A 60948-nucleotide genomic window follows, 5' to 3' on the forward strand; every position below is an offset into this window, starting at 1 on the left:
GGTTATACCTCAATAATAACCTGTAGTCAGAATACCGGTAACGGTCCCTGCCCTCAAATTTGGTTAATTTTACAAAATCGTTTTTTTATTATTTTTAATATAGTTTTTTATTATGTATTAGTTGTTTTACTTCCTAGAACACTAAATAACAGCTAAACTGTTACATTGGCGCCCAACAATAGGTTTCGAGCCGTATTCACTTGTGCTTGCTGTAGTATTATCTAGTAATCTTTGGTGTTGGTTGCTTCTTTAGTTATAAGTCTTCTTTCCCAGTGATCATCAAAATCGTGCTGGTAAAATCGTTAATGATATTTATACCTGCTACTTTTGAGATTTTCTTCGTCTACCCACATTTTGCTGATCACTGTTAACTACCTAATTTTTAAGTTGATTTCAATTTCTTTCTGCTTCTTTCTGCTTCTTTCTATTTCTGTATTCTTCTGGGTAATAATTTTCTGCTTTTTTTCTTCGTTAAATTGCAACACGCACCTACGGGCTAAACATGTCTTACCAAATTAAATATCTTTCATTGCAAAAGGCTGAACTAGAGTACGAAGTCGGTGTCAGGGGAGGTAATATATGAGAATCTGTTCAGGAGCTTAGGAAACAGATTGTCAAGTTAGGTCCATTGCTACCCCCCGAAGACATATTAGAGTCTCACTTAGAGCCAAAAACAGATTTAGCACAGGTTAAAGATACCTTGGTTAAAACGAAGGACAACATAACGTCTTTAAAATCAAATATGACAAAAATGGTTATTCACGGACAGAGACTATGCTTCATCATGTCTACTACCGACTCATTAGGGTAGATAGAGCAGAAGCGGATAACTCAATTTACTCGGAGCTATCTAGAAGTTTTAAACAGCAGTTCAGCGAACTTAAGTCTTTGAAAACCGAACCATCTTCGGTTCCATCCGGCTCTGACCCACTGTCAGACCTCATTTCGGTGACCTGTGAGAAAAGGCTTATTTCAGATGTGGTTAATAAGCTGAAGTTCTCTGGTAAAACGTGTGTGCGGTCTTTCATACAAAAAGCTGAGGAACTAGCGATTTCCAGAGGTATGTCCAAGGACAAGCTGCTGTCTTTTGGCTACGAAATTTTTACTGACTCTGCTCTGCATTGGTACCGCTGTGCCAGAAATAGGGTTCAGTCATGGGATGACCTAGTTAAGCTCTTAATACAGGATTTCAGTCAAGCTAACTACGACTATCTTTGGATGTCTGAAATAAAGAAGCGGACACAAGGCGAGGAAGAGAACATTACAATTTATGTTTCTATTATGCAGGGTATGTTCTCTAGGCTTACCAAACAACCGTCCGAAGAGGAAAAACTGGAGATACTGATGCATAATATACGGCCTATATATGCTAGTACTTTGGCAGCGTCTCCCAATATCACTAGTATTCAGGGTCTTCTGGATTTATGCCGCAGCTACGAAAATATACAGTCTCGCATGGCTCATTTTCAGGAGCCACCTAAGGTTAATTCCGATACACTGGCGCGGGAATTTGCGTACGACAGGCAGAATCCTAGCACTTCCAGTAACCGGTTTGGTGCTTCGCAAGGGTTTAGTAATTCCAACTACAGGCAGGATAACAATGATAAACCTAGATTTTTCAAATCCTACCCAAATAGTGGCAATCTATATACAAAAAAATATACGGACCAGACGAATAAAATAAACGTTAATGCAATAGAGACGAAGACTAATTCTAATTCTAAAAACCTATATTGTCCTAGATGTCGCGTGAACTCGCACTCTTTAAAGACTTGTAGTCAACCCCATTTCCTGATTTGTTTTAAATGCGGCAAAAAGGGCGTGCGTTACCCGGACTGCCCGGATTGCAAGACAGCTGTACAAAAAAACTAGATGCTGTGGGTTGCAGAAATGGAGAACGCATGATGAATACAACTAACGTTAATAAACAGGACAGTGCTGACTGGGCTAATTGGCTTAGTTTCATTTCAAGCTTCTTTTCATGCTATTCTGTTTCTTCAATCCACAATGTACATTCTGATCATTCTCGTCCTCACGTTATGGTCGAACTTCAAGATAAGCCATTAATAGGATTGCTAGATACCGGCAGCCCGGTAACGATTCTAGGAAATAATACGCATATATTTTTTTTGGAAAAGGGATTCACCTTACAACAGGGGCCGTCAACGGATCTCATATCGGTCGGTCGCCATAAACTACCTTGCTTGGGTATTATGTACATATCTGTAAGGTTTCTAGATCAAAATCACTTCTTAGCTGTCCACGCCGTGCCCAGTGTACAGAACTCGCTCATTCTTGGCATGGATTTCTGGAGAAAGTTTGGGTTATTTCCTAAACATTTGTCTCGCGTTTTGATGCGACCCGAGTCCGAGGTTGCGCTGGCTAGTATTGAATTAGATAATACTAAACAGCTGTGTAGTTACGATCATTTATCTAACGACCAAAAAACTACTGCTGATCACATCATTTCACAATTCTATGACATATCTTATGAAAAGTGTGGTCTAGGTAGGACTACCCTAACTACTCATATTATTGACACTGGGGATGCTGCCCCCATTCGTCAACGTTATTATAGGATGCCACTAGAAAAACAGCGTGTATTAATTGAACAGATCGATGAAATGCTTAAGGACGACGTAATTGAACCCTGCGAGAGCGCTTGGTCGTCACCGGTTCTGCTCACACCTAAAAAAGACGGTAAAATAAGATTTTGTCTAGACAGTCGGAAGCTCAATGCTGTAACAAAGAAAGACGCATATAGCCTACCTTATATAGCCGAAATTTTAGATAATTTACGCGATGCAAAATACCTTACTAGCTTGGATCTCTCTAAAAGTTTTTGACAAATACCGATTAGACAGGAGGATAGATGCAAGACAGCTTTTTATATTCCGTCCCGGGGTACCTTCCAATTTAAATCAATGCCTTTCGGTTTGACCAATGCATCAGCTACACAACAACGCCTCGTAGATAGACTGTTCTATGGTCCAGAGTTTGAGTATAAGGTCTTTGTGTTTATTGACGACATCATAATAGTATCTCCTACTTTTGAACAACACATTTCTCTCTTGGTTCGGGTTAAAGAAAAACTGAAGACCGCGAACCTAACTATAAACTACGGGAAGAGCCAGTTCTTTAGGAAGCAATTAAAGTATTTAGGCTATGTGGTGGATTCCAATGGTTTACACGCTGATCCTGACAAAGTCGATGCTGTTGTTAGTTATCCTACTCCTAAAAACCGCAAAGAAGTTAGGAAGTTTTTAGGCGCAGCTTCTTGGTATCGGAGGTTCATACCTAATTTCAGCTCTCTAGCTGCTCCCTTGAATAAGTTAACGTCTCAAGCAAAAACTGCACCTCCGTTCGCGTGGACGACCGAAGCGGATGCGGCCTTCAGAGCCTTGAAGGACTGTCTAGTTTCTACCCCAATATTGTCATGTCCTGACTATTCTAAGCCATTCCAGGTACACTGTGACGCTAGTGATGTAGGCATTGGCGCGGTATTAACCCAAATTCAAGACAATACCGAGAGAGTGATTGCGTACATGAGTAAAGCTCTAACTAAACAGGAACAAAACTATAGCGCTACAGAGCGCGAGGCGCTTGCTCTTCTAACAGCGGTCGAACATTGGCGTTGCTACCTTGAAAACGGTCAAAAATTTATTGTCTATACGGACCACTCAGCGCTTAAGTGGTTTCTGAACTTAAATAACCCTACGGGCCGTTTAGCTAGATGGGGCGTCAGACTTTCGGCATTTGATTGCGAAATAAGACATCGTCGAGGCGTTGATAACGTAGTTCCCGATAGCCTATCTCGTATACCAGTTTCAGCTATTGATACGTCAGCACCAAGTACGAGCCACAGTCTAGCGGCTATAAAAGATCCTTGGTACCTAAACATTTTTAATGGGTGTCAAAATACACCCGCATCGTTTTTGGACTATCAGGTCATAAATAATAAACTATATCGCTACAAAAGAACTCTAAATCCTCTTGTAAAAGAGTTTGAGTGGAAAGAGGTAATTCCATTGGAAAACAGACGGCAGGTTCTTGAACAAAATCACTCTTGTCCTTCAGCTGGTCATTTTGGTGTTCTAAAAACATACAAACGTCTGTCTCTTAAATATTTCTGGCCGGACATGCATAAGGATGTGACTGAATTTGTAGGGGATTGTGATGTTTGCAAATCGTATAAACATGCCAATCACACCACTCTGGGTACTATGGGCCGGCCAAAAGATTATAGTAGACCATTTCAAATGATCAGTACAGACCTAGTCGGACCTCTGCCGCCATCTAGAAAACAAAACACATTTCTATTAGTCATAACATGCTGCTTCACTAAATACTGTCTGCTATTTCCCATACGACGAGAGACTGCTGAAATCATTTCGCGTATACTAGAGGAACAAGTATTTCTGGTACATGGCATTCCAAAAACGATTTTAATGGACAATGGAAAACAGTACGTCAGTAATACTCTCAAATCATTATTTACTAAATATAAAATTCCTGACATTCGATACACCCCTAAATATAGTCCTCAAGTAAATTCGGTAGAAAGGTATAATAAAACTATCGTTACGGCCATCTCATGCTTTATAGAGAATAATGATCACAGGTCATGGGATTCCAACATCCCAAAAATCCAGTTTGCTATCAACTCATCGGTAAATGAAGTGACTAGTCATACACCATCCTTTCTAGTTTACGGTAGAGAATTGGTGACTTGTGGATCCCAATATTTAGATAATGAGAAGGGTACAGGGTGGAAGCCTCTACCAGGTCCATTACTATAAACTCTTGGTTTAAAAAGAAATACAGTATCTACCTACTGATTTTCTTCTACCATTAAATACACATTTTATTTATCTAAGAATTAAAACTCCAGTTAGGAAGCAAGAATAAAGAGAGGTGAGACCACTAAATATTTTTAACATCCACTATTGGCTACCAGCGAGTAAAAGTAAAATAGTACAATTACTCTGCATGGAAGAGGCTGGAAGCATACTATGATATGCAACGGCGTTATAAAAGACGAAGAATGACAGATTGGTATGAAAGAGTGAAGAATGTGGCAAATTAGTGCTTAGGGCGGGTAGCTAATGAGTCAGTATAGCGATAGAGGATTTTCCCTAGGTAAAACCCTTCCCAATCAAGGGGGGTATGTAACGTTAGCGTTTCAACGCTCCCTGAGTGATCAATTTTGTCATAAAGGATACTAAGAATAATCTTAAAAGCTAAATAAATTATAAAAGGTAAAACCAAAATATAAGTGCCTAACTAAACAAATAATTCTACTGTAATATTATTGCTCATGTAGCAATGTAGGCGCTTATCCATCGCGAAACACGTATGTGACGTATGTATCGTCATCGCGGGGCGCGAGGGGAGTTCATGCATATGGCTCGTTCATTTGGACTTCCGCGGCGGCGCGATGTGTTCGCTCCATCTTAAATTGTAACGGTCTCAAGCAAGACTCCAAAAATGTGCCGTCGGAAAATTAATAATTTGCAATAGAAACTATCGTTTTCTAAATTTATTTTGTGCGTGAGTGTTTTCCCCCGCTCGGGTGAGTGTTGCAAAATTATATTTTATAGCTACTATGTGCTAATTGTATCATTAGATAGTTATTTCTTCCTAATAAGGTGTGTGTTTAGCTTAATTGTAGTTAAGATCCTTTTATTACGCTTCGCCGCAGTAATTCTGTACAATTGGTTTCCTTTGTTCCTTGTAACATAACGAATTTCTACCCTCTTGCCTAAAAAGTGGAATCATGATTTGCAATTTCCAAGTAAATGTGTAGGTTAAATACAACTAGAGTAAAACTTAATTGCCAATGCTTAACATAATTGTTTTTCAATATAAATTCCACATCTACATGTTTTGAATTTAATAATTTTTACTGCATAAGTACTTACTCCATAGTACTGAGCCGATTTTGTATACTTCTACCACATCACTGATCTGATCACTATTTAATGCTTTGAGCTTGCCTTCCTTCTTTCTGCACTTTCATCTTGCGCTTTCTCTTCACGCGGCAAAATGTTGCAGGCAGTAACGCAAAATCGGACATTTTACTAAATGTCCAATAATGATAAATTCCAGGGGTCCTACCACCTACGCCTCCAACACTGGCTCCGGAGTCCACCTGCTGCCCTGCTGACCCGTGAAGACCTCAAGGCTGTGACGTCACCACCACTTACATGCGCAACCACCATAGCACCAAGCGCACAGCAGGGGAGTGGCACTCGTTCATGAGTTTGTGCAAGTGAATACGGGCTCGCTTTAAATTGTCTAAGGAACCACCTCTGAGATCTATAAATTTAATCTACCCTCAAATTTGGTTAATTTTACAAAATCGTTTTTTTATTATTTTTAATATAGTTTTTTATTATGTATTAGTTGTTTTACTTCCTAGAACACTAAATAACAGCTAAACTGTTACACACCTTTGTATGAAAACCCAACTCACCCCAAATACGAGGGACTACGGGGTGAGGTGGGATTTCCTGTTTATCGTCAAAGTTATGAAATGGAACTACCCAAAATAAAATAAAAACTAAAATACAAACGTCCGGAACACTTATTATAGGTATACACCATTCAGTTTGCATATGTAAAAATAAAATATTATCGAGGTTTGAATGTCAGTTTTGCACCTACTCACCCCATTTTACGGTACTCGCTTCATAAATAAATAATTAGCCACTTTGAGTACATTTTACAGTACACACAGAAATTTAAAATATTTACCTAAGCAATAAATGGGGAGAACACGTGTCTGTTGGTCAGTTCTTTAACATCAAAGTATACTCAATATTATCGTACGCGGTGCGCGGTAGCCGCTCTGTAGGGTTGCCAATCGTTACGGTTACTTATACTTACATTTAATTAGAAACAAAATTAGGACAAAGAGAGCCCTGTCTTGTAACTTTTTGTAACCATTTTTTTGAAGCGCCATCTGCAATTCGGAAACAGACCTATCGAACTATCGACGCCTAATATAGGGCCTGTTATCAATTTGGTTAGTAATAGTATTTTTCAAACTGAAAGGGTACACTGATAGGTGTCTACTTCATACAATTTATAATATAACCTAAAAAATCCAAATGTCGCAAAATTGTATTGAATTGATAGATGTCAACAAGATGTCAACGTAGGTACCTACCACCCCAGTTTGAAAAATACTATAGTCCTGTTTACACTTGCGCTTAGAAACGAATGCACGAACTCTCACTAAACTATCAAAGACAAATCATAACAAGTACAATATTATACAAAACTTCTGTCAGAAGATATTACTAAAGATAAAATTTAGGCAACATGGGTGCAGATGCAAACGGTAGACGACGCCACTTTTTTTTCTTATAAAGGTCGGTATATTGAGTTAGACCAAGACAAGTCTGCAACGATTTTGATAGAAAACGCAGACAACATTTACTTATAGTAAAAAAATCAATAACGCTACCCAGAAAAAAAGATAAGCGCAACCCTACCTTACGTTTGCAGGTGCATTCCTACAGAGCCGCCCGGTCGGCCGAATTCGGCTTTACCGCCCCCTCTTACAGTGCATTGTCCAAGTTTGGACAAATAGAGAACCCTGTATGGCATGTCGTACGAAATAGCCACGATAAACTGCTTCAAATCCGAAAAAACTTAATTACCGAGACCAAGCGAGCGACTTTGAGTCTTCGGTGGTTTTGTGTAGGTTGATTTTAGTTTTTGTGGTGTAAAGTTTGGAAGCGGGGCGCGCGGGACGCGAGCATGCGGTCGGACGGGTTGCTCGAGCGACGACCGGAGGCGGCGCGCGCGGCGCGGTACCGGCGCGTGCGCAAGTGGTTGCACGGACCACGTGGCTTAATGTGCGAACATTTCAAGGTTCGTTGGGTTCAAATCACAAGCAAAAAGTCTGCATTTGTTCTAATTTGAATCTACATATGTATGTATTATGAATGAAACGTACAAAAAACCATTCCAAGATCTATGTCAGTTCAGTTCCTAAAGTTAACAACGTTTAGGATAAAATTCGTTAAATACACATTATGTCTCTGCGAATGTGTAACAAGAAGATGCTCAAAAAAAGTAGCTTTCCATTCGATTAGGGTCCTTATGCTTCATCTGCAATAATAAGGACCTTTGTCTATTGGAAATCCTCCAGAATTTCTATTGGAATTTCAGATGGAACATTGGAAAGCCACAAATACCTATACAAGATGAGTATAAACGAATGAATTTCTAAATCCTCTATGTAAACATTGAGTCTGAGAAGATGTAGGTACATCCAGCTGCATGCAGCAGCTGCAGTGAATGGCCCCTTTATGAATGCATTCCATTTATAATGTGTCCATGCAGTTTTACAGCTCACTGTAGTTATCAAATTTTAACTTAATAATAGAGAAATATTTTATTTTCGCACGCAGCAACGCGCCTTTTACAAGCACAATGGAATTGTGTTTAGCTGAGTGTGAACTTGACTTTACTACACATATATTATGAATATTATGATGATTACAGTTTATTAATCAATAGCAGTTATCTGTAAGGTGGGGTAGGACTAACATACATAGTTTATTTTCTTGGAGCAAGACAAACAGTATGAGGATTCCATACAAGTCATAGTCTTACCCCGCGTTACCTTAACTGGGTACTACTTAGGGAATGCAATAACCGGCCGAACTTCATAACCGGTTTCGGTTACGGTTATGCCCGAAAAATAACCGAATATCGGTTATAATCGGTTACGGTTATTTCCAACAAAAAATGATAAATTTACAATGAAGTCATTAAAAAAATACGAAATTAAAAGTACAGTATTAGGGAATGTGCGTATAAGTCTTCGTTTTTTAATAAACCATACAAAATACAGTAAAAGTAAAGTATGACCTTATACGTGATACAATATTCAATAAAAATATTTCATAAATAAGGGAAGTAAATTTGGTATATTTTCATTATTAAAGTACTTACACGAATGACAAAAAATATAGTCACAGGCGTCACAGCCAAAAAAGGAAGGATTTTGTAGTCATTAGATGATAAAAACATAGAATTTAAGTCATAAATAAATAACCGAAAATAACCGTAACCGGTTATTCGAGTTTCCAATATTCGGTTATGAAATTTTGACAAATATTCGGTTATAACCGATTATTTCGGTTACGGTTATAACCGATTTGCATTCCCTAGTACTGCTTAGGTACACTAGCTTGTCTTTATTGTGAGAAAGATTTCAGAAAGAGTCGTTTTGGGCTATATGTCATAATAGTTAAAAAACCAGCAGAGCATAGCTAGATTAGATTACACTTAGGTACTCTGAATAACTTATTACCTACCACAATACAAAGTTTTACATATGTATATATAATATATAACCTCCAACTTTCAATAGGTACTTGTTTTGAATAGTTTTGACGGGTCCATATTGGTTCGCATAATAATTGATTGTCCTAATATAATGTTACGCATAAAACTCATTTCGCATAGTTGTTATTGTGCTGGAAATATTAACATTTCTGAAAAAATATAACACAAACCTAACCTAACCTACCCTATTCTACACAACCTATGCAAAATATTTTCGAAAATACTTTCTGTCCAGCTGGAGAAAAAATATGCGAAAAGAGATTTATGCGTAACATTACATTATGACTTATGACAATCAATTATTATGCGATGAGATAGGATCCCAGTTTTGACAGTTCGAAAAACTGATAAGAATAGTCAGTCAAATACTCGTATGTAATTGTCATATTTTGAACCTATTCAAAGCTGCTCATACATGTTTCATTCGAAGCTTTTAGGGTAAAAGCTCCAAGGGCTTTTTGGTGTGTACGCAAGTGTACAGGGCTGCGCACGAGTCTTGTAAAGAATGTATTCGAGAGCCGGTCGCGGGCTCCGGCAGTGGGACTCCCGCGCGCGCCGAGCCCGCCGCGCCAGGACCGAAAAAGTAAAAGTTTGTGAGTGCAAGTGTTTAATGCAAGTACTGTGGTACCACTGGAATGGATGGCAAGGTTTGACATTTGCTGTTTTTGGGGACTTGGCTTGCGTTCTACATTTTAGAGCGTTCTAATGTTTAGCAAGGACAACGAAAAGTTAAAGCCTCCTTAATAAATAATAATGTAGTAGGAAATTATATTGATCGTACCGATTATGTTTTGTAAACGGTAGTTTTTCAGTTTAATTGGACATGATATACCCGATTACATTCCTACTTACTAAGTTATATTTTATTCTATTATGGTCCGACCTAGAGCTTTGGCGCCGACCAAGTTAATAAGTGCATAATTTAGTGCATTTTTGAGCATCTTGGCCGTTCCAATATATCTAATATGTACAGTCATCAGCAATAGTATCTTACACAACTAGGGCCGCAAAAATATGTGACACGTTCTTATTTGGAGCGCAATAAGAGCGCGTCATATATTTTTGCGGCCCTAGTTGTGTAAGATACTATTGCTGATGACTGTACTTCTAGCGTCAGTTTAGTACCTACCTTACCTAGGTATATTTCATATTTTCATATTTATATATGACAGCAGAATGGTATTTCGCTCAATTTTGGTTCAGTCCAATTACAATGTACACCTACAGTCACCCGTAATAATATGTTACTCTTCGAAGCCCGCAAAAATATGTGACACGCTCTTATGGCTCTACACATACGATCGTGTCAGATATTTTTGCGGCCTTCGTTGTACACAACGAAAGTTCGACGATGTTGTACCATCTTCCACACTGTTAACTGGCAATTAAGTATTAAACCTTATTGTAGAGACATAAGGTCCAGAATGACATTAAGAGTGTTGCGTGTACATATTACTTCCGACTTGGAAATGATCATTGCTTAAGAGCCCCGTAAAGCCAGGAAATTAGAAGGAAACAAATGCGACGCCAAAGTTGCGATATGACCTTCGCGCGACGTTTTACGTTTTACCTCGATAACTCTGAAAATATAATTCTGTTTAAAATTTTGCTCGTCAGATCCCCTCGGCTACAGTACTAGCTATTTTATACTAAAATTACTTATACTGCTATGTTATGCAGGGTAACGACACAATTGAAAATAATTGGAAGAGATACAAGAGATGTTTTCGTCATTTTTTTCTATCAGCTAACTTTAGTCTTGTAAGGTTTTGGTTGGAGTCTAGTTTCCATGTGAATTTTTTCATGGCATTTGCCTTTGGTTTTAAACGTGTAAAAATTCAATATAAGTTGTACAACATTACAATTTTGCGTTAGCCTCCTCTTAGTCTGTCTGTTGTTTTAGTAGAGTGGCTAACTCTAACTAACGGCTCGATTCGGAAAATAAATTAGATTTCTACTAGACTTCAACAAGTTACGATACGGATAATTTAAAGATATTTGTAAGATAGATATGTCAAATTTGACGTTTCCGCGATTCTGGAGGTCCTCTTGAACGATTTCGACAAGTTATGACTTAGATATATCCAAGTCACATCTAGTCGATATCTAATGTAGATCTAGTTGATCTCTAAATCGTCTCAAGATCTTGTGATTATCTCGAAATCCGAATAGGCCTGTTACTCCCGAGGATACATATGTAGTGACGGCAGCGGACTTGTATTTAATTGTCCCTCCGGCTGTCAGCCGTTGTATCGATCGTCGTAGTATGAAAATAATAATAAAATATGCTATGCTACGTCTTCCTGCTTCTTCGAAATAATAAATAAAATAAAGCGAAACCGGTGCGATGGCGCGTCGGCCAATGACATCAACCGATATTATTAACAGCAGTCATCATGTCATCAACTCCCCGATATCTGAAAACCGTAAAAATATTACCGCAATTTTATTGATAAATAAACGGGTTAGTATTAGCACGGGGTCTAATTCAATTCATCTAATGGAGCTCGTCTAATTCGCAGATGGTATACCAGAGTTACCAGAGAGACCAGGTACAAGAGTTAAGAGACGAGTTGCTATTCACAAAAGAAGTAGACCAGGTGTTTTTTAGACGAAATGCGATATAGAACATTTGCGAATTAGACGGGCAACTCCATTCCATAGACGAATTGCTAATTAGGTAGACCCCGTGCTACTCACCAAGTTAATTTTTACTAAAGTTAACAATTTGGCAAATTTGTATTTTTCATAAACCGGGGTTGAGTGGCCTATAATAGTTAAATGCCAAACATCCTTCGTCAACAAATATTTATTTGTTTACCTACCTGTAGCTGTAGGCGCGGAGCGAGCAAAGTACCAGTAGGTAGAATGGAACAAATGCTTGCCCCACTTACCGCGAACAAGACAACTATTTAGCCAGGGTCGACGTCGAAGTTTAATGCTATACACTCTTGACGACAGCTAAATATTGTCACTTAAAGCTCTTTTTTTATATACCATACATTAAAATGACAGTTCCATTGACCAATTTACTAGTCCATGCTTTGTACGAATTTTGCACCAAAAAGACAGGTTTATGGGACAAATTGGGCAATCAAATCAAGAATCAAGAATCTTTAATTCATAGTTAGTTTTAATGTTTTTTTTTTTTTATTACTTAAGACTTCATTTATGCAGTATTATTTTATGGTAGAGTTTTTAACATTTATATAAGAAAATAAGTTAGAATCAAGAATCAAGTATTTTATTTGTGATAAACTTAAAACTAAAATTACATACAAAAGTATAACTAAAAACTACAAGTAAGTATGCATAAAATACTTAGGTAAGAGTTAAAGTTTACCACGAAATGGTCTCGCCTCAGCATAATACTGACCCGAAAGTCAGCGCTGATCTGGCGAGACCATTAAAATTTGTGTGTATCTGTGATATAATAATAAGTTTTTGGCAATAATTTCATTTTTGGTACAAGCTTTTATCGCTGCTGACTGTACTTTTCTTACGACAGACTAACTAATACTCATCGAGACAATTCTAAAAACCCCTAACACAATTAGGTTGCGTTGTTTCATCACAGAGTTCCTATAGCCACCTTCTGTCTCCATCATCAGATCAGTTCGAAAGTACCATATTATTGTATTGTCATCAGAACTACATACAGCTGCCAATTTTCATGACACTACGATCCTTGGAAGATGGTTAAATTAGTTACCTTAGATTCCATTACATTGTTAGTTACATACAGGTCGAGAGTTCCTATGGCCACCTCCTGTCTCCATCATCAGATCAGTTGGACAGTACCATATTATTGTATTGTCATCAGAACTACATACATCTGCCAATTTTCATGACGCTACGATCCTTGGAACATGGTTAAATTAGTTACCTTAGATTCCATTACATTGTTAGTTACATACAGGTCGAGAGTTCCTATGGCCACCTCCTGTCTCCATCATCAGATCAGTTCGACAGTACCATATTATTGTATTGTCATCAGAACTACATACAGCTGCCAATTTTCATGACGCTACGATCCTTGGAAGATGGTTAAATTAGTTACCTTAGATTCCATTACATTGTTAGTTACATACAGGTCGAGAGTTCCTATGGCCACCTCCTGTCTCCATCATCAGATCAGTTGGACAGTACCATATTATTGTATTGTCATCAGAACTACATACATCTGCCAATTTTCATGACGCTACGATCCTTGGAACATGGTTAAATTAGTTACCTTAGATTCCATTACATTGTTAGTTACATACAGGTCGAGAGTTCCTATGGCCACCTCCTGTCTCCATCATCAGATCAGTTGGACAGTACCATATTATTGTATTGTCATCAGAACTACATACATCTGCCAATTTTCATGACGCTACGATCCTTGGAACATGGTTAAATTAGTTACCTTAGATTCCATTACATAGTTAGTTACATACAGGTCGACCTAATAAAAGCTTGTTAAAAACGAGGGTTACCCAAGTTGCAAAAATCGAAAAATTATATTATGATATTATGTTAGTGATTGCGTGCACTCAGCTTTGTAAATAGCACCCTGAATTTCTACTTAAGTTTGAATTTATGGACGTACCTAAATATCGTGTACCACATACGTCACGTCACACCATTTAGGTCTGCCTCAGGCGTACCTAAACTCAATTGCATTTACGAGTCACTTCGTTTGAAAAGTCTGCCTTCACCGTGCATGTGACTATGTCGGTTCCCTACGGTCTTCTGGTGGCCTACTTTTGTATGATGAATACTAATTTTATTCTAAGCAACTTATTTTCATTTTTTAATTCTCTTCGGTGGTCAACGTGATGTGAAAAAGACAAACAAAGGGGCATTAGCTATGGTTAATACCTACATGTTCTAATAAATGTTAAAAATATATTCCATAATGTCAATGTCCATCCAGGGTGGTAAATGAGGACTTCGTTTGTATGAAGAAGTATTCGTCCACTATCCTCGGAAAGGAAGGACTTCACTCAATTTTGCAAAACCTAGACAAGCCATATGATAATGCACCATAAACAAATTTTTCGATTTTTTATGGATTGATACTTTATTGCATATCGCTCATATCAGCATCATTAATGCGTTGTTATTTATCAAAAGATCAGTTGAAATCCAACCTTTTTTTCAACAAAACCGGTAGCGTTAACCGCTGGCAAATTATCGTCAGTCCATTCCTTAGGGGTCCATAAGTTAAATGGACACCACTGTAATTTATGGAACTCGTACGTGCAGGCAGCGACTGGGTTCCGAGATTATAAATAATAAGAACAGGTAGTCTAGGTACTCAAAATGTTGTAGTCTCCATCTCTGCTCCATCAAGGGGTTATTATGTCTCGTCTCGCCTGTATCATTTCGCCTGACACGTTCAGTCTGACTAGAACCCTTCCGCCGGGGAAGTAGTAATATACCTAATCAATAATCATATCCCCCATCTATTTTTTTTGTGTTAAGTAGTTGCAGCTTTAGCTTTGATTTCATTGCACCTTAATTTCATTTTACACATTTACCAAAATTCCTACATCTCATAACATAATAGTGTAAACATGTTGATATTGAATAGAAATGGAATTGAAAAGCATAAAACAAATGATGATTTTGTCGCATACAGTGTTTTTTCCAAAATCTGATAAATATAGACATCCGATACAAATACACAATGTACCTTTATATGCTTAAGAAAAGTATTTGACAAGCGTACAAATAACATCATCAACATTACAGCCTATTGAACCTATACTCATCTTGTTTAGAAAGTGAAATCAGTAAAAACGACTAAGTAAGTACTACGTACGTACACCATGAAAACAATTTTCCCAAAGGTATTATTCTCGATTGAGAATACGATGTAAGGCCTTTGACTGTGTCCCTCGTGAGATGATCTGGTGGGCGCTGCGGTCCAAGGCTGTACCTGAGGCCTATATTGACACTATCCGGGACATGTACCACGATTCTGATTCAATAGTCAGGACCGCTGTTGGTGACACCAACCCCTTCTCTGTCACTGTTGGAGTACATCAGGGCTCTGTGCTCAGCCCGTTTCTGTTTAGCGTGATATTAGACGCCCTGTCAGCCAGCATCCGAGACTACCATGAGCAGCCTCCGTGGCTATTACACACATGGCCATACGTGGCCATACATGTATGCTGATGATATCGCGCTGACAGACTCTGATAAGGGCCGACTTGTCCAGCGTGTGAACAGATGGAGGGGGTCGCTGGAGAACGGCGGTCTTAAACTAAATGTGGCGAAGACAGAGTACATGGCCTGCAATAGTACAGATCCTCTACCCGTCTGCATAGGCGTGGACATGGTCAAGCGCACGGATCAAGTTAAGTACCTAGGATCTGTACTTAGCACTACCGGGGACATCGACAGCGACGTCAAAGCCCGAATTTCCGCTGCTTGGGTCAAATAGCGGGAGATGACTGGGGTTATTTGTGACCCCAAAATGCCGATTAAGTTGAAGGGACAGGTCTATAAGACCATCATTAGACCTGCCCTTCTGTACGGCAGCGAGACTTGGCCTTTACTAGAGCGGCACAAGCATCAGGAACTGCGTGTCACGGAAATGAAGATGCTACGGTGGATGTGCGGAGTTTCACGCAAGGATCGCGTCCGAAACGCCCACATTCGGGGTAGTCTTGGCGTCCGTGACATTGCAGACAAACTGCAAGAGTGTCGCCTTCGTTGGTATGGCCACGTCTCGCGCAGACCGGCAAGTTACGTGGGTAACAAATGCCTGGCCATGCCGCCTCCTCCCGGTACGGGAAGAAGAGGCCGGCCCAAGAAGCGATGGCTTGATGTCGTCAAGGAGGACATGCGTGCCAACGGACTCACTACCAGGGATGCCGAAGATCGGGCAAAGTGATCACGAAGGAGTCGGAAGGCGGACCCCGGGTCCTCGCGCCCCGCGCGGGGGCACAGCCGGGATTGACGCCAGGATGATGATGATGAGTTGTTTTCACCTCAGCAGCTCGAACAAGGGTTCTTTGCTGCTTAAAAACAGTGAGTAAAATGTTATATTAGTAAAATATTAAAAAAATATAATTAGTTCAATTTACGAGCCAGGGTCACGGCCTGATACCACCGGTTTTTTTCATCAGTGACCAACCAATATAAATAAAATCAAAAGGAGTTTAAATATGTTATGTAACGCCATTAGGTACAGTCACCTGCAATAATATGTTACACAACGAAGGCCGCAAAAATATCTGACACGATCTTATTTGTAGAGCCATAAGAGCGAGCGTGTCACATATTTTTGCAGCCTTCGAAGAGTATTTATTATTGCAGGTGCAGACGAGACAGTGGCGGTAATGTAGCTGAAAAACATATCGTGTATTTTTTCTGTACAGTTCCTCACCGAATCGAAAGATATTACCTACTGACACAGCATAAGTAATAGTATTATATTAAAAAGGTAATTAAAATAGGTATTATTTACTATGGCGTCTGGAGGCTTCGATCACTTTTTTTTTCGATTACTTATGCCATTTATTTCATTTTATAGGTATTAACTGTACAAAAGAGTTCCTTTTGTAGACATAGTTAATATCAGTTTCATGCATATAATAATCTGATTCGATTAAGGCCAGCTAATTATAAATCAAATCATGATTTGAATATTGTATAGGTATGAACTAGAATTTAACACAATAATCATTGCTTACATATCAACCGGTACAAGTATATATGTAGTTGCATACCTATATTAAAACTTTTTTTTGTAGATTTGTTTATGAAAATATGTTTTCTAGGTCGTTTCATGAGCACAGAAATAAAGTAGATAAGTACTACTACTTTATTACTACATATTAGGTAGTTTCTAATAAATTAAGTCATGTTCACCTGCGCTCAAAAAATCGGCGTTTATTTTTATCTATTTACCTTTTTCCGGATAGAATATTTGAAGGACACACATCTGTAAATATCTCATTAGAATGAAATAAAAAATCGCCCTATTTTTTTTTTATTGCGCAACCGTTTCTTTACTGGGCTCACTGGACTTGGCCCTCTGTTTCATAGTATACAAACTGTACCTACTTTAATTATTTAGCAGTGATATGTTTGATCAACGTAAATGTTTTAGAAAAATCTTTATCTTCATTTTCACTAATTAACCTCTTGATTGGTTATAACTTCCAACAATTAGTTAACGAACCCACGAGGATTACAGATACAAGCTCGACATGTATAGACTTACTTTTTACCAATTTTCATAACAAAGACAATGTAGTTTCAGTCTACGAATATGGTTTCTCCGATCATAAAGGCATAACATATACTATACCTACCAATATAAATATGCAAGAACGTAAAGTCTGGTATACTAATAAAAGAACATTTACGGAGAAAAATATCAGTGCTTTCAAGTTGTGCCTATCTGAAATAAATTGGAGTACTATTATCGACAGCAGTAATAACATCAATGAAAACTTTAACTCCTTTACAGCGATTATAAAAAAATATCTAGATATATGTGTCCCTAAAATACAAATAAAAAAAAAATGAATTTAATAATAAACCCTGGTTAACTAAAGGTATAAAAACGTCCTGTAAACATAAACGTCTTCTTAAAATATTGATCTCTAAAACAAACAATCCTATTTTACATGAACACTATAAACATTATGAAAAATTGCTGAAAAAGACTATAAAAACATCCAAAAAGCTGGAGTATATTAATAAAATTAAGAACTCTAATAACATCGCCAAAACCATGTGGCATATAATAAAGGAACGGACAAATAAACTTCCAAAAAAGAACAGATTAAATATAAAATTAGACATTAACAATAGTGTAACAGATGACCCAAGGGTCGTAGCTGATTACTTTAACAACTTCTTCTTGTCGGTGGGAGCAGGAGATGATGGACCTGGCGTGCTCAAGGCAGCTGGACGCCCTGTGCTCAACCCCACTCCCAATTCATTCTACCTACAACCAGTCACTGAAATAGAAATTCATAGTATTATACGAAACTTGAAAAATAAGAGTAGCTTTGGACATTATGAACTCCCACCCGTCCTTATCAAAAAGTGTGTAGACGAACTGTCCGAACCCTTAGCCTTTCTGATAAATCAATCCTTTTCCGAAGGCATAGTCCCAGATTCACTCAAATTATCAATCATCAAACCCATTCACAAAAAAGGTAAACACACTGACTGTAATAACTATCGTCCCATAGCTCTTTTGCCAACCTTTTCCAAAATAATAGAAACCGCTATGTCAAAAAGACTCTACACATTTTGTGAAAAATACTCCATATTCAACGAAAATCAAAACGGATTTAGAAAAAAACATTCCACGACATTGGCAGTATATAATTATATAGATCAAATATTAAACATAATAAATAACAAACAATATGCAGTAGGACTATTATTGGACATGAGCAAGGCCTACGATAGGGTATCATATGAAGTGCTATTAAAGAAATTGAACGGTATTGGGGTAAGAGGAACTGTACATAAATGGTTTGTCTCTTACCTCAAAAATCGAGAGCAATTCGTAGAAATAAAGCATTATAACAACCACACAGGATTGATTTCGCGCATACACTCAAATACAGTAGATGTTACTCAGTCTATTCCCCAAGGTAGTGTGCTAGGTTGCTTACTGTTCCTTATATACATTAATGATTTACCCTACTCTATTAATACACGTAGTATCTTATTTGCAGATGACATTTCAGTAGTATTTCAGTGCATAGATAACAATAATCTGAAATCTAGCCTTACCCATACCCTGACTGAACTAGATTCCTGGCTAACCGATCATAACTTAAAATTGAATTTTACCAAAACAAAACTGATACAGTTCAGACCATACCAAAAACAACCGTTATGTATAGATTTCTCTTACAACAATATCAAATTGGACCAAACAGATACATTTACCTTGTTAGGATTAACAATTGATACAAACGTTCATTGGAAAGACCACATTCAGAAAGTTTGCAATAAACTATCCAGATTTTCATATGCCTTATTTGAATTAAAAAAAAACAACCGATTTAAAAACTGCCATTTCCGCCTATTATGCTTACGCCCACTCTATACTCCGCTATGGTATACTCCTTTGGGGTAATAGCACAAATGCCAATGACCTATTTATTTTACAAAAAAAGTGCATCCGAACTTTAGTTAACATAAAGCAATGGGAAAGTTGTCGACCACATTTTAAAGACCTAAGAATATTAACACTTACCTCCTTATACATTTTAGAAGTTTGCACTTTCGTCAAGCTACACAGCTCTTTTTTTCTACAAGCAAAAGACCGCCACACAAAATCATTAAATCTTCGCCACAATAACTACCTTTCCTTGCCTACTTCTAGCTTAAAAATATTTCATTCCGGACCACACATGATGTGTATAAAAATCTTTAATAAAATACCCCAATCAATAAAACAAATCGAAAATCCCAAATCTATTCAAAAGATCGCTTAATAAATACCTAACAGAGAAATCGTTTTACACGCTGCAGGAATTTTTTGATGAGGTATCATATTATTATTAAAAATAAGTATAGCTATCTGCACTTAAACCATTTTGTTTCATTTTATATTAAATAAATGTTATTAATATTGGTTAACGTAAGCAAATTAGCTCTTACGAGTACGATACACTAATGTGATCTCATATATATAATGTTATGTAATTCAGATGAAACTATTGTATTGTTATTTATTTATAAGATTGCTGCGCCCTTGCAGGGTCCATATTATGTATAGGTACCTACCTACCTAATATAATGTAATATGTGTGCAATAAATACTTTTGACTTTTGACTTTGATGCCATTGTTTTCACGCGTCACCACGCAGCGCAGGCGCGGCTTCCTGACACACCTAAAAAGAAAATTGTTACCTAACTTCCTCAGTAATTTCACAGGGGACTGCACTTTATTTAAGCTTCAATGATACACTTAAAATCGATCTAAGATTGTAGGTATTTTGAAAACTGTCTATAGGTACATAATTAGGGATTTAGAGTTAGACCAATATAAGTCTGCAACGATTTTGATAGCACCCGCAGTGCAAAATTAGTGTTATTTATACGTATACGTAATGTATAGAAGTCTAACGTTTAAAATAACACTTTCACTGCGTTTGCTATCAAAATAGTTGCAGTCTTTTCTTGGTTCGACTCTATGAGCTTGGGCTAAAAGCTGTCCCATCGAAAACATAAAATGTGAAATTAGAGCCAAATTCAATATGTAGGTATTAAGAACTATGCGTCGTTGTTGTCTTCGCCGGCAAAATAATTGAGATATATAAGGTGCCAAGTTCTAGTTCACTTGGAATAAATAATAATTAAAGTTCAGAATTTGACTTGGCTGGCATTTATAGTTGTTTTAAAGATTTAAGTTACGTAATTATTTGACGAATGTAATAAATGCATTTCGGAAAAAGGAGACCATATATAAAAAACAAAAAATATCCAGTTACATCTTTGCTTTCATAATGAAGTATCGCATTTATCGCATAAAACAACCGCGCGCTTAATTACTGCTTAATGTTTGAGAACATGAAAAAAGAATGAGAACGCGTTTTGTTATATCGACTCAAACTCATAATTTCTTTAAAAAAAAAACCCTTAAAAGTTTGGACGATTTTCGCGATAAGAAAAATATTATAACTCCGGGACACTTCTAGAAAACGAAACCGGATACTTGTCCATGGTTCCATGTCTCCTAAGTATTCTTCGATTTCATTAATTAGTATCCCTTTTTGATACTAAGAATTTGTGGCATTTTCTATGGCAATGGCTTTAAAAGTCAATCGTAGATTACCCATTCAGTAAAACCTGGTAAAACGGTACTAATGGTCCCTGGCCATTGCGACGGGGGCACGGTCCATTAATCAAGTTAAGTATTCATTGTCTGTTGACAGATCGCAAAAATGACTTAAGTATTACTAAACGTTTTGTCTCTTAAGACGTTTCGACCTTAGTAACCACAAGTCCCGTGCTTGAGTGTCCCTTGAGATACAACCCAGTTGCACTTGCATTAGAACGGCATTCATTAGATGTACAGCGGCAACGTGGCATTCGACCTTTTAAAATTTAATCGGAATTTGATAATGCTTAATATTGATACTGTAGTAGGTACTGTACTAGCAGTGCAACTCGCTCGCATATAATACCTGTTTATGTACGAGCATAATACTCTATATGAGTAATGTATGTAAAAGCAGTATAAAAATAATCTAAAATAATTTTAAAGTATGATTGCAGTGATTGAGCCTTTAAGGTTTTGGTTTGGCAAGGGTAGACTTGCAACAGTTGCAACTTAATAGTCTAAATACCCTGTAATTTTTTGAGGGGTCCGTATCCAAAGGGTAAAAACGGGAAGGGTCCCGTGGAGTCTTATTAATAGCTAGGGAGCTATTAATAAGACTCCAATGTCCGTCCGTCTGTCTGTCCGTCTGTCTGTCACCAGGTTGTATCTCATAAACCGTGCTAGCTAGATAGTTGAAATTTTCACAGATGAAGTATTTATGTTGCCGCTATAACAACAAATACTAAAAAGTATGGAACCCTCGGTGGGAGAGTTCGACTCGCATTTGTCCGGTTTTTTCATGGCATCATCCCTTGCCTTGCCTTGGCTTGCTTAACGTGTAAAAAATTAGTATAAAAACTACCTACAATTTTGCATTAACCCCTCTTAAGTCCAAGTTACTTTAGGTCCATAGTATGACCCTTTAGTTCAACGAATTACCCATAGCTAACCGAATTGTTTCCAGTGAGGATGGCAGCACGCCGCGCGCCGAGCCGTCGGCGCTGAGCGCGGGCGCGGGGGCGGTGGCCGCGGGGGGCGGGGGCTGCGCCTGCGCCGCCTGGCCGCCGCGCCGGTCCACGCCGCACGAGATCCTGCGCCCCAAGCCCAGGAGGTAACATTACCTAAAGTGTCATTCTATGGAACTTACTAACTATGTAAACAAACCGCCATATTGGAATTGTCAAATGATGATGAATTTACTAGTGACTTTTGTTTACATAGTTAGCAAGTTCCATAAAATGACACTTTACATGGGTTAACTTAAGAGTAAAGTGGACGACCGCATGCGACTGCGGCGTCATACAAACATGGTCCCCAGTTTACCCCCTTGATATTGCCATTATGGAAAATGTTTTTTCACAATACCTACCAGGTGTTTTAACCATAGCTATGCCCCTTCTTTAAAATAAGCTACACAATTTACAAATTCCATGCATAGGTACGAAGTCGCGGGCAAAAGCTAAGTATCATATTAAAACAAGTTTTTATTGAAGTGGGAATAGCGGGATGGGCTGATTAACAATAAGTACCTATCGTAGAAATAATAATCTTAAAAATGCAAGTATAAGTACAAAAGATCAAGGAAAGTTATACAAGTGTACAAACATTCACACTATTCACAGACATAATAATCGTTAATTATGGACTTCACTCTATTGTTTCGATCCGTGCACAAAATAATTTCCGTAACGCGTGTCTTAGTTTCCTATGTTTTCAAATGATCTCTATTCAAAATATAGCAACGTCTCACTCACTATAAGTATTATTAACACCTTGTACCTGGTAATGTTTAATGCCAATAAATTATCTTTATTTTTTTGCCGTTACAAAGTGTTCATGACAACCCTGGCCGCGCAGACGCATCATTTAGTCAATTGCAACATTCCGCTACCGTGCGCCGCGGGCCTCGGGCCTAACCGGCGCTGATCTCGGATACCTGTCGCATTATTATTTACATGTCGGAAATTATTTTCTCAATTCTAATTCGAACATGAACTTAGTTAAAAGCCAGGGAGGCTTTAGAAGAAAAACTCCCTCCCTTTATATCGATCGATCGATTTTATCGATGTTTTGTGATTAAAGTTGTTAAAGTATGACTGTTACCGTTTCACGTAAAGACGGCTGAACAGATATGTATTTGGTTTGGCACACATATCGTTTTCAATCTGAAATAATACTTAATATACGAGTACATATGTATTTAATAGAGTGGTGTGAAAGCTTCGGAAAGAGGGATCTACATAGTAGTGTGAGGTAATATATGGATGCTTGTCACCGAAATTATACGCAAATTATATATCATAAACTCAACAGTAAAGGTACAGTTGGGACTAAGACTGCACCAGTGTTACTACAGTCAGCAGTAAGTATTCATTATTACTGACTGCAGTATGCCTACTGCATTGCTGCCGCAAATAATAAAACCAATGTTGGTGTCCGGGTTTTTGACATTTGCGGCAACAATGCTATCGGCAGCGACGTCGAGCCGCAATACTGCATCAGTAACGCTGGTGCAGTCTGAATCCAAATGGTACTTACCTTTAAGCTGGACTTCCGAGCAAAGCGGCTCTGACGCAACGGCCGCATCGTCAAGGCCGCTGTGTGGCAGGGCAAGGCAGTTAGTGTCGCCGGAGCCGCTTTCCTCGGAAGTCTACCTTAACGCTGCATCAGAAATTCTGTAAGCTAAGGTCGCAATCAATATTTTAATTTTAAAGCCGCAATTCATCTGAGCGTTACGAGTAATGAGCCACAAAATGCCATCTCTGCATTATGGTGTGTACCTACTATTGTTTAGAAAACCAGCCAGCCTAGTTACCAATTAGGCCTGCCACTTAGCTATTAGCGCACTTTCGATCGGGCAACCACCTCTTAGCCGGGAGTTTCACCAGGCTTTGCTACCAGTGAACAATATGCATGTTGGCGGCCGATCACAAAATCCTAAAGTTCCTAACTAATATTTTGACGGTAGTCACATTTAACCAATAGATAAGTAGGTAGGATATGTTCGTCAGGTAGCATATCCGCAAACTGTCCTGAAATAGGAGCCCCGCGTCAACTCAGGAAACGAGACAATGATTTTCACGTTTCACGATATACCTAGGAATTTCATGATCTGCCTGATTTTGCGATCGGGCGCCCACATGTATATGAATAAGAAAGTAATGACTGCTAAGCTAAAATCTCGTTGCTAACGCAATAAAAGTCCCTCAAAATGTACAATGCTGTATCATGTTAACTCATAAATATAATATATTGTAGTCTACAGACTTTTCTAGGGTACCAAAACAAATTACAGTTGAACTACATATTACGAGTACAATCTGTGGGTATCTGCCCGATTCGAACTTTAAGATACATTTGACACTGACATATCTGATCCATATCGTTTCTAGATCTATTAATTGAAATATCTTAAAGTTCGAATCGGGCCGTAAGGCCGCGTTACACTAGCACCGCATAAGACTCGACTCTGCTGCGCTCGCGCATCTTATTATACGATTGCCTGCACAATGCTCGCTTTCGCCAACCTTGGGATGGGAACCTCGCAACAATACCTGGGACTTGATGCAATGAAAGTCACTTCGCATTCGCTTATTGTGTAAGAGACGAGCTTTTGGAAAATTACTTTCTTAATTTCTCGATATGCATTGACGGTTTAATGACTCTCACTTGTTTATCTGAAGGTAACATTCGGATGGCAACAGCAGCAGCAACGTTACTGTTGCAACGTTACCTCTGCTGCAGAGTGCAGAGTTGTGCCCTTCTCGAGAATGTTCTCCCTTTTGTAGGGGAAATTTTCTCGTTTGAGAATATTTCCCATAGTAAATTGAGAACGTTCTCGAGAACTGCACAACTTTACCTCAGCAGCATTGAGACGGGCAAAATCACTGCTAATCTCGTTACCGTATTGCTGTCGCGACTTACAATATTTGATCCGACCCTCATTTTAGAGTTCATCTAAGCTAACTCGGACTGAACAAAGTGTGCAGTACGGCTACCACCAGTTTTGAAATTGACATAACGCTCACGTTTACGTAATTTACTTTCTGTACATCTCGCTTGCACTAATATGCCAGTACGAGCGAGATGCATAGAAAGTAAGTTACGTAAACGTGAGCGTTATGTCAATGTCAAAACTGGTGGTAGCCGTACTAGTGTCATTTTAAACGTCAGTTTGTCATTGAAAAGTCCGTTCAGAGCCTGGCTCAGTTCCCGTACACTTACCCCGCAGCCACACTTATCTGTATTGACCTTATGTTTTATTTGTGTAAAAGGAGAGTGACATTTTGGAAAATATTTTCTTGAATTCTCAATCTCAATTTCCTTATCTCATTGTTTAGGTATAAATTAAAACTTTAACAACTCAGCCGTCTCAGCCAAATTAAACATATTACCCTACTAAGTTACGAGTATTATTATAGTTTGCTGAAAATTACGTGTGGAGAATTAATTAAATTAATTACAAATTAAATTAAAATTATGTGCAAACAAAGATACACTACGCAGAAGGTAGGTACACTTGGGAAAAGGCAATAGGCAAATGTCTACTGTTACTATAATGTTAAGTTGGACGTCCACATTGACTATAACTGTAAGAACTTATTTTAATTTTGATGTCAAAATGATGGGTGTATTTCGCTCGTACTTGTCCGTACATGTGTTGGCGCGAGCGAGACGCACTGACTAATTAACAAATTGCAATAAGTTTACGAACCAGAAACACGCGATAAAGTTATTTCAATGAACTCGAAACATTTTCGTTCATAAAAGAAATAAACTTTGCGCTGTAACGGTGGACATTAGTTTTATGCGAGTTCAACAGTCGCGTATGATTATGTTGTCGAGCGATTCGTAATTGCCCCTGTTCGAGTGCGCTCTATATTTAGCGTACGACTGATGGTTCCGTTCACCTCCCAATGCGTATCCAATATCCATGCATGAGTCGATGGCTTCACGATCAGACCAGATGCACTTAATGTGATAATGAGCAGATGCACATACATATTTAAACAAGATTATTTTTACAACTTTATTCGAAGAACGGATTTTTAACCTGTCGTAAATCTTCACGGTAGGTACCGTGAAATCGGTATCTGTTCCAAAATTTGTGCGATGCGGTCATGATCGAAAACCACAAGCTTTGAACGGCGCCGCGGCCGCGCACGGTGGTGGGACGTAGGCAGCAGTGGAGGCAACAATGGTGCGCCGGCGACAGTGCGCCCGGCACGCTTGCGCGAATATGCTGTGCCCCGCGCGGTGCTCCTGCTTCTTGTGCCGCGAGCTGCAGTCCTGTCGCGCCGCCGACGCCCGCAAGCCGCCTAACAAGATATGCGACAATTTCATCCTGAAGAAAGCAGAGGCGTGGGAGCCGATGAAGTTTATACGCGGAGCCGCGAGGCTGTCGGTCCGACACTGGCAGAATAGGGAGCCGGCTACCCCGGCCAAGACCAGGCTCGCCGCTCACAAGTCCACCAGCTGCGAACAGCTGTACCCGCATCCCTCAGAAGAAGAAGGAATGTTCAGGATGAGAAGGGCTCCGAGCACGGATCGCGTCAAACCCCAATCCGAGCACAAAAGTGTATTCAAGTTGCTTGGCAACTCACGTCACAAAAAAGTAAGCAACAGTGATGCATCTGAATCTAAAGTACGACGTAGTGTCCTGAATTTCAGGAAGAATGATCCCCCTAACTCTAAAAATATTCACGAGAAGTATGTTCCTCTCCCGCAGGCGTCTCCAGTGGAACACATCTACAGTGAACCAAGGCCCTGGACCTCCCAGTTTGACGACTGCTGCCGGCCTCCAGTGTACCAAAGTGTTGAGAAAAGAAAGGAAGATAAAGGATCGATTGCTGATAGGAAAATGTATAATAGTCGACCGGCGTGCTACGAGGAGTTAGCACAAAGGCTTTCACAGGAAAATATGAAAAAACCAAACCTTCCTCTTACTGAGGGTGGTTTGGCTAATAAAATAACACAGAATAATAATAAAGTGGTGATATATTTTGGAGATTCCATCATCCGCAAACACGGTGAGCAAAGGATCACAGAAGAAAAAAATAATATTGAAGAAACACCCCACAAGGAAGAAGTAATTTATGCAAATCGTCTCTTAGATGAGACAGGGAATTTAGGGCTTAGCAGGGAAGTTGATAAAGGAGGAACGCAACTCGTCTCCGAAGTAGAAGTGCCGGAGGCGATTTATTCAGAGATTAAATCAAGTGAAAACAGGGATCCGTCGGAAATTGTGACCATCAACGACGCGACGTATAAGAAAGATGCGTTCGGGACTATGAGCTCGGACGGGTTCCTGATAGTCGAGTTCGAGGGTAACTTCGAGAGGGCGCGGCAGTTAGTGGACATGGTGCACGGAGGGACCGACCATCATGAGGCTACAGTACTGGACGAAGACGAAAACTGTGACTGGAGCTTCATCCAAGATTGGCGTAAACGGTAAGTTAGCTGTTTTATGGTTCGACCCGGATTTGGAAGGTTAGTATATTCCCTCGCGTGTGGTGCGGAACAGTTAGTAGTGGAGAACGGTTAATTGTTCATTCGGGAAGCGCGCGCGCCGACGAGATAACGTTTACGATGTTTTGTGTAGATAATGCTAAACTCAGCTGTTAAGTCATTAGCTTAGTGTTCCGGTTTCCAGTCTTTAAACAGTGTATAATATGTAATATGTATATGTAACACCACTTACCATCACCATTTTTTTATACCACGACGGTGGCAAAAAAGCGTGCAGCCCGTCTGATTAACATCAGACCAGCCACCGCAGCCTATGGGCGCAATAAAAACAATAGGATCAAATTGACAAAAAGAGTTAATTTTAAAATTGTAATAGAATAATAAACCAAGGTTAGGAAACTGTAAAATGCTTAAATATACCGGGTGTGGCCTGTAACATGAGCAAAAAATTAAACTGTAGGCTGTACTCGTCATACTGACCAACATTTGTTCAGCGACTTTTAAAAATAACTTGTGGTTTGATTTTTATTACACTTTAAAGTTTATTGTAAGACGCAATGTATTGCGAATTTTGTTATGTTTAAGGCGTGACAAGCAACTCAGACGTCACAATAATATGGCGTGGCGATGGCGTCCATTGAATATAATATTTATTTTGTATGAAAAATAGGGAGTCTAAATACTTCATAATTTTTAAAAGTTGTTGAACAAAAGTCTCACCGTTTGAGGAGTACAATCTATGTTTTAATTCTTTGCTCGTGTTACAGGCCACACCGTGTATATGTAACTTACCAATTTATTATACCTAACTGTAATGAACTTTTTATCCCCACTAAAAACCAAGTAGTAGTCCTCAGTAAAATTAGTAGGTAAGTACCTACTAATTTTTTCTTTTTCTTTCTTTACTTTCGACTTTTTTTAATTGTAGGTTTATCACTACACCTTATAAAACAAAGTCCCCCGCCGCGTCTGTCTATTTGTTTGTTTGTTCGCGATAAACTCATAAACTACTCAACGGATTTTCATGCGGTTTTCACCTATCGATAGACTGATTCTTGAGGAAGATTTAAGTGTATAATTTGCTAACCCATGCGAAGCCGGGGCGTGTTGCTAGTGAGTGTACATATAAGTACCTACCTATTTACTACACTTGTCCATTTATTGCTTTGTAGTACCTATAGGTACAGTAACCTGCAGATATAACTGACCCCACCCGCATAGAAACTTGTTTGCAGGGGGATCAGTTATCTCTGCAGCTTACTATGTTTATCATTAGATGTGTTGAACAAAACAGTAATAATCATTTTTCTATGTTTGCGATGAGTTTTCTGTGTTTGGACACCTAGGTAATATTTCCATACTATTAAAGGCAATTAATATATATTAGGTCCTTACCTATGAAATTGGCGTTTTTGTTCATAGATATAAGTCTGATCCTAGTTTTTTTTTTTTTACAAAAGTACATACACAATTACAATAAAACTACAGTGCACTCAATAAACAACGATTTTACATACAATTAATTGTTATTTTTTATTGTTAAGTGTTCAGAATTAAGCCTTGAAAATAGGTCTTTTCATGTGCTGTCGGTTCGAGTATTAAAATTACTTATATTTTTCTAATGGTACCAATTTTCAAGAAATGGAGATATTGAAAACATACCTTAAAGGTGTCAAAAATTACTGGAAAAATTTTGTTTGGTTTGAATTAGCCATCAAAAAAATATCCGCAAAATTAATTGTATGGAAATTCGTGTTTCGTTGAAATTCTCCGAACAAAACGCCAATTTCATAGGTAATGACCTAATATTTGACACTAAAAAAGCTAATCAATTACTTACATCAGATAAGTAGTTGGTACAGTCAACGGTAAAATATGAGTGTACAAATCATTTCAAAAATATGTCCCATAACTCTTATGTCAGTGAATTAAGAACTATTATGGGACATATTTTTGAGTAAGTTGTCTACACCCATATTTTTACCGTTGACTGTACATAACCCCCATGTGGCACTATCCGAGTTGAAAAAGTCTAAAGACTACGTCTAATGGCTCCTCTACACGATGAGCCAACGTCGGCCAATCCAAGGGACGCAGCTATGCGGTAGAATAAGATAGCAATATCACTTGCTCCCTCTAACGCATAAATGCGTCCCTTGGATTGGCCGACGTTGGCGCATCGTGTAGAGGAGCCATAATACACAATTGCTTGTTTGCTTAGCTACCATAGGATATAAGTAAAAGTTCTATGATGGCTCCTCTTCACGTTGGGCCAACACCAACGCCAACGAGGGACGCATTTATGCGTTAGAGGGAGCAAGTGATATTACTATCTCATTCTACCGCATGGCTGCGTCCCTCGTTGGCGTTGGCGTTGGCCCAACGTGAAGAGGAGCCATGAGATGTAGGCCATTAAGTATTCTAAGTATAGGTACTCTTTTAGCTGTATCTGTTTCCTCCATCAAGGTAAAAGTTTTTAGTTTACCGTAAAACCTGTATCATCTTGAACTAGATCGTACATTTTTTGTAGTCTTGCCAGTTTAATCGAACGAACGAGCGAAGCGAAGTGAAGTTCTTATCGAACGAACGAGCGAAGCGAAGTGAAGTTCTTGCATTCAACTTGGAACACACGGCTGGCTAGGGGCACGTCCCGGCATTTGGATGTTTTTAAGCTGAACTATCAGAGGATAGTTTGATACACAATAACTTAAGTAAATTTGTTCTAATTTAAATGAAATTGGGTGAACCTATAGATGAGGGCATTATATTTTAGTCATTAAATTTTGAGCAGGCTCGATCAAGAAGTTATTGAGCTAGAAGAGCTTAAAATGCTCTAAAAGCTATTTGTGGGGGGTCTTGCTATTCTGGTCATTTTAATTGCAAGAAAGTATGGTCGAGTTTGGTATCAAATGAAAGTGCTCGGTTTACACATTTGTAATATTGTTTTTTAATTTAAGATTTTATTATTCATTCACCACATTATTAGTAAGGTACTATTAACAATATGATTAGGTACCTACCACGTACCTACTATATAAAAAAACTTTTACAAAAAAAAAGAAAACCGACTTCAAAAAGGATGAAATAAAATATTATCCGTTTTTAAGTATATGCTTTACAAACTGATATGTTTGAAGTCGGTGCCAAGCCAAATTTGAAGCATACCATGATTTTAGGGTGACTCGATAAGAATGTACGTGTAAGAATGTATGTGTGTATGTACGTTGGATTACCTACCTTACACCACACGACAGCAATGATCATACTTTCTGTAGATACCTAAGAACACACCGTCAAGCCACCTTGGCGCAGTCCGTACCATGTTTGTCGGTACTAGTATAAAACCAATGCGATTGCCGATATGTTTTTTAAAGAGCAATAATTACAAATTTTCGAACTGTCCATAGTACTCTGGTGTGGGATTGGGACTGAGTTATTTCCCGCCTCTTATCCAGAAAACTTGATTTCAAAATATAAAACAATCCAAGGACCATCTACAACAGGGCTTTAACTTTTTACCTGCATGGCAAATTTCACCAGTTTACATGGCAGTTGTTTAGCCGAAAAGGTGACAAAGAGACAGACAGAATTACTTTCACCATTATAATATTAGTAAAGTTGTAATGTGAATTATAGACATAAACCTGATTATTTTTGACCGGTATTGTTACTATTTGTCGAGGCACCGACTTCAAACATATCAGTTTGTAAAGCATATACTTAAAAACGGATAATATTTTATTTCATCCTTTTTGAAGTCGGTTTTCTTTTTTTTTTGTAAAAGTTTTTATTTTTCAATTTTTAGTTTTAAGGCATTGTTAAAAGCTTACGAGTGACGTGTGACGCATGAATGAAAAGCATAATAATGCGTATCACTAAATTCGAAATTATTCCTGTCACTACACAAACACAAAATCCATCCTCCGCCCCGCCACTGACCCAATCCCTTAACCCCCCAATCCCATAACCCCCCGATCACTCAACCCCTGATCACGGAACCCCTCGACCCTGAACCACCAACCTTTCAACCGCCATTTCCCGACTCCTATGTAGCCTTACCATAAGTCTTACACTGACATATTCGCTAGCGTGTGCGTAACTTACTTTCTATGCGTCGTGCTGGCATCCTATTAGTGCGAACAAGATAGTTACGAAGACGTTAACGAATATGTAGTAGTGTCAAACTCTTGGTAGGGCTACAGTTGTACTTCATCAAATTGGTGATTTTCGGGGGGAAATGCTTAAGTTACTATAGAAAACAACGATGTCGCCATACTCGTGCCTTTAAAAATTGAGGACTTCCCTCATTTCCTTATGAATTCCGTCATCAGATTAGAACCAACAATGTTATGGGAACACCTTAGAGGTAACTTCTTTCAAACGAAACAAGAATTACTCAAATCGGACCACGGGTTTCGGAGTAATCTACATTTATAAAATCATCATTATTAGCATCAACAATCATCATCATCAGGTCCACTCTATCAAATTAGTGATTTTCAAGAGGGAATGCTTGATTTGCTTAAGACAATACCCAAATTACCATACATGTGCCTTTAACAATTGAGGAGTTCCCTCAATTCTTCATGGATCCCATCATCAGAACAGCACCAGATTAATGTGGGACCACCTTGGAAGTACCTTCTTTCGAACAAAAAAAGAATTGCTCAAATCGGACCACGGGTCTCGGAGTAATCGCTGAACGTCCTACATTTTAAGAAATCGTCATGATTATCATCAAAACAATCATCATCATCAGGTCCACTTCATCAAATTGGTGCTTTTCGAGAGAAAATGCTCGAGTTGCTTAAGAAAACACCCAAATCACCATACATGTGCTTTGAAAAATTGAGGAGTTCCCTCAATTCCTCATGGATCCCATCATCAGAACAGCACCAGATTAATGTGGGACCACCTTGGAAGTACCTTCTTTCGAACAAAAATATAATTACTCAAATCGACCGACGGGTCTCGGAGTAATCGGTGAACATACATAAAAAAAAAAAAACATAGCCACAACCGAATACAGAACCTCCTCCTTCTATGAAATTGAAGTCGGTTAAAAAAGACATTTCATTTGCGTTAACAACTCATGCGTGGGCCTAACCGCTTGAATAGTAGCTGCAATGGGAACTATGAGACAGTTATTCTTGGCCTTTCTTCGCAACGTCTGCGGGAAGCAACCATTAATTCCATAGCAATTCTTTTGATAACAATCGACGGTCGCTGAACTCGTGCGAGCTTCTACTTTTTTACATACCTACCAATCGTCCTCTTCACTAAAAACTACGCAACTCTCAACCTTATTTTATAAAACTCTCGATCCTCAAGTTCAACACGAAAGATCCTGCTAAAATATTGAGATATTCTTTTGTTCTGTCAATCTGTTACATGATTTCCTGACGCCGCTTTGTCGATAGCTTCCTTGAGAGCGTCGTTTTATAATGAACAACTTTACTTGAGTTTTCTTGTTTTAACATTTCTTACGGAATCTCCGTCTGATTCATTATCAACACTTTCTTGTTTAATTAATGCTGTTACGAATTAATTATCTTGCTCGTAGGGTGTTCAGATTGCGTTCTTTAATTAGTAGACTAATAACTATGGATATTTATTTGTGTTTAAGATTTGTAAGGCGATTCTATTTTTTTTTTACTTTTTTAGGAACTCAACGTCTACGATTTGATGATTGGCCAATGCGTTTTTGGTCATCGTTTTGGTACAAAAAAAAACTAGGGTGTGCTCCCAGTCCTTGCTTTCTATACAACGATGGGGGAAATTTTGGTCGTCGTCACATATAATTCAGTGCAGGGAGCATTCTCTATTGGCTCCCTATTGGTGACCTTCATAATCACTTCGGAAAATTACAATTAAGGTTCTAAAATAATATTTTTTCATTTGTTATAAGAAATGGTGAAAGGATTAAGTAGAGTTTATTTGAAAGCCTTAAATTTAAAATAATAAAAGCTGTAGGTATTGATGCAACGAGATATATAATTTAAAACGTACTTTTCATCAAAGTTGCATCTGTGTAATGCTTATAATATAACCTAGCACTACTCCACTCACATATATCCGGTCTTTAAAATTTTATAGATCTCTCCACCAGCAGATTCAATTAAAAACAACATAACATAATATTACCTAATAGCCGCAACAACATAGGTTGTGCAACTACAATTATTTGATTATTATCGGCGATAAAATCACACATCTAATACTAGTTCGTACAAAGTCTTTAAAACACTTATTAGTTATTAAGTTATTAATAGTAGGTACCTACATTACTGTAGTGGCCGGGAAACAAGGGCTTGCCGGCCGAATAGGTATCTTAGACTCCTGAGCGAGCGGTAGCGAACGGTAGACGCCGACGCTCAAAAGACGCCCTGCGGCGGTAGCACGGTCGCATTTTTATCGCTTGTCACCATGCCTGTCACGTTCTAACAAGCATGCGTAAGTGCGAAAGTGACGGGCATAGTGACAGACGATAAAAATGGAACCGTGCTGCGCCAGCTGGCCCTTAATGCCAAAATTCTAAATAACTCTTATCAACAAGACGATCTGGCAATAATACCTTTTTGATGGAAATTATCACACATGTAAGGTGGGTCAAACTCATCCAGACCAAAAGGCCGTGAAGGACCACCAAGGACAAGCGGAAGTATTGCTAAACTTAATTTTGCACTCTCCTGCCTACAAATAAGGTTGAAATTTGCGAAAACATTTTTTTACGCGGTGTGCTACACATAATACACATTGTGTTCATGCATGGGTGACAATTATTACACGCCACGTTAGTTTGTTTACCAAGACTGGCGCGTGTAGGTACAGTCCCCAGCAACAATATATGACATAATGTAGGACGCAAAAATATCTGGCACGATCTTATTTATAGCACAATAGAGCGCGTCATATAGTTTTGCGGCCTTCGTTGTGTCACATATTATTGCAGGTGACTGTACTAACAGCATCACTTAAAAGGAGCTAATACAAAATTGTAGTTTTTAATTAAATTGTTACAATCATTATGTATTGGTTTAATCTTGTAATAAATTTGGTAAAAACAAATAAGTAGGGTAAACACATACCTACATGTTCCTTCAATTATTTTTAAATCAAACCCAACGTATGTGTTTTATACGCTTACGTGTACATTCTATCGAGATTTAAATGTATTTATTTATCTTTTAAAAAATAATTTCAAAGGTTAGGCACCCTACAGGCAATCATTTGTCACATATTTGTATGAGATTTATTGATTAAAATTTCAACATAGGTACAAATCCTACTGCTTAAGGAAGCTTACTTGAAACGCGCTATAAAATTAGCATTATACACCCACCTAAACTGTTTTGAAAGACAATTTTAACAAATTCAATAGACAATACAATTTTGCAACGCCTTTGTGGAATTGGACATAACCTCTCCGTGATGAAACAGGGTTATTTGAACTCAATTAACAAGTATCAAGATAGGCGAGTGAAACTCCTAACTAAAACCATAGAGAAAAAGATACATAGAGTGCTCACTCCATACATCAGTGTACTAACCAAAACGACTATTATTTTCGTAGTCGACATCTAGCATCGAGTAGCGGAATTACTGCTACTTGACAATAGATGTTCCGACATTTTGAATTTTTTTGACATTTTGTCGCATTGCGTATATTTTGTCCCTCACGGACGCACGCGTATAGCTCGTCTATAGGATCCTAGTGGGATCCTACCATCTATGCTCGCAGGGACTAAACTATCTCCATACTAAATTTAAACGAGTAAAGTGATCTCTGGCCTCAGCGTTACACAATTACACATTCGGTGTTCAGTGTGTATTATGGTATTTTTTCGTCATTATTGTCTAAAATTGTTTCCAGAGAGGACGCTCAGAGTTAACTTCATGTCACTGTCACTTAAGGTGTGCTGAAAAATTTGGGGTGTCACTTCGTGTCTTGAAACACTCGCAACGCTCAAGATTCCTCTTTTCAAATCAGTAGCTACGCTCGTGGTTCAATTTTGGATTTTAACTCTTGCCCAGGTATTCATATTAGCACGAGGGGTTAAAGAATAGCTTTGAATTTTTTTTTTTCACAAGGGTGAAAAAGTAATAACGATCGGTTTCATCGCAAAGTCTCAGAAGTTTCGATGATTCATGATTAATCCACATACTTATACGACACAATCATACTGCTGTTATATAACTAGGCTGCTAAATAATAATATATAATTTTAACCCTTCCCGTAGTTAGGTATTAATAGTTTATCCTGCTTGTACACCAACTGTGTGAACGCACCCTTAAGGGAGACCCACACTGGGGTGGCCCTAGATTACATCAAGCCAAGTGTAGCCTTACCGCGAGTTGACACTTGGCGTTACGTTAGCGACTGCGTAAACTACGTCGTAGTCCATCATAAGGCCTGTCCAGACGAGAACAATTTTTCGCCAATCTGATAAATTGTCCGATCAAATCAGGTGGTGTCAAACGCCAATTTGACCACATTCACCAATTTTAAATTTATGGTGATGTTTGAGCGTTCTAAATTAATAAAATGCCCCCAAACGCGAATACCAGTGTCACAAATTGTTATTCTTGCGGCCGCACCCCATGTGTGCCCCATGTATGTCATAATCGGCGGTTGAATTCGGCGAGCCATAATATTGGCGTTTGCACGGCCTGATTTGATCGGACAATTTAATCAGATTATTGGCGAAAAATTGCCTCCGTTTGGACACGCCTTTACTAGCACTGATGTATTGGTGCGATAGAGAGGGAATGCGATCGAGTTCACACAGTCGCTAAAGGTGGGATCAGACGGTTCACTCGAATGAATGTTCACTTGAGTGAATGGATCATTTTTCTTTCATTGCATGTTCACACGGTGCTGGTGCTAAGATTATTCACTTTTTATTTTCTTTTACTATGGCGTCGAATGAAGTTGTGCGTCTTGGATACATTTTTATTCGTGATAATTTAATAAAGATGTTAAAAAGCAAAAAGCAAAGAAAACGTCGACGGTGATGGGTGCGAGCTTCGAATACATTAGGGAAACTAGCCATTGAATATCCTGAACGTATTGCAATAATTTGCGGATCAATTTAAGTAATTTTGAAGAACTTCTACTATTGGTTGCATCAGTGGTGGCAGCATGGTTCCATTTTTATTGCCTATCAGCCTGTCACTATGCCCGTCACTTTCGCACTTACACACTTATTAGAACTTGACAGGCATGGTAACAGGCGATAAAAATGCGACCGTGCTACCGCCGCAGTATATGTAAGTACCTAGCCGAATAAAGGATGACTCACGTTAGACCGGGCCGTGTCCGGGCCGGAGCTTCCAGCGCATCGTTTTCTATGGAAAGCATCACGTAATCGCCTGTCATATCATCGAAAACTAAGCTCCGGAAGCTCCGGCGCGGACACGGCCCGGTCTAACGTGAGTCATCCTTAAATTTTCAAATTTTACTGCCATACCTTGCTACTGGCGATTGGTTTGGAACTCTGGAATATTTTTACAGAATACCTACTAATACCATATCCTGCTTTTTCCAAGAAGTCTAACCACAGGATATGAGAAAAATATGAAAAATCGGAATGAACATTCTCTCTGTGTTCACACTGTTCATTTTTTGTTCATTCGGAGTGCGAGTGAAAGATGCCGAATGAAAATATCCAACACTGTTGGATTCTTTCACTAATGAATTCATTTTTCACTTTTGATTCATTTTATATTCACACGTGTTATTTTGAGTGAAAGATGAATAATGAAACGTGAAAATGAACCGTCTGATCCCACCTTAACGTAAATGTCAAATGGCAACTCGCGGTAGCCGTGCTGAACACTGTAGATCTAGATATTAGCGACACCGCAAATCATTTGCATTTCAAGTTTGAACTCATCAAGTATGTAGCCATCCCATTAAATTATGTAGGTACATTATGGACGTCAGATATAAGATCAAAACTTGATTTTAATTTGAAAATAACTTGCGTTTTTGCCTACTTAGTTACTATTAACGTGTAAACCGCGAATTATTCAACATTCCCACACTGTTAATTCTCCTTAATGTAATTGTATTCGAGCAGATTAACGGCTTATTCTCATAGTATTAAGAGCGATATTGGGTTGAGGTTGCAGTGCTTTCTCCGGACGTGTCATTCGTTATGTCTTGTTTAGGTACCTACTTCCTTTGCTTAAGAGTCACAAGAAACTTAGGCGCCGGCTTACAAACGAAGGGGCGCTGCTATGGTAACTTATATGTACTTACATTGTGTAAAAATATTTTCCATAATGTCAATATCCAGGGAGGAAAGTGCAGACTACGTTTGTACGGACTAGTGGCCGTCCAGGCGTCCACTACCCTCTTAAGAATCAGCTGAGGCAACTATTATGCCTTAAGAGTCCCCAACAAGCTCGGTTCTCCATACAAACGTAGTTACGCTCTGATTTCAAAATGGCTTGTAGATTGCTCTGAAAGTTTGTATTTTGTATTTACAATATTACAGCAGTACAGCACCATCTACATAACTGTCAAACTAGGGGGCATTATTTTTTCTTAGACTTTACATCTCTTCCACTATGAATAACTCTGTGGGTGAAACTGAATAGAAGCTTGTAAAGTACGTAATTAGGTGTTAGCAAAGGCAAGGCATGGCTACTCGTGGATTAGTCCCGCTCCGGTAGCCTTTGCCCGACGCTTGCTTTAGCCACGCCCTAGCCACGCTGACATTCCGAAATGCCCGAAAACTAGCCGATGTTCTAAAACTTAAGACTTTTTCATTGCGCACACGCAAAGCCACCGTTACAACTCTATCTTACATTTTTAGCTTAGGTACATACTGCGGTTTGTTCCGTGACATACATTTGTCAGTTATTAAACTAGGACAAGCAAGTATTTATAAGGACAGCGAATGACAAAGGCAAAGCTTGTGTTGGTGTACATAATTATATTACCTCAATTAGCTAATAATCATTTGTCCTTATCTGTCATTTTGACAATTTGTATTTGTAAGAAAGGCATAAAACATAATTTAACTAAATCAGGCCCGTAAAGTTTTATAAATAACGCCTGTTTTAGTGTTATATACAGAATCCTTTTTATCGTACCATGGAATTCATAAAATCAGCGTAAGCTATCATCCCTTGGTCGTATCAAAACCGTAACAAATTGTTAATCTGAATCGGCCTCATTGGTGCATTCGGTATCTTAAGAGGGTTAATTTAGCTGTGTGTCCTCAGACCGTCGAACGGCGGACGGCCCGACGAGTGGTGCGGCGTGGCGGGCGCGCGCGCGCTGCGCGTCCGCGTGTGCGCGGCGGCCGACGCGCCCGCGCCCGCGCACGCGCGCCGTCTGTCGCCGCCGCCGCCCGCGCGCCGCGCCTCCACCCCGCCGCCGGTGGACCCCGACACCAAGCGTAAGTATGACATAATATCCAAAAGTTGGAAAAATCTCTTAAATTTGGAAAAATTCGTCTTTTTCATTAAAAATTACCCAGCTTTTTGAGAACTTTATGGAAATTTTCTGCAACGACGTGCACATAAAAGTGTAAGTACTTATGCTAAGATCCAGGGCTGATTATTGTCCTGGAAATTTTAAAGAATGTCTTCTTTCTAGTCCTGTAGGCTATCAACTTAATCTGGTAAACTAATTTGATAATTGAGACCTCAGGCTGCTGGTGCGCTGAGGGTATGTCCTTCCTCCGGGAGCTGGGTCGTCGCCTGCTAGAAAGAGGCCTTGACCCCCGCTCCGGGTTTTTCCTGATGCAAAGGCTGTCCATCGCAGTCCAACGCGGCAACGCAGCGAGCGTAATGGGCACCTTTGCGTCGGGGGCAGCCCGGGACGGGCTTCAGTAGGCAATTTTTTATACTTATTTAGTTTATATTTATATTTAAGTTTAGTTTTTAATTAGTTTTATGTTTAGTTTATGTATTATTTTAATTATGAAACAAATTTATTATTTGATAATAGAAAAACTGATTTTCGACCCTTCACTCCATAATTAATTAATTACTGAATGAAAATAAATACAACAACAATCATATTTCAAAAACAACAAATAAACTCGTTGTTTATTGCAGCCCTGACCAGCCACAAAGAGCCGCCAAACGGCGCCGTGGCGCTGAAGACCGTGAGCGGCGTGTCGCCGCTGACAGCGGCGTCGGCGCCGGTGCGCGGCGCGCCGCCCCAGACAAGCTACGCGCTTGAGCGGCGACCACGCCACGACCACCACCATCGTCCGCCCGACGCGCAACCTGCTCAGGTCAGTCCAAGTCACAGATATAGAACGCATACGGCTCGGCCACGACATTGCGCGACTGGCGAAGGCGGCGGCGACAACCATAGGTTGGAGTGAAACACAGAGGTCGGACCTTTCGTTCTCACGGTTTACTAATGTGTTGCAGAAAGATTTTTGACATATTTTTGTATTGCATAATGTTACTTGGCAGAAATGTCGTTTGGCAGAATTACCTTTCCCATATATCACTCAGCATACAATCATTTCGCAGAGTTTTAAAATCTAGAACCATATTTTGGCATACTGTTGATGATTATAATAGTCTTTTAAACGAGTATTAATTTCGCAGATAAATGTATTGCATAATATTTAGGTAGCATAAAGTTATCAAGATGCATTAAAGTTAATCAGATAACCTAACCTAACCTAACCTAACCCACTTTTCTGGTGGCCGTTCGTTTTGTATGAGGTCGCAGTTCTAACCTAACCTAACCCACTTTTATGGTGGTCGTTCGTTTTGTATGAGGTCGCAGTTCTAACCTAACCTAACCCACTTTTCTGGGAGCCGTTCGTTTTATACAGGAGGCCACAGTTACAACCTAACATAATCTTCTTATCTGGCACAGGTTCAATTTTGTTTGGGGGTCACGGTTCTTACTTAACGTAGTCCACTTTTCTGCAAGTAGAAAAACATTATGCCATAATGAAAGTATGCTGCAGTATGATTATGGTAAGTACATAAAATTATGCTAAACCAAAGTCTGCAAAAGTAATCTTCTGCTAAATAATATGCTGCAAAATGTATTGTATGCTTAGTAATAATAATGCAAAGTAATATTTATGCCTAATTATCATTCTACTAAAAGTGTTTCTGCGATACATGTTATGCGAAGTGTATTTCTGACAAACAATATTATGCCAGAAGAGGGGAACCCCGTTCTCACCTATGGTTGCCGCTGTCGCCGTTGCCACCCGCGCAATGTCGTGGCCGAGCAGTTACGCTTAAAGATAATTGAAGTGTGCAAAAGGGAAGCCATCACGTATAAAGATTTCATGAATGCGAAAGAGACACGTAACAAATTCAAAAACGTTATCAAAAGTGTAATATATTTCTCAAGCGTCCTAGCGCCCCGCTTGAATGTACCAAAACGTAGGGATGGCGAACTGGAAAATATGGAAAGCTGGATTCAGGAGTAGGTGGTAGAATTGTTACAAAAACATATAATTTTCGGAATCACATCGGAGCTCCTGCGAACAGAGATATCCAGAGTAGAATCTGCCTCAAAATAGTAGAAATTTGCGAATTTCGGCATTTTTGAAGTACCCTGCACCTTAAACCTAAATCCTGATTAGACATCTTTGAAACTTCACATGCAAAAATCACGTATGGTACAAGTCTATGTAGGTTTGCGAGATCTGCAGCTCACAGAGCCGCTAGTGAATAATAAAGTTACGTAAACTGATTGCAAGTATTTACCAAAATGGTCTTACGAAAGCAAAGGCCATGCAAAACAAACAAGTATCTAATTTTAACATGACCGCAAGCGTTACAGGTTATAACTACTTCTAGTTCACAGTTACTGCGTTTATGGTCAGGCCAGTCATGACAGCAACTCAAAAAGCCTAGCCTTGTGTTCCTAATGGTACAGCGGTCTGCTGGCTCGTAAGCACCAGTATAACAAGACTTTGAGTAGCTAAATTTTGTATTAAAGGAAAAATGGAAAAATTTACGCTTCCGAAAAAAGAAAGAATGGAATGGAAAGATTTGCGATGTCCTGGTAGGCTTCCGTAGCTCAATTGGTTAAGAGCAACACACGGATTGTGGAGGATGCGGGTTCAAGTCCTGCCGGAAGCGTAAATTTTTCCATTTTTTCCTTTAATACAAAATTTGGAATATCGCTCGCAGACGTATCTGCTTGATAAAAAATTGATTTAGTATGGGTTAGCACATTGTTACTGGTGAATTCTCAATGCAACTTGAGACTCCGGTGCCGTTAAAAGATGTAATTGTCTTTCGGTAGATGTCGCTATACGCCACCCCAAAGGCGTGTTTACATAAAAGAATGGAATGGAAAGATTTGCGATGTCCTGGTAGGCTTCCGTAGCTCAATTGGTTAAGAGCAACACACGGATTGTGGAGGATGCGGGTTCAAGTCCTGCCGGAAGCGTAAATTTTTCCATTTTTTCCTTTAATACAAAATTTGGAATATCGCTCGCAGACGTATCTGCTTGATAAAAAATTGGTTTGAGTAGCTAGTATGAAAAGGCCACTTATCGTAGCTTTTAATTAGTGTCCGACCGAAGGTTCGGTTTCGGTTTCGGTTTCGGTTCTACATATTTATACTGATTCATGTATAGGTACAGAAATTAATTGGTTTACTATAAATGACAATTCCACTAATGAGAGCGCCACTGGACGGTCGACGCAGTCTTAAGAGGCTGTCAATACCTATAACGCGCGCACTGTCTAATTGTATCGGAGTGAATGAGATAGCACTGTCGCACGTAGCCGTTGGCCGAGTATCAGCTCGGCCCGAGTCGAACGATGTCTTTTTCGCTCTTATTCAGTCATTTTTCTATCTACCTCTAATGGCAAATTTTATGCGAGGCTAAAGGCTACGCTCAACTAGGACCGCAAAGTTGATTTTATCAATAGTTAATATTTTGCGAAGCTGAACAGCTGACTATTGATTAAAACGAAGAAAAAACCCTTAAAAGTGTCCCCAGTACAGTTTTTCATACGAATGCTCGACCTTAGCCTCACTTTTTACCTCAATTTACCATTGGTTTGAGTTCCACATGTCCTCTACTTCAGCTTAGCCTTTGGCCTCGCTGCGCCATGCTCGGCCTGCGGTCTCGCTTTTTAATACAATGGACATTGGTTGGAGTCTGTGCTTAACTACTTATCCTGAAGCCTGAAGCACGGCTTTGACTTCGCATGAAAGTGCGCCTCACTGGGGCACTTCGGACCTTTAAGCCCAGGTGTAGATCGGTACCCGGCATTGCGATATTGTTAACAAAAAAATTCGCGCTCGCTGCGCTCGCGTTTTTGGTTGACCCTGTATCTACATGTTAGCTTGACTGGTTAATGAATAGAGTTAGACCAAGAAAATTCTGCAATGATTTTGATAGCATACGCAATGCTACTAGTGCAAATATTATTTATACGTCATAATTTCATAGAAGTTTTGACGTTTAAAGTAACACTTGCACTGCATGTGTTATCAAAATCGTTGCAGAATTACCTTGGTCTAACTATAGTAATTTTCTTAAAAAACTGCTAGTAACATCAATTTCAAGGACATTGGGTGTTGACAGCCCCATAATAAAAGCGGTTTTATGACATTTTTTCAACGATATTAACAAAAGTCTACAAAAGTTTCGGTTTCGGTTTCGGCCGAAACTAGAGCCAAAGCCGAACATTCGGTTTCGGTTTCGGTTTCGGCAAAAAAACATGTTTCGGTCGGACACTACTTTTAATATTGCAACAGCCTCCGAATAAACACTCCGTCAACAATTTTATAGGTTTTTCTTAAATAATAGTAAAGAAATTTTGCGTTATTTTATGATTTGTGTAAGTAATCCACAAATTTTACATAAAGACAATGCATTTCGAAATTGTTGTACAAAAAAATTAAGAGTTCTCTAAAAAGGACTCGAGTCTCTACAAAAGACTCGGGTCTCTAACAAGTTGAAAAGAAACTCGAGTTTAGACTTATTATAAGACTTAATATAAGAGTCTGAAAAACTGAGTCGAGTCTTGAAGCAGAGGACTCAAAGGACTCGAGTCCTAACCAACACTAGTCGATGGTGTCTGTCCAACACGCACATCCACCCAATCTGAAACTCAGCAAGGGGATGCCACCGCGAAATTAGTGAAACTCTCTGATGTTAAATTATCATTATCCACTGCCATTGTCGGATATATGACTAGCTGTTGAGTGTAATTTAAATATCAAAACTTTAATAGAGGCATCTAATAAAGCGCGGTTCCGGATCGCTCCGGTTGACGTAATTATGTGCCTACGTTATAACTACTGGTTTACCCGAGCGGAATTATCGGCAGGCGATTGAAACGAGTAAATGACAGAGGCAAAACCGCATGTTACGTTACTGCGTAACATTATGGGGAGAAAATGCACAAACGTTGTGGTGTTTAAAAATACTAAGTACTTACCTACCTGCGAAACAAAAAATAAAATTGAGTGATGGGAGTGACTTATAAACTTCTCGGTTTTCGATAGAGTCTCCATAAGAATCACAAAAACCTGCCGCCAAAACGCCGCTCCTAACAAACGAAATCATAACTTACTGCTTAACGAAGTTAATAGTATAAAACAATGGTATAATATAATGTCGCAGTCAAACGGAAGGGCTGCTGTTCTGCAGCGCCGGAGCCACCCAGATCCATAAGCCGCCCCCACCACCCCGCGCCCCTAATAAGTCCTACGAACTCCAGATTTGATGGATACCCCAGCGTTTTTCATAGTTTTGATGTGCCGCGCCGCGCCGGCGACGCGTGGTGAAGAACTAATTCGACCAAAATGCCGCGACAAATTGCAAACGGCGCTGTTAATGCCATAAGATATTTTACTAACTTTTTACAATTTGCCTTCGGCAATTTCCATAACGTTTCGCGTTTGTAAAATGACGGCGCCATTTAATTTTGTAAAAGGCCAATTCTTACAATTTGCCCGCGACATATACTTACCTACCTACTTAATTATGGCGGCGGCTAGGATCGCGTGACTCTGAAAGAGACTCTCATACAAGTAGATTTGAAAGATAGGCAGGGATATTTAAAATATTTAAATTAAACAAACATGCATTTTTATGGCAGTTATAAGCTCTTTCCGTAATTTTAAATGCCTATAAAACAAGTTACTCAGAAGTAATGCAACAAAACGTGATTTAATTTTTACGTAGTCACCCCTGCTTCAATGTTTACTCTACTAAAATGCACCAAAAACCACATGCCTCTTGCCGTCACCTTAATTTATTTTGATTCGTCCAATTGTTCATCTGGTTCTAATTAAACAACGTAATAATTACAACAATTACCTACGTAACAGGGAAAGTATTGCCAGCAAAAACAAGCATTGTCTTTACCCGACTCCCACGATCTCTTGATAGGGAAAAGCGTAATCGGTGGGAAACATTAAAAGTTGAGCTGAAAGCGAAAGCGAGCGACAATGGGCGTATCTTTAAAGTTGTGGACGAGTTTCATAATATGACTAACTAATGTAGAATCATTTGTGTTGATTTATGTGTGGTTTTGGTTTATTGGTCAGAACCAAACCGTAATTGATCAATTATAAGCTTTCTATTTTTTACAACTAAGTACCTTCATGAATACTTGCAACTTTAGAGGGCCTACCGTGAACCATTTCATTCGTTCGTTCGTCTATTTGCTCTTTTTCACTTGAATATGCAATAGTGACAGAGAGATGCCGAAATTTCGATTTTAAATTTGTCCGGTAAACCCTTAGGGTCGTCACATATGTATTACTGACCCTTTTTATTTTTTCCACAAGCTTTGATTTTGGGTTAAACTTCACAAGGAAACTTCTTTTTCAGAATGGGGTCCGCGACTGCAACAGCAGCTCCGATGAGAACAGGTCTTCGGGGCACGCGTCGATGTCAGACAGCGGTGGCGCGGGGGACGCGGGGCGGGACGAGCCCCGGCGGAGCCGCCAGCAGCCGCACGTGCGGGGCAAGCACAGGCCGCACAACAAGGTATGTTCACTGATATCAGGGTTTAAAACAGCCGGAACGAAGTAATAGGACTTAGGTAACGAAGTAGTAGAGTCCGTGGGAATCTGCCAAATCCTACACCGGAACGGTGACGCAACAAAATTAAAATTGTTATGTCGCCAAAATGATGTTTAGCTTTAAGATGATTAAATAATGTTAAAAGCCTATTTGTTAATCCATCCATCAGAGAAGAGTTTTTATGCTTTATCTGCAATAAGGACCTTTCTATCAGAATTTCTGTTAGAATATAAGATGAAAATTTCCTTATTAACTTAAAGCACAGGTAAGGTAAGGACCCTTCTGTGAAGGAAATAAATGATGATTTTAATTTGGTTTATCGGGCTTTAAATTGAGGATCAACAGCACTGGGCGTTATGACTTATGTTTTAGTGTACTAAAATTTAACTACGACAGTTTTTCTTATCCTATTCCGTGTTCCTATCCGTACGCTTTTTTGTCTTTCACGTGCTTTGGCTAATCGCAGTTTACTTTATTCATGCACTCCTCATCATTATCGTTCATGGATCCTCTAAATTTATTAGCAATAATTCATCGGTAAGTCATTCTTGACCACATGACCCGACTGTTACAAGACTAATGCTGCTGAAAACCTTAGTTACAGTCACCGTGGCCGGGAGGCGGGGGCCTCGAGGACATCAGGTCGGCCATCAAGCAGCTGACGCTGCGCTCCAGAGATAGCAGCAGCACGGCTACCAGTGGCGCCTCCAGCGGCAACGGGGCTCAAGGTATGGTTATCATCCTGATGCGGATCCGCACGCTGCATCAGTGTGTGGGCGAAGCAATGTCCCGCTCGCGGCGCTCGCGTGAAGAGAAGAACGTGAAGACCGCCGCATGAACGCGAACATTCGGGATGCGGTTGGCTTAATAAAAATTCCCGCACGCTACCAACCGACTCGTTGAAGTGGGTGGAAGATGTTCAGCGAGGGTGGGGATTTTGGAAAATCTGGTAGATTATTTGTAAATTGATTGTAGGAACCCCTTGACGGGACTTCGATTTTCCGCTGTGAGGGTCACAAGATACCTAACAATATACGTTTCTCTTTTTCACGAAAGCCTTAAACTAATTTCAGAGACCGGCAGCGCAGCAGAAGCCCGCCGCCGCCGGGCACCGCTCGTGCGGCAGCCATCTTTGGACACCGTGTGCACCAACGTCACCAGTGCCGACGAGTTCGTATGGGTGGATTCACATAACAGGTGATTGTCTAACACCCTTATGATACAATCGGCAATGAGACTTCCGACCACTCCGACCGTGTAATAGGTAGTAGGTGGTTGGCAATCAAATTGTATTAAGCCCCTCCCAAAGTCAGGTTGACTTTTAGTTTAGACCGTCGGAAGCGTCGAAGCGTTTTTATTAGTCTTCCAAAAAAACGAAAGGGATATTATCTCCTCTACGTTTTTTAAAAGACACAAGAAATCGGAACCTAAGACTTAGATACAATTTTAGATGCTTCGATATAAAAATGTTTTTACCACACCAGACTAGTGAAATATTTCATTCTTCAAAAACTGTCGAGAAAGTAGCATTTATCCACAAGAGCGGGAAAGTTGTTTGATCCGAATATATTTCTTCTGGTCCAGATTAGTAGAGCTACGCTGTGTACCGTGGACGGCGAGCGAGATGAGCCGCGCGCTGCAGAGCGGCCGCTGCAAGGAGCTGGCCCCGAGGCTCGCTCCCGACGCGCCGCCGAGACTCGCCTACTTGCTGCAGAGGTACGTCGTCTAGTATCGAGACCACACGGTTGACACGCTATACATACATATATAGAACAGAAATCGTTTGAGTGTCTAAGAAGTATTATCATGTGCCTACATGTATACGCATCAATCTGTTTGTATTGTGTAATAGTGTTGTAATTATTTAGGAGTAACAAATTTGCCGCCACGCTGTGAGGTATTTCCATTCGGGACGGGGCAGAGTGGGTCCATTCTGTATACAAATAAAATAAATACAACTGGTAGTCTAGCAGTGTAGACGACGAGTTAGTTAAGTATAACTCTAACGCCATTAATTACCTATTACACTTTTTTGTTTTTAGAGCTTTAGTCCGAATATCGCGGGAAGCCCAACGACTGTCGCAGAACTTCGGCTTCTGCTCCAAGCACGAAGTCGCCGGGGCCTTCAGGATTGTGCTCAGCACGTCGCTCGCTGATACTTGCATCAAGGTATCATCATAATCTTTCCACTCTTGCATACAGGGTCCGCAGGTAATGGTCAAATCTTAGGTACCCGATGAGATTAGCCCTAGGCAAAGGGCATTAATTGATTGTACAAAGTGTAAGAAAAAATTATGTCGTCTAATTTGACAGCTGAAATAGATAAGCTGTAGCTCATACTTTTTGTGATCGCTGGACTGTTAAATGTTAACGATTGACCAGAATTATTACCTACATAATGTACATATACATACAGCGTTATCTTCATTAGTTGTAAAATTCCATGCACGAATTTTATCTGTCTTAGACTTTACCACGTTATACAATCGGTGAAACTATTCCTGTGACTGTATTGCCACTTACAAAGTGATTCAGAACAAACGCCAAAATACTTAATAAATTAGTCCACTAACTTATCTCTGTCTGTCTTATTTTGTTCGCTTTTTAGCAATAAGACCTCCTGTAATCTGCCTCTGTAGGTATTTAGTCCATTGTGTGATTTTTGAAACTTTTTATTAAGGTCACTAAAGTTCTTTTTTATGTTCCTCAGGGTTGTCAACGCGCAGCGACGATGTACGCGACGTCGGGCAGCGCGGCGCGGCGGCTGGGCTCGGCGGCGCGCGCGCGCACCAGCCTGGCCCCGGGCCGCTTCCAGCGCTGGATGCTGGACGTGCGCGTAGCTTCCTTCGTCCACGAGTAAATCTTGTCTTCTACTTTTTATTTGAAATGAATAGTCTCTATTCTATGCCTCCGAATTCTCTTCAAATCCCGATTCTAACAAAAATCCATAAAAACATGAAATGTATTCACATGATCACATCACATGCAATCTATTCGTCCACAAGATTCGTCATCTTAGCTTAAAACAACAGTAATCGGCGCAAGTCTCTTTAAGACCTCGAAGTACGTAACCACAAACAAGAACCAAATGCTCGGCAACATATTACGTCAATATACCTACTACCAACCTCCGCCCTGCTGCCCCGCACAGTTCAGTATTTATGAATTTAGGAGTTCTAATACTTCTAATTCTAAAGTCACAAAATACATTCGTATTAAAATCTTTTAGATACGCGGCGATCTACCTCTGCGCCGGTATGGAGACACTCTTAGAAGAGATCGCTCTGACCGCGGGCGGCGGCACCGGGCCGGTGACGCCGGCGGCGGTGGACCACGCCGTCGCCAACTGCGCGGACCTGTGGGGCCTGCTGCAGCCCTACAGTCACCTGAATGCCGGCCGCATCGCCTCAGGTAACTGGAGATCGTTCTGACCCCATACCAGCATCTATACAGGTTGGCTAAAAAATAACTGCATTCCTGTTGCCAGGGAGGTTTTAGGATTATACTGAGCAACTTTTACTATGGGACCAACCCCGAAATCCCTGGCAACGGGAATGCAAGTTTGTACATACGACAATAGGATGGGAAAGGCCACCTTTTTAACCACGCTGGTGGCACCCCTGACAAACAAGCATGCATGTGCCTACCCTTTAAAAACCAGTACATTTCTTTGTTTTTTGATAAAACTGCCACTGTAGGCTGTAGGCAATCGATAAAACTCGGTGGGGAGTTCATTCCGCAGCTGAGGCGATTGTGGCGAGAAAACCGTCTAAAACGACAGCACGTCAGATAAGGTTTCTGACACCTTACTTTATTTCGCTTTTGTGTTTACAGGAGCACTGTCTATTTCTCGCTGGGAGTCCATGAGCTCGATGGGTTCGGGCTCGTCGTCTGGCCCCTGCCGCCCAGAGCACAGGCAGTTGGGACTCAGCCACGATTCGGGCATTACCACTAATGGTTCTGGTAAGACATCTTAACATTTAATTTAGAGCTGATTGCATCAAACTGCTGGTTATGGCAACGTACCTAAATAATATGACAGTTCTCTCTGGGATAACAGCAGACTTTCAGTTAAATTTTTCAGTTTTTTTTTCCTAATTGTAACGCACAACGTTAAGAGTGTCATTGCATGAAAAATATTTTGACTAGTAAAGATATCACTTCAGGAAAAATTATCTTGTCAATGAACCATGGATAATTCTGGCGTAAAGTCGCTAGAGCTGCTAAAGAAGCACCGAATAGTTGATCTGATATGTGCCTTTAAAGGCACATATCAGATCAACTATTCGGTGCAATTACTAGAGTTAACTCTAACCCTGGACATTGATAAGGGCTAAAGCTGCCACTATGTTCGCAGGCGGTTCAGGCACCTCCGCCGGCTCCAACGGCAGCACCGGATCCGGCGCGTCGGTGTTGCTGACCACCTGCGCGGGCTCCGCCGCCGAGCTGCGCGCCGTGCTGCGCCGCGTCACGCCGCGCCACGCGCCCCTGTCCCCCGCGGCCGAGCGCGCGCTCTACTACTTCATGCGCTGCTCGCAGGTACCGTCAGCGCGGTGCTGTGCCGAGCTGCACGCTGTGCTGCTACCATCATTTACCTATACAGCATTCTACTGTGCCAGCTTCATAGCTAAGATGACCTCTGTTCTCTACAAACGCCTATCGTAAAGTAATATTGTACCTATCTATTTTGATGACAGATACATCGAAAAGTTACGTCATGATTTCCTTACAGGGGACCGATTTTTTAATTTCGAGTGCTCGATTTCGTCACTCGAAAATCGGTGGAAAACAGCATAATGCTGATTTTTGAAATACGTGCGATATAAATTGGGAATCGAGTGGTATTGACCACTCGTTTTCAATTCTATTAGTAGAATTTAAATGCCGGGTACTGCAGATATTATTGAACGAAATACTCGAAACTCGAACGAAATCGAGCGGTCGAAAGTCAAAAATCGGCCCCCTGATATATAGTGTAGTGCATAGGTAATTATTTTCCATCGTTTTTTTATTTTCACGGAAACGTACGAACGTGTCTTGCTATTTCAGTCAGTCTCGGTTCAAAAACTACTAAGGTTGACTGAGGTAGCATGACAAATACGAACGTTTCCAAGAAAATACGATGGAAAACAATTATCCACTATATCTGTAAGTATATTAAGTTTCGATTGGTATTTTTGATTTGGATTTGTCATTTGGCTAGGGTCCTGACCACGTAAGACCAGTGACAAACTGGGCATTAAAAGGTTTATTCAAAGAAATGGTGGTCCTACCACTAAACCACCACCACTATTAGGTACCTACTGCCAAACGTCAGACGAAACCTTTTGGCGCAGAAAATCGTGCATCCACCTCTCTATCTGGAAATCATTCAAGTCTCTTACATACAAACCATACAAACTGTTGTGAATGTTACAGTTGGAGCACAATCTGAACGCAGCATCAACGGCCAGTTGTGCTAACGGACTGTGGGGCGAGCGTGGCGCCGGCGCCCTGCCTCCGCTCGGCGAATGGGTCCGGGTTATCAGGTGTGTTTCTTAACTTTGTACCTACTATAGTAAAACCTCAACAATTCGAAATATGATACAGAAATACTCATTAACATGAAATAAACTGTTATTGCTTACCCTCAAAGCCCAAAATCTCCATTAAAGCCAAATCCAAAGCCGGTAATCTTTTTGTGAAGCCTCCTCCACACTCGTGCGCGAATCGCGGCGCAAAGCCGCGAACGCGAGTGTGGAGTCCTGAACGCAGACCTGCGAAATCGACTCCACACTCGCGTTCGCGGCTTCGCCCGCGATTCTCGTGCATAGTCTGGAGGGGGCTTAAGACATGGTTGGTTGAAACATAGGACGCTCTTAAAGAGATAGTAGTTAATTAGATAGATGTGTAGCTTACAAACAACAAAACAAGTGTAACAAGTCTGCAGCGATTTTGATAGTCTAGACGTGCCTCAACTGTGGAAGTCTTATTTTATACTTACGTCAAACTTCTATGAACTTCTCATAACGTACTTATAAAATTATAAATAACACTTGCACAGTCTATTTACACTCCATCAAAGTAGTTGCTGAGTTATTTTGGTCTAACTCTGTAATGAACTTAACCATATTGCCAGAGCGCATGCGGCGTTACGGCCCCCGCCCGCCGTTCCGGACGCCGACGACGTGCTGCAGGCCGCCCGGCTGCTGCTGCCGCACGCCGACTGCCCGCCCAGACCTGTCACGTAAGTACCATGAGCGCAGACAGACTACGGGCCCCGCCTACGGTGCCTGACGCTCACTGCCCAGACCTGTCACGTAAGTACCCATATGTGTATTCAGGTTACGGCCCACGCCCGCCATGCCGACTGCCCGCCCAGACCTGTCACTTAAGTGAAGTACCATGAGCGCCATTGCAGGTTGTAAAATGTAAAATTTGTTTAGTGATTAGTGTTTATATCTTTGTAGTTAATGTACTATTCTTTCCCAGATTGGAAGAAGCCATAGAACCAGCGTGGTCCCGCTGCACGCGCGCCGCGGACGAGCTGTCCCGCGCCGCACTAGGGCTCGCGCAGCGTGCGCTTCTGAGCGGCCGGCCCGACCTGCTGGGCAGCGTGAAGGCGCTGCTGCCGCAAGCGGGGCTCGACGCTACCGACGCTGCGGGGCTCACAGTGCTCATGAAAGCGGCGTTGGCTGGGGACGATCAGATTGTGGCGGTAAGTTTTCTTCATCATATTCCGGCCGGCCGGCCTTGCTGGGCGGCATAAAGACGCTGCTGCCACAAGCAGGGCTCGACGCTACCGATGCCGCGGCGCTCACGGTGCTAATGAAAGCGACGCTCGCTGGGGACTATCTGATTGTGGTGGTGTATTTCCTTTTCAGATAGCATAAAATAGCCAAGGAAGTGAGTTCATACGTTCAAACGTTCATAAGTGCTTGTTGATAGGCCTATAGTGCATGAATAAAGCATATTTGACTTTGACTTTGAGTTCTAACGTGTTTTGGTTAGGAAAAAGACACAATATGTAGGTACTATAGGTACACCTTCACCACTAGGTAGTTACTTACTAAAGCGCTCGTCCACTATATCTCTGCTGTTGTCAAATAATTTTCCTTTTTTGCAGATGCTGTTGGAGTCGGGTGCAGACCCGAACATCGAGACGCCGGGCGTGGCGGCGCCGCACGCGTCGCTCCTGTCCCCGCGCTCCCCGCACGGGGCCGCTACCCCCTCCGCCGCCGGCAACCAGTCGCCTGCTTACACCCCGCCTACTGCTGGTTTGTGTACCTTTGATATGCCTTTGATAGTGTTACACCTTTTATGACTATGAAACAATATGTACCTAGTCGTGTGTCGCTGTCGATGCTACCGGCAACTAGTCACCGAGCCGCCGGCTTGCTGCCTACTGCTGGTTTGTACCTTTGCATTGAAATTCGTAGCCTAGCTCCTTTGCCTCCACGACTAACGCTATCGTGGTAGAGTCTATTCGGTAAGAGACGACTCTTCTCTTTCCGCACAGACTCTAGTACTTATACTATAATATATATAACAGTTTCCTTTCCTTAAAGCCAGTCCAGACGGGATTATTTTACGCGTGAAGAGTTTAATTAGCCCCACTGCCCCCACTCTATCGCACTCATGGCTAAATCAAGCTCAGACGTCTATCTTACTCTAAACGCACACGCACGGAATTTTCCGTACGGAATTACATGTGCAAGCGAGACAGCGCTATGCATTTGTAGAGCGACGTCCCGTTCCCACTTATCACTCCGTACGGAAACCGAATGAAAATTCCGAACGTCTGCGGCCAAAGTAATATTGTGGTATTCCACCTGTCTAAAGTGTCCAATGTGTATTTGCATCTCACATTTTGTTTAGAGAAGAGAGTGAGACGCAATACATTAAACCAAGATATAATATATATAATATTTGACAGGAGGAACACCAACCTTATGTAAATGTCCCTAAATTTTTATAATCTGTGGCTGGGGTAGTGTTGCCACAAGGAAATTAATTTTACCCCATTCGTTTATTGTATCGCGGATTACCAAAGCAATAATAATTGTTTTTCTCATTTAAACCCGCGTTTTTTTAATATGCGCTTTTTTAGCTTAATCTTCCTGGTTATATCTTACAGGCTGGACGGCACTAGTGTATGCGTGCAGCGGCGCCGGCGGCGGCGGCGCGGTGGAGTGCGCGCGCAAGCTGCTCGGCGCCGGCGCGAGGGTCGACGGTGCGCCGGCGCGGGGCGAGGACGTCTGCACGCTCACGCCCCTACAGGTAACGTTACAGGCTGGTGGCTCTGTACGTGTGTAGTGTATAAATTAAGCTATGGTAGGTAAAAAAATGTTACGTTTATTGTCATTTTCTTGCATATATATTTAAAAAAAACGACGTTTAAAAACCACTCGAGACTCGACGTGCATAATACCTTACTCAATGGCATCACAATGTACATATTACGTTGCAGGTGGCATGTGGTGCTGGTAACCAAGAGTTGGTGCAACTCCTGCTGTCCCACGGAGCGGACCCGTTCCTTTCCACGCAGCTGAATGACGCTCTGTGCTATAGTGCTGCAGCTCAACATGGATGCTATAGGTATTTTTTTATATTGTTTTGTTTTATATTTTATAATCACATAAAATTATTGTAGTATTCTTTTACTTTTGTATTATGATCATTAAAAAAATCTCATTCTTTATCCATTTAACGAGTCCGGGGTCTCCAAAGTTTATGAATGACACGGCCGTGCCTTTGGCTCTTTTTATTCTTTCCGCAGGACGGATGGAATGGCCCCTCGGTACCTTGCTTCCTGTTTGCAGGCAAGTAAGCAAGCCCAATCTAACCCGCGGGCCGAAATTAGCTAGGAATATATGTACCTACAGTTGCGTCCATCAGATTTATCTGGCGAACTTAATACACGATGTAGTAGGTACACGACGGGAATTAGGAACAGATGTGTTTCCGCAGATCTATCCCCAGATATTTGTGGGCCCCTGAACCAAATTACGTTACAAAATGTAACAATATGTAAACTCTTGTCCAGCGCCGTAGCGGTGTGTTGCACGCACGGTGCGCGCTCGTGCCTACGCTCGTGCGTGCGCGGCAGCGGGGGCGGCGCGCGCGCCGGCGCCGTGCTGTCGCTGGAGGAGGTGCTGGCCGAGGGCGCGCCGCCCGCCGCGCGCCCCGCCTTCACCAAGCAGCAGCAGCGCGCGCTGCAGGACGCTATGTACTACGCGGCTGAGACTGACCACTTGGGTAGCTTTCCTTTATTTTTTTATTTCGCTCACTGAGGAGACTGCATAATATCCGAGTCGCCACGAGAATCATGGAGCACACCATACTCGATATCGAGCTTCGATACCGAGTGAGGAACTTTGAAATCCATGGTATAATAATATACTCCGCCTAGTACTCTCTTCCCGTCTTTTCGTGGTCACGTGACTGACACAAGCCTACGTCATCATGCGACAGCGCTATATGATAATATGCGATAGCGCTATATAAAGTGGCAATGTTATTGTGACGTAGGCTTGTGTCACTCTGGGAAGAGAAGACCATGTTTTATTAGACTATGTTTGAAATCCAACCTTCTCCCCCGAACCGGCGCACCTACTCGAATCAGAGGCAGAGGGCGTAAGCTCGACCGTGGGCGATAAAAGGCTGAAATGATGATGATGAAAGATGATTTTATTTTGATTCCCACTAGTTGACGCTTAACTGTTCAGGTATAGTAAATGTAATTTAAACAAAAAATTGTAAACTAATATTAAAAACTACTGTTCAGGGATTTAATAAACAGGATTATAGTTTAAATTAACCCATTGTCAGAGCGATAAAAGAGGATCACGGAAATCTATTTAATTAGAATTCCTTGCAAACTATCTGAATTAAGATTTGTGTGTGTTGGCTTGCAGCTGTAAGTTGTAGCGAAGAGAAATAAGTAGGCATACTAATTTCTCTATAATTGTAGATAACATATAAAAACAAGATCTTCAATCTTTCAGATATTACTTTGGAACTGCGAGCCTTAGGCGTGCCCTGGTCTCTCCACGCGTGGACGCTGTCATTGGCGGCCGCTGCGGAAGCCTCACTGGACCATGTCATAGACCAACTGCTGCAGGACTTTTTGCAGGTACAATTCCCTTTTATTTTTATATTTTTGGAGTCACATAACAAGAGCATACATAGACATTAGGTAATCAGTAGGTGTTTTACCAGCGGCGAACAAAGAGAAGCTAGTACCGCTAAGTTATTTTATCTTAGCATGTACAAGCAGCAACACATAACTACTAACCATCGGTGGACCTTATGCCTTTTGTAATAAGGTCCACCAATGGACAGTTAACAGTGTGGGCGATGGTATACCTAAGGGAAAACACGATTAAACTCGTTCACCGCTACCCGCCGCATAACAGCCGCGACAGCCTTTGGAAATCATTCAATGGGCAGAAAAGCGTAAGGCTCGAAACAGATCGCTGGCCCAGTATTACAGGGTTCTATGTTACATTTTCCTTATAGTTGAAATTCGACTTAATGTCACTATGACAATGTTCAAATTTCAGTTCGATAAAAGTGAAACATAGAACCGTGTAATATTGGGCCAGCGAGATGTCGAAAGTTTAAGTTTCCGCTTACGTTTGTTCGATTTCCAGGTTTATAATTTAAGAAATCTTGTTTAAGGTTTGCAATAGCTGTTACCGGCTTCTATGTGTAGTGAGACAAATGTCCGAGCTTGTTAAAGAAAATAATGTTATTATTTTACATAAGTATAATAAATTATTGGTAACGACATTGAATTCCAATATGTTTACAGGTGTGCCCATCGGATGATAGTCACTACAGCAAGCAATTCATTTACGAGTGCCTTCCATTGCTGTTCAACATTTTACGATACAGCAAGGTAAATAATGATTAATTGAGCATCCTACCCTCAAGGACAATTTTAAAAAGCTTTACACAGGCCATGTAATTATTAGAAACTGAAAACTTTAAACTTGATGAGCGCAAAACTTGCCATATAAAGAATTTAATGATAATAATCGCGAAACGACTCATTGGTCAAACTCTAGTCAGTGTTGATGCATGCCTATTTGAAAATAACTTTCAGATTCAAAATCAAATTATTCATTTCAGTCACAATTTCTTTAGAGTGTGACGTTTTTATATAATCTTGACGCAGTGGCAACGTTAGTGTAATTATTCCTTCATTCTTTATCGACATTCCTTCGGCTAGAAGGAGGGCACAGTGCTGTTGCTAGCAGACATCCTGTGCGCGTGCTACGGCTGGGAGCCGGTGCCGAGCGTGCTGGAGCCGCCGCCCGCTGCCGCGCCCGCTCCCGCCCGTGTCGACCCGTCATATGTCAACAATCCCTCGCTCGCCGACGTTACATTCAGGTAACGTATTGTGAAATATAGGTAGTTAGTATAGTTCAACTAAAATAATTACATTTTATACCTATTTAGTAACATGGCCAAAATAACAATTTGATTCTGTTTTATAATGAAAAAAGTGCACCATGTTTTTTTTCCTTCCCATTAACATTTTAATACACTTTGCATGACTGCAATGGATTGGTTGACGAAAATGTAAGTATGGAAATTTAGGACTCTTATTTCTCTCTCAGAAAAGATAGAACTTGTGATCCTGAGTAGAAATAAAATAACACTACCTATGCTGGTGTGGACAGCTTTCCCAATATTTATTGTGATGAACAAATATGTTTTATTGTTCAGAGTGGAAGGACGCCTGTTCTACGGGCACAAGATAGTGCTGGTGTCAGAATCGGCGCGCCTGCGCGCGATGCTGGCGCCGCGCGCGCCCGGCGACGCTGCGCCCACCTCCGCCTCCGCGTCCGCGTCCGCGCCCGCCGCGCCGCCGCTTGTGCAGATCAACGATATACGATACGACATCTTCGAGGTCAGTGTCAAGTGTTCACGCAAGAATTGAAATTCAATTATGGACTATTTGCTTCTATCAAGTCCGCCAGTCGTGCACATATAGGTAACTACCGCCATGAATATGCCTAGGTACAGGTATATAATATATACTAATATTACTAATCTCTATAATACCTAAGTAGCCCAGAGGCCTTATTAGCCCAAATTACGGAAATATAGCTCAATGAAACACCAGAAAACGAATCAAAAACTTCAGAAATTAGATAAAAAAAACTTTATAAACAAACAAAATAGTTACTTACACTCTCTACAGATGTGGTTTTCAAACAAGCAATAACTAATTATCGGTTGTCTTTAAATCATTAGGTACTTCCGTTATGAGGGATTTTGATTAAACATATCCAAAATACGGAGTAAAGTTAAACATGCTGTAATATTTGTTTGTCAGCAAGTAATGAAGTACCTGTATTCGGGTGGCTGCGGCGGGCTGGAGATCCCCGACACGGACGTGCTGGAGGTGCTGGCCGCGGCGTCCTTCTTCCAGCTGTTGCCGCTCCAGCGGCACTGCGAGGCGCGCGCCGCCAAGTCCGTGGGGCTGCACAACCTTGTCTCCGTATACATCCATGCCAAGGTACGTCAGAATAATAAGAAGTCTGTTTAGCCTTATTTTTTTAACAGTTTCGATTTTAAATGGTGACTCAATTTTGGTCTCTCTTCTATTCCTATTCTGATTTCATTTTTAGGGTTCCGTACCGAAAGGGTAAAACGGGACCCTATTACTAAGACTTCGCTGTCCGTCCGTCCGTCCGTCCGTCCGTCCGTCCGTCCGTCTGTCACCAGGCTGTATCTCACGAACCGTGATAGCTAGACAGTTGAAATTTTCACAGATGATGTATTTCTGTTGCCGCTATAACAACGAATACTAAAAACAGAATAAAATAAAGATTTAAATGGGGCTCCCATACAACAAACGTGATTTTTGACCAAAGTTAAGCAACGTCGGGAGTGGTTAGTATTTGGATGGGTGACCGTTTTTTTTTTGCTTTTTTTTGTTTTTTTTTTTTGCATTATAGTTCGGAACCCTTCGTGCGCGAGTCCGACTCGCACTTGCCCGGTTTTTTACAACATCCTCTCGTACTTATCTGTTATGTAAGTTAAGGGGCTACCTGAGGTTTTCATCGATTTTTGACAAGTTTTGAATCGTATCTCCTTTTTTTGCACTATAGATAGAATTATAAGACAAACGGTTATCGGTTTTTCAATCTTTTATCTCCGGTTTTGTCCATCGGATTTTGAAAAAAATGAATACTTATTTTTTTATGATTTTTTTAAACATTGTCTAAAAAAACACTTTTTTCGTATCTAGTTTGCAGTGAAGAATCTTACATGTACGAAATCTACATATTTGGGTTCGTCTTTGACTTCTCGAAAAACGTGTCCATGTTTTTAATTTTAAACTAATTAACACAAAAGTTATGGCCAGAAAACCAGTTTTTTAGCCTAAAATTGTTCAACTTTGATGCCAAATATCTCGAAGACAATGAACTTTGAAGTAAATATGGGATACTATATTGCTTAAAGCCGTTGCTGTTAATATAATGAGCTACAAAAAACATTAGAAAACTAAGGGATTCAGATCGAAGGTCATTGGCGTGGGGTAGCCCCTTAAGTTTACGTACTAATGTGATATTTTGGACTGATCTCCACAAAAAAACCAGTGTCAAAATTATTTTTTTTGTATTAATACCTACAAGTGTTTTAGTACCTACCTACAAGCAATATTATTAAGCATCCTGAATAAATATATATTGCTCTATGGGGCTGTCCATAAATTACGTCATCGTTTTTTGACGATTTTTGACACCCCCCCCCCCCCTAAAATCATCCAAAAATCATGCTTCGAATGACCCCGTTTCCTCCTACGTCATGCTACCACATCATCCGTCGTCCAGATCCCCCCCCCCCCTAATTTGAAATGACGTAATTTATAAATAGCCCCTATGTCTATGCTCTTATTCTTTTTCTTCTATTGAACGTTCATTTATTAGATGATCGATTCATGGCCATTTAGTTTTTTCTTTTCAATGTAAACGGCAATTTTATGTGAATCAAATTTTGTGATCGGTTGATGACCGTCATTCAGTGTGTTCAACCCCACCCAAATCAAATTCCAAAATTTGACACTTTTTGTGAAAACTGCTCATTCATTTTGTTTTATTTGCAATTCCAGGTTTATGGAGCAACGCAGCTTCTAGAATACTGTCAAGGTTTCCTGCTACAGAATATGGTAGCTCTTCTAACGTATGATGACTCGGTGAAGCGACTGCTCTTCGGCAAACGACTGCCCGGCCACAACGTTCTGGGCGCTCTGCTCACTACCCTGCAGAAGAGAGTTGAGGCTAGGAAGAGTCAGGCTAAAAGCAGATAGCAACTGGCAACACTCGACAACGACAAATAAATTATGATTTATAAAATAAGATAATCGTTATTTGGTTCACAAGGGGGCAAAGTTGTTGTTTAGCTCCTCGTGCTGATATTGATACCCGAGCAGAAAATGATTCCAAAATTTAAAGTTCAAAAAGTAGAATCTTGAGAGTCGCAAGGGATTAAAGCCACGAGGGTTAAAAATACTTTCCTACCGCGTGAAATACAACAATTTTCACCACACCAACGCGAGGAAAATACTAACTGTAAAACATTACAAATCAAATCCAAATTGACTCGCTAATAAATATTTGACAATTAAAACTTAAAACTTTAAAAGTATAAATTCCACCAGCCAACATGAAGATAAACTCAAAATTTGCATCTAATTACTTTGCCACTCTTATGAATTAAGGTCTCTGCCCACTACACCGTATCATACCATGACCGTGCTGTGAACGTATCAGGCACGGAAGGTAACGCGATACGGACTACTATGCCCACTACGCCGTGTCCACATTGTTTCATATCCGTACATAACGGGTTTAGTGCCCGTAGTAACCGCGTATCATCCCCATAGCATCCGCCTATATATTATCCCCGTAGCATCCGTGTCTCATCCCCTTAGTACCCGCGTTTTATTCGTGAGAGCAAGACTCGTCAGAAAGAGCAAGCGAATAGTTATCAGATTGGTAAGAGCGAGCAAGAAATATAACAACGCGTTTATAACGGGCTTACAACGGTCACCATAAGCGGTTATAACCCGTATGCTCACCGTTTCGCCGCCTGCACGCACCGTTCTGGCAACGTTGCGTGCCATGCACATGCACGGAGCGTTTCGGCACCGGCAAAATATCCTCGCCGACAATGTTTGAAGGTCAGTGATGGCACGCGACGGGTATGGTCGGTGACGGAACGGGCTAGTGGGCATATTAGTCTCATACTTTTTAATACAAAGAATATTTTTTTGCCTGACACGTTCCTACTATGATACGGTGTAGTGGGC

At 40.4% G+C, this 60948-nt stretch overlaps 1 protein-coding gene across 1 annotated transcript; it reads left to right on the plus strand.

Moving 5' to 3' along the window:
* The first annotated feature begins 26360 nt into the window (after positions 1 to 26360).
* On the plus strand, positions 26361 to 60222 carry LOC134806908 (ankyrin repeat and BTB/POZ domain-containing protein 2). The gene is made up of 25 exons (XM_063780332.1): positions 26361 to 27614; positions 38869 to 39044; positions 39709 to 39890; positions 45444 to 45602; positions 46237 to 46366; positions 46712 to 46835; positions 47223 to 47354; positions 47681 to 47807; positions 48349 to 48494; positions 48868 to 49049; positions 49473 to 49601; positions 49996 to 50177; positions 51057 to 51166; positions 51757 to 51864; positions 52110 to 52335; positions 52744 to 52894; positions 53755 to 53897; positions 54088 to 54215; positions 54664 to 54875; positions 55625 to 55752; positions 56434 to 56520; positions 56854 to 57014; positions 57354 to 57537; positions 57967 to 58149; positions 59749 to 60222. The coding sequence occupies exons 1-25, from the start codon at positions 26362 to 26364 to the stop codon at positions 59944 to 59946; spliced, it is 4941 nt and encodes a 1646-aa protein (XP_063636402.1). The 5' UTR covers position 26361; the 3' UTR covers positions 59947 to 60222.
* The last annotated feature ends 726 nt before the right edge of the window (positions 60223 to 60948 follow it).

This window comes from Cydia splendana, chromosome 3 (genome assembly GCF_910591565.1).
Source record: "Cydia splendana chromosome 3, ilCydSple1.2, whole genome shotgun sequence".
Classification (NCBI taxonomy): domain Eukaryota; kingdom Metazoa; phylum Arthropoda; class Insecta; order Lepidoptera; family Tortricidae; genus Cydia; species Cydia splendana.

Coding starts and splice junctions, on each gene's coding strand:
- LOC134806908 (XM_063780332.1), top strand. CDS start 26,362: ATGGTGCGCCGGCGACAGTGCGCCCGGCACGCTTGCGCGAATATGCTG. Junction 39,891..45,443: donor CCGACGCGCAACCTGCTCAG/GTCAGTCCAAGT, acceptor CTTCTTTTTCAG/AATGGGGTCCGCGACTGCAA. Junction 50,178..51,056: donor ACTTCATGCGCTGCTCGCAG/GTACCGTCAGCG, acceptor TGAATGTTACAG/TTGGAGCACAATCTGAACGC.